This window comes from Corythoichthys intestinalis, chromosome 12 (assembly GCF_030265065.1).
Source record: "Corythoichthys intestinalis isolate RoL2023-P3 chromosome 12, ASM3026506v1, whole genome shotgun sequence".
Lineage (NCBI taxonomy): Eukaryota > Metazoa > Chordata > Actinopteri > Syngnathiformes > Syngnathidae > Corythoichthys > Corythoichthys intestinalis.
In genome coordinates, this window is record NC_080406.1 from 32,983,875 (window position 1) to 33,055,963 (window position 72,089).

Consider the following 72,089-nt stretch of genomic DNA (forward strand, 5'->3'; position numbering starts at 1 on the left):
AATTTATCGGATTAATCGAGGCAGCCCTATTAGTCCTCATATAGTGACCTAATAACCTCTGTTTTGAAGTTGCTTCTCAACAGCAACAACAGTAACATCATTTGTTCTTGTAAAGGCTACATTGGTTTTGCTTTGATGATGAAAGCAGCAAAGTAGCCAACTCATGTAGTTATTATGATTATCATCATCATTATAATGATTTGCTGTTCCCGCTCTAATTTTTCAGCTCTCTCCACAATTTGGAGCTTGAAACGGCTACAAAAAAAAAAAAAAAAAAAAAAAAAACACTTAATCCAATAATATTAGCAATTACACGCTGGACCACACAGTCTGTGAGTACACGGATGGATTTTAATGGAGACATGCAGACACACATGCACAGTCGCTATGGTTTAAAAAAAAAAAAATAAATATATATATATATATAAAATGGAGGAAATTTAGTTTTTTCTCGAAATAGTGGTCGCATCCATCTTCAAACATATTTGCACTTCTGATGCTGTTGTGTTGAAAGGTAGCTGCCATTGATAGCACAATAGATGTCCAATGCATTTGAACTGGTATTGTCAAATCATTTAGACAGTGATGATGTAAATGTTGTCAAAAATTGTGTTTCTGAGCATCTTAATCGTAAACATTCTCTTATTTTTGGTATTTAAAAAAAATAAGACTAGTGTTCTTATACATTTTACATATATTAAATCGAATTATTTTAAAAAATATATATTTTTATATGTGTTTTATTTATCTTGCCTGGTTAAGAAAGGAAACATTCTCTGATTTTAAAAAATACATTTTCAATCAAAAAATGAGAGGAAAAATACGTATATAACATTTCAAAAATGAAAAAACATTTTCCTGCAAAATTTTGAACTAAAATAAGGAAATACAGTAAATATTTTGATTTTTGAAGTCTTAGATGAAAGACTGTCCTTGTAATTAATCAAAATGATATATTTGCAAATATCTGCTTTTGCTTTGTACAACTATACAGTTACGTACTTGGAGAATATTCATTTTCTGAACATAGTTTTTGGTTTCAAAGCACATTTCCAGTCTTAAGCCTGGAGTAATATAACAGTAAACAATGTCTTTTTGATATCAGCTAATTAGTCAACATAATCTGTAATTAATTGACTATCGAAATAATCATTTGTGGCTTACAGCAACACGAGGTAACCTTTCAGTTTTGGTCGATTTTAGCGACGCAGGTGGACAAAAGCGTTACTGGGCTTTAAAGAGCATACGACAGGAGGAAAAAAAAAAAGTCTTAAATAGCATTATTATGTGAATTTGAATCATATTTTGAGACGATTCGACTATATACAACAATTTAGCAAAGCGCAGATGACGAGAAATTAGTCTTTTAATCTGCCGGTTAGCCACGCCTACCATTATAGGCAGGGGTGCACATAATTTTTTTGCCCAGGTTCTCAGAGGAGGACCTGGAGATGTGACTTGGTCCTCATTGAGCTTGAGAGCCGACCCGCCTGATGCGATAAAATTATGACAAGCTTTACTTAGAGCCAATTACCTTCAATTAATTATATAAACAATTAACGCTTGATTAACATCAACTGGCACAACAAAATTGCCATTACTTTGAGGGGAAATGTAAAGAAATAAACATATAAGCACCAATTCAAAATAAAGGGCATTCATATGCGGCTCTCACATTAACTCCAAGCCTTTGTAAAAATGGGATGTCCTCCTCATACGAGCTCATTGAACGTGCATGTTTAGCTTTGTGAAATGCGAGCAAAAACACGTTTGTCAGCGCATGGAGCTGTTCTACAATAACTTTATTCCGCCACTTGTCCATAGGGCGAGTGGGGTCCTATCTGACATCGATAGTTTGCTTAATTGCCACATGCTCTGTTTTTTTCGTGCTTTTCAAAGTTTGGATGGCTAAAATTCTTTGACCCTACATAAAATGCGCTGCTCTTATTAGCGACATTGGGATTTTCACGACAAATGTTGCACCACATTTCCGTGCGAGCATCATTTGCTTCTAGCCATGGTACATCCTGCAGCCACTTTTCAGCAAAAGTCCTTTTTTTCGGTAGCTCCGTTGATGTCTCTGTCGTCTGTCTGTCTTTTGACGGGGGTGGGGGATCACGGAAATAATTACTCAGTGGGGCCGAGAGAAAGTGATTTTCTCGTGTCCGCCGCAAATACAGTTATCAGCCATTGGTACGCAAAAGCGTATTGAAGCCGTTGAGGGCCAGCGCGTTTGTCTATGTCCGGTACGCATGCGCGCATGCGGACCACTTATGTGCACCCCTGATTATAGGGCTCAAGCGTCCCCAACAGGTGGATGACGTCAGCGGGAGACTGGGCTCATCGGTTTTACTATACAGCCCATTGAGGGGGAATTATTCAGAACGAGGAAAACGCGACGAAGAGAGCGGCAAAATGTCATTGTTTCTGTCTCTTTACTTCAATATTTTTACAGGATATTCTTTTTATCCAAGTATTTCCCCAACTGCTAAATAAATGGCATGGTCATGACAAATAACAGTCTAGTGCTAAATGGAATATGAAATAATAAAAATGCACTTATTCAGGACGACATGGCAAAATTACTCCATAATGGTCAAAACTGTCGACTTCCCCTTTACTGTTGCACCTCCCAAACGATATTTTATGACACCTAAATCAGACATGTCATTTCACTTCCCCGGCTTCGGAGAATGTAAACAAACCAAGAGGCGTGACAGCTAGCCGACATGCTAACCCGGACAGAGTGATGTTTCAAAGTCTTCGAAGCGGAAAATCCCACATAACTAGCCCGGATTATTTGACATGACTGGGTTGTCGATTGTCTTCGCGGCTCGGCAAACCGCCCGGCGGAGAGCAATTTACAGCTCGTTCCCCGAAGGAGGGCATCTGCAGTTGTTGTGCAGCTAACATGCAGCTAATGTGCATGGGGGGAGCTTTTTACATGCCTATCAATGATCAAACGTAAGTAGTCCTTTATTTAAAGAAAGTTTGTAGTGTTTATTTTGTAATCGCTGCATTCGTATTTGACATAATACAAAACAAGATGTTTACTCACTTCCTCGTAAGTCCAGTGGTCCCACAGTAGTAGGGCTTGTTTGGGCCAATATCCACGGTGAATGGGAACCTTTTGAAACTCCAAAAAGGCGCACACGCCTCTCCCTCATACAGCAAGATTTTTTTGCAGCCGTTTGGCTGGCGTGATGCGAAAAATAAACGTATTAATCCGAAAAATCAGCTGAATCCTTAGTCCTCATACACAACAGTAGGCTGTATAGTGAAGAGGAGTCATTCTCCCGTACACGTCACAGCGCCCTCCTCCTCAATGCAAGACCGAAGCCGGAAGTCACTCATTTTCATGGCGCGGGATTAAAAAAACTAAATAAATATAGCGATCGCTTCCACACACATCCAAGCGGTCCATATCATTCAGGAGCATAAAATACCGCGTGTATTATGAAAGAAACATGCTTTTTCGTGTCACATGCACTTTAAGGAAGACCGCGTTTCCCATGAGAACCAGCACGCAGTGTCGTAAAATCCTGATCTACAGGTCACCTGCAGATGGATCGAACGACATTTCCGTTTCCAGCGGCAGTGTGAAGGGTGAACAGTCATGAGGTAATTAATCCTGCTGTGGCTAAAAAAATATGATAATGTTGAAAATCAAAAACGTTTGATTTTGTACAGTATTCCCCCACCCGAACGAGGGGTGGGGGGGTCATGCCAGCGAGGTAAAGCCGGGCCAATGTTTATTCTTGAGTGTCCATATATCTTGGTAGCTTCCCTTTATCAGTCTCCTCAATCAAACCTTTTTGTCTCTTGTTGCTCTGGCATATTTGTAGAATTCGCGCGAAAGTGTTCACATTGACTTCCGTCTTTATGGGGAATAGGGAAAGGCAGAAGCAGGGGTTAATTTGCCGGCTCCTGTCAGAACAGGATCCCGCACCTCTTTATTTTGGCCTCCCTGTGTTCCGGGACTTATCTGGGCAGATCTGGCACCTCTCGTGTGACATAAAGAAATAAAATTTAAAAAAAAAAAAAAAAAAACTTGGGAAATTTGCAGCATCTGGGGAGCGAGCAGCCAGGATGAAATGGTATTTCAACATGCCAGACAGACAGTTGCATTTACTGCCTTTTTTTTCCAAAAAGACAGAAGATGGTTCAAAACGAGTCAGAGAAGCAACAACCGGCGATAAAGGCAGCTGCAGCGATCATGCTAACCGGCCAGACCGGGTGCAGCAGGAGGCTAGCGCTGCAGCAGCTAGCCAGGTTCACGGCCAGCCAAGCCGGGGCAGGAGGCTGCTACCGTGGCAGCAGCTGGTCAGGTACAGTGAAGTAAGTTCCACAACATGGGAAGTGGGCATTTGCGTGTTGTTTTCAGCACCATTTTCTGCGTATGTTCCGGGAACTGTGCCCATCTCGTCATCCCTACGCGGTCTTATGTACTTTGCGTTCCAGCACCGTATGATTTAACAATTTAAGCACTGGGGGGAAGTGACGTATGCCGTAAATCAGTCAGCACGTTTGTAGTGTTTTTGTGTAGCAGGGTTCCTGCCACCCTCCTCAAAGTTATTTAGTGTCAGTGAAAGCGATACAGACCCTCTCAAGATATAAAAGAGGTGTGATTTAGTTTTCAGTCAACATATCACAAATGTTATGAAAATATTTTATAAAGGTTAAAAGGTTACCTAGTGTTGCTTTAAAACATATATAGTAGGTTTAGGAAGTAAAAAGACAAAAAAAATCTAAAGGAATAGCTTATTGAAGTTCAGCTTGCTCATTCTTGAAAATTTATCACAAGATCATTTCACACCTAAATCCGAAAGGTTGTGATGAGTACTTCTTGACATATTGGCATTGAGTCCATTGCAGAAGGTGTGGACATAATTGCCACTTGGATGATGTCAACAAAATGAATTGAAGAGACTGATTCATGCCACGATCTAAATGAATTTGGTAATTCAACCCTCCAATTTTCTGTCATCTCTTCCTTTGTCTTTGAAATCACTGCTTTTCTCTCCATTTTCAATGTCTGAAGTGTCTCGAAACTCCCAAATTGCCTCGTCTCCTTATTGTGTTGTGTAATAAATGAATAAAGGCACGTAAACCCTTCGAAAAACTCCCAGATGAACACCCCTCATGTTTCTGTCTTTATTTTTCTCATCTTTGAGGAGTAAAGAAGCAGAAATATCTTACAGAGCGTCACTTGGCTTATTTACAATATTTCATCACGTCGCTTGGGTCAAGCAAACAAAAAGACCAACGGAGGGGCAGGGCTTTTGGGAGGGAGGGAAGGGTCACATTCTTTGTGGCATGATGGTGGCATAACGTTAGGGGCGGGGCCACTCATTTAAAATGGCTTCATTTTTATTCTTGGTACAGTATTGTATTATATACTTAGCCCCTTATATTACAGTATTGAACCACGAGCATCAAATATATCAAGAATCGCAACTTTTTTTCCCTTTCTCATCTTGATTTACTATATTATAATAATAGTAATATATATGATGTTATTGCTTCAAACGTCGCAATATCCATATGATATTGCTATTTGCCAAATATTTTGAAAAAGTGTCGCGGTACCATCATTAAAGAACAAATACTGCACTAATGTATTGCGCTAATACAGTAAAAATTATAATTTGGTATCCTTACTTTGGCTTGTATCCTGACACTTATCAAATATCATAATAGCTGTCAAATATTACCATTTTTTATCACTATACAATAGCTATCTTGATGGTGCTAACACTTTTTTCCAAATATCGTGATACAGTATATTGATTCTATCAGAGTTAGATCTTGCAATAATGTGATACTATCGCCAGCAAATTTTGCAAAAGTACTACAATACATGTAAATATTGTCCACGTCATCTGATGACATGATCACTAGCCATATATTGTATCTTGATATTGTAACTTGGTCAAAAACGATATTGTAATATGGTCCTTATTGCTGTAAAAATCAAAGATCGTAGGTAAAACCTAGTGATAATCGCATCATTTCGTGATCAAATATTGTAAAATATAATCATTTTGGCTGAATATTGTGACTGTACTGTAAAGTTATTAGAAGAATATTCACCAATATAGATCACCAGCAAATATTGACATGTGATAGATATGATCAAACATTACAATGCGATATTTAACACCATCTCGACCAATTGTAGAAACTGTATTGTATCACAATACAATCTTTATGTTGGCCAAATATCGTCACCGTATCATTACTACTGTTTAAATCCCAAGATACTTATAGCTAAGTAAAATGTTACAATTATGTATCATTTACTACTTTTGACCAAATATGGCAATATCCTATTGTGATATTGTCATGTGTTTTTATAGTTGTCTGAATGTGGCTATGTCGCCACCATGAATACAAATAAATAAAACAAGGAAGCACAATTCCAGTGTCGGCTTGTAACGTACGAAAAAGTAACAGAAGACAAATGGAAGCTGCCGCGCGACATCTTTGCCTCCCGCGTAATAACGCCTTTGAATCAAAAGGACATTTTTAATTTGAACTCCCACGAGGTGATTTAGCGTTGTGACGACGACTCCACATTTAGACTCGCTCGCTCGCCCTGGGGGAAACTGCTGCTGCTGCTCCTGCTGCTTCTTCACCAATAATAAAAAAAAAAGTTCCATTACAGCAGAGCTGAATAATTCACCGGGATGAGATCAGTGTTGATAGCGGCCAACACACGACAGGAAATGGGGAAGGAAAAAGCGACAAATGGGACCGTCTTGCTAAATCGGGAATAACTTGTAGTGCTGTTTGAATGATGGGGTCATGCTGCGTCAATGTCATATTATCGCATCGCTATATTAGCGTTTAGTATCAATATTGAAACGGACCATTATTTAGTGCAAATACAAATATTGATTTTACACTGTTTCACTACACAGGCATCAACAACTGATTTTGCATCGTAGGACTTCCATTAAAAATAGGAATAGTATCGCCATTTTTGAGGTATATCATGTTCATGTTGTTGTCACACACAAACCAATACTGTCGCTATACTGGTAGAAGACATGGTCTTTATCTCAAATCACAACTCCCGTCCAAGTTTGTCATGATACTGCCTGCCACTGTTGGCCAAACATTGACATTGCATCGTGACGGTGTGACCAAATGAAAAATTATTTCTGAAATATCGATAATAGCTGCTAATGTTGGCCAACTATTGACATTCTATTACTGTTGCCACTGGAGACCAAATATTGTAATTTCTGTAAGGTGACACTGTTGTCGTTAATTGCTAACTTTCAACAAGTATCATGATGCTACCTGCTAACTTTGGGTGAATACCATGATGTGATACAGTATATCACGATACTGTCACTATCACTGGCCAAATGTTCAGATGACTTATCGTGATAGTGTTTTAGCCAATCACTACATCACTAAATTTTTCCGAATATCGCAACGCTGACAATCAAATTTGCCTAAATATCTTGATGCTAACTGATACCGTCGGTACTGTTACCCTAAAGCTGTTTTATGAAACTTAATTATGGTGGGCAAACATTGAGATGTCGTGTTGTGATACTGCTGTCCTCAGTCGCAACTCTCGTCAGAATTACATGATATCAACTGCAATGGTTGGCCAAATATTTACATACCATATTCCGAGTCTCATCATCAATTGAAAAAAAAAAATTAGGGATAGCACAAATAGCTGCCAATGTTGGCCAAACAGTGACATTCTATTGTGTCACTTTCTCCAGTGTTAGCCAAATATCGAAATCTCGTATAGAGATGCTGTTGTTGTAAATGTTATGATGCTAAGGCCGGGCAAATACTATATCATCATATATTTCCGCCATCAATGACCGAATATTGAGAGATCATATCATGAGTTTTTTCGCCAGTCGCCATGACATTAAAGATGAAATATTAGAATGCTAAATGCCAACGTAGGCTAAATAAAGTTATGTGATATATAGTGATACTAGCATCATTTTTAACCTGACATGGTGGAATCGTATTAAGACCTTGGTGTTAGTAATACCACTGCAATAGGAAATTTGGCAAACATTTTCCAAATGTAATTCCACATATCATGTCGTACTTCATTTCCTTTACCAAATATTGTCTTTGATTTACCCCAAAAACGATACGGCCCGTGGGAAGCGCCACGTTGCAAAATGGCCGCCAGGTAATGGAAACTATAGACTGTGGGGGTTTGGGGTGCGGAAGAAGGGCAATCTCCCGCCCGCAAATCACCAGCACTGTGTTGTTTATCACCATTTTATCCGGGAGGAAATTGAGTCGCTTAGCAAGGCGTTATCGCTCAGCCACATTTGCTGGCTGGTGTCGCCATATGGGCCGCGGTGTTTGCTTTATGAGCATCATTTGCTGCTGGAGTTTGTTCCAAAAAATGGCTTCCGTCAAAATTCATCATCATTGGAAATAGCAAAAATAAGCAGACAGTGAAGAGTAAGCATTTTGTGTTTGAAATGACTTAGGAGTGCCTGTAGTGAGGAGTGTGTAAATGCATACTATTCATGTGTAAGCAGTGTGTACTTGTGCGCATTAAGTGTGTGTGAAGACAGCAAGCTGACACGACAGCTCAAAGAAAAGAAGGGGGGGGGGGCAGCCAAGGTGAATTATCGCCACCATCAGGCCACAAAGGGGAAAAAAATGAGGCGGGCTACTTTTGGGAGTGGGGTGTCCAGACGAGGTTAAACAGGAAGTGCTTGAAGTGAGGAAGATGAGGAAGTGATCAGATAGGAAGTTGGAAGGTGATGTCCACTTGCGCCTCCTTTGCCAATGAGACGATTTCTGAAAGTCTCACCACCTGCAAACACGCGCAAATACAAAATACGGTGTTTAATCTGACTTAATAGAGCATAGTTTAGTTTTTAAATTTATGTAGGTGTCCTGAGTGTGTACCATTTTGGCTGCTTCGTCCAGGTCATCGCAGGCCAAGATTTTTAGCGGGCTAGCAGCGATCAGAGCTTTGGCATCATCCACGCGTGTACCTAAAGAAGTCAACGTTGACAGGAAGAGTTAACTGCAAGGACCCGTTACCACTATATACTAAAAATGAAGGAAAATCTATATAAAAATACTCATTAATTTATAATTTCAAGTAAAGAAAAGTTTACACAACTGTAATTCATTGGCAGCCATTGACAGTGATGGACAAACCAGAGTTGTTTTAAAAATACAGTTTTTACATTGACTGTACAGTAACTTTGGTAATAAGGGTGGGCGATATGGCCTCAGAATTATCTCAACATATTTCAAGGAAATAAGCGCTGACGATACGGAAATAAAAATCTGGAAAGATATGTACAGTATTTACACTGCTGGCCAAATGTATTGCCACCCCTGCAATTCTGTCAGATAATCCACAATTTCTCCCAGCAAATGATTGCAATTAAAAAAATGTGACAGTAATATCTTAATTGATTTTGCTTGCAATGAAAAAACACAAAAGAGGAAGGAAAAAAATAAATCATTATCATTTTACACAAAACTCAAAAACAAAAGGACAAAAGTATTGGCACCCTTTGAAAAATCATGTGATGCTTCTCTAATTTGTGTAATTAACAGCACCAGTTGCTTACCTGTGACACGTAACAGGTGGTGACGATAACAATCACAGTTCCAGCCAGTCAAAATGGATTAAAGTTGACTCAACTTTGTCCTGTGTCCTTGTGTGTACCACATTGCGCATGGAAAAAAGACAGAAGCCCAAAGAACTGTCTAAGGACTTGAGAAGCAAAATTGTGAGGAAGCATGGGCAGTCTCAAGGCTTCAATTCCATCGCCAAAGAACTGAATGTTCCTGTGTCTACCGTGCGCAGTGTCATCAATAAGTGTAAATCCCATGCCACTGTGGAAAACCTCCCTAGATGTGCACGAAAAAGAAAAATTGATGAGAGACTTCAACGAAAGATTGTGCGGATGGTGGATAAAGAACCTCGACTAACATCCAAACAAGTTCAAGCTGTCCTGCAGTCCGAGGGTACAACAGTGTCAACCCGTACCATCCGTCGACGTCTGAATAAAAAGGGACTCTCGGGTAGGATACCCAGGAAGACCCCACTTCTGACCCAGAGACATAAAAAAGCCAGGCAGGAGTTTGCCAGAACTTACTTGAAAAGCCAAAAAACGTTTTGGAGGAATGTTCTCTGGTCACATGAGACAACAGTAGAGCTTTTTGGGAGAAGGTATCAACATGGAGTTTACAGGAAAAAAACAAGGCCTTCAAAGAAAAGAAGAAACATGGCAGAGGTTCCCTGATGTTTTGGGGTTGCTTTGCTTCCTCGGTCACTGGACTGCTTGACCGTGTGCATAGCATTATGAAGTCTGAAGACTACCAACACATTTTTCAGCATAATGTAGGGCCCAGTGTGAGAAAGCTGGGTCTCTCTCAGAGTTAATGGGATCAGGACAACGACCAAAAACACACTTCAAACAGCACTAGAAAATGGTTTGAGAGAAAGCACTGCAGACTTCTAAAGTGGCCAGCAATGAGTCCAGACCTGAATCCCATAGAACACCTGAACATCTGAAATGGCAGTTTGGAGAAGGCACCCTTCAAATTGCAGAGACCTGGAGCAGTTGGCCAAAGAAGAATGCTCTGCTGGAATTTTAGACCATTGTAAGAAACTCATTGATGGATACCGGAACCGGTTGTTCGCAGTTATTTTGTCAAAAGGTTGTGCTACCAAGTATTAGGCTGAGGGTGCTAATACTTTTGTCCGGCCCATTTTTGGAGTTTTGTGTAAAATGATAATGATTTAGTTGTTTTTTTTCATTCTCTTCTGTGTTTTTTTCAATTGCAAGCAAAATAAATGAAGATATTACTATCAAAGCATTTGTAATTGCCATCATTTTCTAGGAGAAAATGAGCATTATCTGACAGAATTGCAGGGGTTCCAATACTTTTGGCCAGCAGTGTTGATGGCATTGTCACTTCAGGTGACCTACAGTCATAAAGTAAGAACGAGAAGCTGCAGGCTTATTGACAAACAGCTTGCGGAAGGTAGCATACTTATTTAAATTGCCCATTGATTTTAAGCAATAGAACGTTACACCTTCCGAGCAAAGCGCATGCTACTCTCGCTCTTCCAAATTGTTGTGTGTACATCAGCGGTTAAGGTGAAGTTATGCAGTTATGGTGGTGTTTTCCCAAAAATCGTCTGACATTACAATATCACTACAGCATAAATATCGCAATATTATAAAATTCATATCACCCAAAAAATACACCGGGAGTATCTGGAACACTATAATATGGTATAGCCTTATTTGGCATATTACCACTTATGACACTGAACCTAAGAAAACAGTTTTGCTACAGTTCTAACAGCTATGATGCCATTTCATGAATTAAATTGCTTGCCAGTGACAGCAATAGCAGCAACATCACCCATTGATGGCAGAGGAATTCTGATAAAAAAACGGTTAACGCCCAGTTAGGGTCAATGGCAGTGAACGAGTCAACATGATACAGTTTTCTGATTTAATTTTAAGATTTCTTTGAATAATACAAGTACATCAGATATTATTTTATTGTCTCAACTTGAAATACTGAGTGACATTGTTGAACAAGCAACAACTTTTTATTCACCTTGCAGTCGCACGACAATGGGGATTTTGAGGTCAAGGTCTCGGACAGCCATGATGATGCCTTGGGCAATGACATCACACCTCATAATGCCGCCGAAGATGTTTACCAGGATGGCTTGAACCTGCGGGAACGTTAGCACATCAGCGTTAGCGTGTTAGCTATCGGCGGATGAGTCTTTGCTGTACTCGCCTTCCTGTCGGACGTGATGAGCTTGAAGGCCTCGGTGACCTGGTGGGCAGTGGCACCGCCGCCCACGTCCAGGAAATTGGCAGGCGTCCCACCGTGCAGTTTGATGATGTCCATGGTGGCCATCGCTAGGCCCGCTCCATTCACTGTATTACAAACACAAAGGCTAACCTGTGTGCTTTTGGACCAACCACACAAGTCCATTCCAAACAATTTATTGTCCTATTAGACGTACCGAGGCAGCCAATAGTTCCGTCCAAGCCAATGTAGTTGAGATCGGCCTTTGCTGCCTGCCGGTCTCGGGGGTCCTCCTGCGTCCAGTCCTGAAGGTCAAAAACAGCCTTCTGCCTGTAAGCAGCGTTGGAGTCAAAGTTGATCTTGGCGTCCATGCACATCACTGCGGACAAAAAAAAAAAACATGCCTTGACTTAGTGTTGATGATAAAAAAATTGCCAAAATGAGACTACATGATGTATCGTTATGAAAACCTTTTATCATCACTATGGGCAATTTTAACGATATATAAAAATACACTATACACTAAGATTTACTCCTGTTTAAAAGACTCGAAAATAAATTTGTGTATGAAACAGGCAGGGCCCCGAGAGGGGAAGAGAGTTCATAGCTCCTTGTCTTTCAGTTGTCCAGCAGTAGGTTCAAGTCATGTTAACTGGGAAAAAGTCCCTAGTGTTTGCAAAGTCCAGTGTCCGTCTATCAGATGTGAGTACACGAACCCTCTTGTACTGTTTAGCTTTTATTGTTGTTGTGGTTTGTGGGGGGCCGGGGGGGGGGGGGGCAGTACCCCCTGAATTATGAAAAAAAAAGGACCTATACATATGAAACAAAAAAAGGCATATAAAATATATGATATGATGACTCCTGTAGGTCAGCAGTGCCAAGCAACTCCCTAAAAATCAACGTACAACAAATTACCTGTATACATATAAACATTTGAACTTTTGGTTCCAGTAAGAGGAGTTGCCACATACAGTCACAGACTCATATGTCACTCATGAAGTAAAACCTATATGTATATATTTTTAATGTAGTCTGTGTATGTGTGAAAATAATTTCATAAATGGAATTATAATAATGTGGTAGGTTGTGCAATGTTATTTTTTCTGATAATGACATATGCGTATGTCGCCGGTGTTGCATGGATCCGGGCCGCGCGACGCAATCTGTACCCAGAACAGAACTCGAACCCACTCACACGACGTGTCCAGCACGGTAGGCGGATGCTCTGACCACAAAGCCAGAAGCCCGGGCTACCCACTTTGCCTGCCAGCCAACCCACATGAGGAAAAGGAAGTTTCGACAAAAGGGACTTGCGTGAACACGTTACACGTAATCAGAGAGAACAGTAAACATGTTCCTGTAACATGAAAAAGGTTACTGATGATGCCTGTGCAATTTGGACATTGATGTAGCTTAAAGATGGTGGAGATTTTCATTGTTTTATTATTATTATTTTTCCTCCACAGAGAGAAAGTCCTCTTTCTTGCTGGCTTCATCCTAGTATCAACTACTGTACCCTTCTTTCAACTCACTTAAACTTTTCACTTTCAAAACCACCTCCAAATTATCCAAACTCTCACCTGATCACAACTCTCCTGCTAACACCCACATTTTGAATGCAGGCAGAGGTGTTGATAGACGGAAGCGAGCTGTCAAACCGCGCAGAAAATCTAAAGCACTCCATGAAGCGATCACGTGGTACAGCTTGGCAGCGAGGCTTCGGACGTCATCATTTTTGGAACCTCCACTAAATGAAGCGAGCCTTGGTACGCGCTTCGCAGAAAAGTCCCTTCATTCCTCGACACACACTTCGAAGACTCGCCGCACCTCGTGACATCACTACTCAAATCCAAATAACAATAGTTCCTATTGTTACATTCTAGTCAACAGCGATGCGCTCTTCTGATTTCCGACCTAAATCACCACTTTTATTTTACCGTATCAATCCATGGAAGAAACATTTATTCATCATGATGAAACGAGCAAGTTATACGGCAGCCTTTAAAAGAAAAGTCACATCTGTTTTGTTTTCTCCTGGATTCTGGTAAGTTGAAGAAGTTGTCAGATCATATTATTACCGTACATATTGTTAGTTTACAGTAATGTTTTAAACTACCAATGTGCTATGCTTGTGCTGTGTTTCACCAGTCAGTAAAATGACATTTCTCTATCTATACATGAGCTCTGTTTTCTTGTATTCTTCTATTTATTATTGGTGCTAAAATTAGAGTGCGCGTTATACACGGGTACAATAATTTTCCCTAGATTTTACGAGGAAATTTGGGGTGCGCATTATACACGGGTGCTCCTTATATTCGGGAAATTACGGTAATTCGTTGTCGAATACAAGGACGAGGGAGTGAAAACAGTGAACAGGAATTGTACTGTCTGCGAACGTTTTTGAAACATGTCTCCCATATGTTAATGCAAACAGGGGCAACATGAACAAGCATCTCAAGCGTCATCACTCGGATATATTACTTTCTGAACCGAGAAAAGCCGAGCAACTCAAAGTAACACCACTGAAAAAACAACTGTATCGAGAATTTTTTTGAAACACCTGAAATGCCACTTCAAGTAGACACAATAATATAACCAGTGCTGTAGAGCTTTCGTTGCTAAAGATTTACTGCCCTTTTCAGTTGTCACAGATGTGGAGTTTAGTCAGCTATTGAAAATGTTCGAACCGCGTTGTTTTATGCCCTTCCGCACACATTTCAGCACTGTTGCAATTATAAAAAATATTTTAAAAAATAGGCAAAGCACTAACTCACATTTTCTAAAATTTGTTCCCCCCCAGATTTTATATGGCAGTTATTTGTCAAGGATACTTTACCTGTTTTTATTTTACTGTAAAATGTATACTCAAGGGTTTGATGCTCTTCAAAATTTCAAAGTTTTTTTGTTTACAATTTTTTTTTATTGTTTTAATTTGTTGTTTTAAAATGCTATTTTTGCTGACAAGCAAAATAAAGAGAATTCTGGGGAAAAAAACTTCTTCTTACGCACAAATTAGGCACCAAAACCAAATTGAAACCGTGGCCCAAAAACCGAGGTACGGACCGTACCGTGGGCTACCTGTACCGTTGCACCCTTACTATACACAACTCTACAGTTGATACGGATATGGCCACCAGATGTTTCTATACCAAAAAATTAGGGATGTGATAAACCACCCAACAACTAACGGTGCGAAACCAATCTCTACCTTGACTTGAGAGTTTTTATAAGTTAGAAACTGTCGCTTGGTTAGTTTTCTCTCCTGTGTGCGTACCAATGCCTGATGAGTCCTCCACCATGGGGTTGATCTCCAACATGGAAGCGTCGTATTTGATGAAGACGTTGTAGAGCTTGATCATGTTCTCGGCCGCCTCCTTCTGGAGCGCCTGTGGGAAGCCCATCTTCCGTGCCACCTGAAACACAAACGCACCAAATTCAATTGACACTTGATGACAAATCCACTAGATTTACTAATGACTTAGTTGTAAGTCAAAGCAGCACCACCCACCCAGGCACGACTTACAGGGAATTCTCATTGGGAAAAAAAATACTATTATAGTAAAATTCCTTCAAACAATTGGGCAAATGTTTATAAAGCTCTTTTTGCACTTAAAACATTTGGCATTTGGTCTTATATTCCACTTTTACGTGACAATCATTTGATGCAAGATTGTATGATACGGTTGTGACAAAATATCGAAATGGTGATACAGTAGGGAGAACAAGTATTTGATATACTGCCAATGGGAATTGGCAGTGTATCAAATACTTGTTCTCCCCACTGTATATCGTGATACTTTGTATCCCAAAAAAGGTTATCGATATGCACCTGCCAAGAATCGAGATATCGTTTTAAAAAGGTGTCAAGGTTAAAAAAAAAAAAAAGGAACCAACAAGTTGCTATCAAGATCTTCAACTATAATAATGTCTCAACTAGTTAACTCTATGGCTGCCACTGATGGCGCTCGACGCCCAATCTATTTAGACTGGGAGGGTCGAACGAACGTTCATTCATTCATTCGAAAACCAGAGAATGCACAGTCACTCGTTCTGATCTCCAGGTCATTTACAAGTCAATTTCTGTTCATTTTAATGCATTTACAGGTAGCTTCCAGTTGAGTTTGAGTTGCTGCCTATTCATTTGGGAGATTCCTGTGTCATTTCCTGTTCCGTACCACAAAATCAACAGGAAGTGACTCAAAATCAATAAAGTAATGATCTGAAATGCCCCAAAATTACCTCGTTGCCTAGGATTGGCTGCCACCAATGGCTATAGAGGTGGGAGGGATGGCAGCGAATGAACATTCCACCCTCCCAGTTCAAATGGATTGCATGTCTACTTGTGGTAAACTCATTCCAATACACAACAGAAGTTTGTTTTTCTGTTTATTAGTCGTTTTGTAGAATTTCTCAGGTTGATTTCCTGACCAATGTATCGATAATCGTCGTATTGCTATATCGTGAGATCGTTATCGTAAGCTTTGTATCGGAAATCGTATCGTATCGTGAGGTACCAAGAGGTTCCCACTCCTATTGTATGATATATTGAAAATTTTGCTTTTTTGTGATGTGATGTGTTATTTCACCTTAGATAAATGACCGACTAAAGCAGTGGTCTCCAAACTATTCCACATAGGGCCGCAATGGGTGCAGGATTTCACTCCAACAAAACAAGACCACACCATTTCACCAATATGGTGTTTTATAAGTGAAATCAGTTGATTGCAGTCAGGTGCTGCTTTTTTTAGTAGAAACCACATTGGTTAAAAGGTCTGTGATTGATCGGTATGCACAAAAACCAGGACCCACGGTGGCCCTCGAGGACCGGTTTGGAGACCCCTGGACTAAAGTAGTAAAAAGTAGAAAATGAATCCCCGCACTTGTTCTTCAGAAAAGTTGAATTGTGTTTAAAAGAGGCAACATGAAGCAGCTTAGCGTGGAGTCATTTTAGATTTCGGCACAGTGGAGGAGACACACAATTCCTCTTTTGCTCTGCCTTTTCTCTGACTTGAGCACCGGTGACATTGGATTTTTTTTTTTTTTTGTAATTGATTAGAAACCTTAAGCGCCTGTTCCATCTTGATGCCCTCCACAATGTCGATGGGCTCTTTGACAATGGCGTCTGGATTTTCCGCCGCCACATCTTCGATGTTGACGCCCCCCTGCGAGCTGCCGATCAACACGGGGCCCTGCGGCATCCACATACACACAAAAAAAAAACACATGCTTTAGGAAAATGTCCACTGCAGCATGACGGCCACAAAGTTTGTCCTTTACAAATATGTGAGTAAAATATAAATTGTTACACTAGTCTGAATCTTCACAAATAGCTAAAGTTTGTATGGTTCAGTAATTAAAAAAAAAAAAAAAAAAAAAAAAAAGACTTTGTATGATGCTGCCATCTAGTGTTGTCCGTGAAAGCAGCCACCTTACAACTGAAACCATCATTTTTATAATTGATTTAAAATAATCAAAAAGGGAAATAAAATTTTAAAAATTATGTGATTCATTTTCTTGCAAAAAAATGACTTCTGATTTTTTTCTTAAGAAAAAAAAGTGAACTCTGTATGTTGCTGCCATCTAGTGGTATCCGTGAGTGCAGACACCTCACAGCTAAAGCCATCATTTTCATAATTTATTTCAAATACTCAAAAAGGGAAATACAAATTTTTAAATTATGTGATTTTTCTTGGGAAAAAAAAAAAGAAAAAAAAAAAGAGACCGAGGAGTTTTTTCTTGAAACAAACAAACAAAAAAAAAAACGTTTGTAATGTCACTTTCTTCAATACAAAAATCAACCAAAAATATACAAATACGAATAAAAAACAAACAAAACAAAAAAACACTGAACCCCAAACTTTTATTTTGTTAAAAATTCTTGCAGTATTAGGACTTTTTTCAGATTGAGTTACAGTACCGGTAATTTTCATCAATTTTCGACTGGTAGTAGATTCATTCTTTCTTGAAATAATCTTTGTTATTTTTTTTTTTTAATTTAAAACTTAATCTGGCTGATTCTCGATTCTCATATTAAGATTTTTTTCATATGAAATGTTTTTCTCCTTATTAATCTGACTTTATACAAAGTGCTGCAATCCCCCCGCCCCCAAAGCATTTAGCCTTGTACAATAAATTTTGTGCACACACCTGGAAGGATCTCTCCATGGTGATGGCAAAGTAATACTCCCTGCGTGGGTAGCGCCGCTCGCAGATGAAAACCTGGTTACAGATGCGACCCGCCTCGCCAGTCTGCTTCGTGTACAGCTTGCGACCGATCATCTGTGATGAAATGTCCCGCGCCTCCTCGGGCCTGCGACACGCGAAATTGATCACAAAATTAACAAATGACAAATTTTCAACTGACATTCAGTTAAGTTGTTCTATGAATTTTTGGGGCTTTGCATTTACATGCCAAAATTTAGGTTACAAGTGAACATCACCAAATATGTCACTTATCCATATCTGAATCTGGCTTGAAGCTCAAATTTTGATGTGTAAAAAAGTACAACACTGTCATATCATTTAATATTTTTAGGGTTTTATTTTAAATACGACTGAATCACCAGTACCGTGATTGAGGCGGAAAGCGCTTACGAGTATACAATTCTTACGCCGCCCTTCAGTCCTCCCTCGAAGGTTCCCTTGCCTCGGCCCCCCGCCAGCACCTGAGCTTTCACCACAAGGTCCTTGGAACCTGACACACATGCACAAAAACAAGTATTGTTATTGCTTTGTAGATGGACTTTAGGCTGTTGATGTCTTATACTAAATGGCATTATCATTATACGATGACTATTTTTTCCAATCCAACAGGTTATTTTTGTGGTAATGTTAAAACATTTTTTCCGCTCCTTCCAATCAAAATGACTTTGGTTTTTTTTCCTGAGGAAAAAATCTAATCTTATTTACTCGGAGGAAAAAAAGAATCATTTTATTTTAATACAGCTAGTTTCCTTTATGGAGGATCAGCTTTTATCCCACACACACAAAAAAACTTACCGTTACTTTTTTTCCTCGCTCAAAAATACTTCTACTAAAAGAAAAAAATTACAGTACTCGATTAGTAATTTTTCCCCCTTAACTTTGTGTTCTTTTATTAAATTCAGTCTCATATTTGTGTTATATGTTAATTCATTCCAAAAATGCAAATACTCTAAGGCTTTTTTTTTCAACCCCAAAATTATTTCGAGGGAAATAATTTGATTTTATACTAATTTTAAAAATGGAAAAACATGACTGCAATATCATGTTATTTATAATAAATTTATTTACATGTATTAACACTCTCAAAAATAAAAATTCCATGAATGTATTTTCCCCACCTCTCCATACAAAAATGTGTTTTTTTTCACTCCCACAAAATTCTGGGATAAATTATGATATCTCTATTATTTAAATAAATTAAAGTTATGAACGCATAACCATATTTTTAAATCAATTTGTTATATTTATAAACACAGACCCACAATAAATTTATGTGACTACCACCTGCCCCCCCCCCCCCCCCCCCCAAAAATGTGTCTTTAAAAAGAAAAACAAAACAAAACACGACAGCACAGCTGTTGTCATTTGACACCACTCAAGTTTGGATACCAAGTTTGGCAGAGCTAGTGACTATTTAAAACATGCGCCCACACAAAAGCCTAGAAGAGGTTCAGCATGCTAAGTTGGGATGCACTACTAGTAAACGTTTGGGCTTTCAAGTTTGTGCGAGTGTGTGTGTTTGTGTGTAAGCTTACTGTCTGTTCTTACTGGCTTTGACTTTCATTAATCATTACACTTTATACAGTGCTGGCCAAAAGTATTGGCACCCCTGCAATTCTGTCAGATAATGCTCAATTTAATAATTCATTCATTCATAATATTTACAAATGCTTTGGTAGTAATTAAAGTTGCACCGATACCGATACCAGTATCGGCAGGGGGCGCCGATCCGGCCCGAATTGGTGGTACCGGTATCGACGAGTACCAACATCTAGGGCGCCGATACCATCTACTGGCATCACTTGAACGCAAATGTACTGTCCTCCCCACGTGAGCTAACTTCCCAAATCCCGATGCATGACATCTGTATGTCTTTGATTCGAAATTACCAAACGCAAGTAAATCCTTTGTCTTCAATTTTAAGGATGTAATGTACAATGCATATCCGCGATGTTACGCTGTTCATCTAACATGGCTTTCACAAATGACTAGCATGCGTAAGCTAATGCCTGCTAATATAGAGCCGATGGGATCAGAAAGGTTAAACCCGTGGGAGACTAAGCAAACTCATGGTTTCATGATGAACAATGAGCGGCAAATTAAGAGCGCTGTACTTCAAACTCGTCCTGTTTATGAAAGTCGATTGTCATATGTGTTGTGCAGTAATGAGCAGAAGTGACTTCTGTGGCCAGAAAACAAGCGGCGCAGCGCGTACACTAGATATCATCAAATAGCAACCTAGATGTCCTATGTTAGATCCCATGCCAACTCTCGCGCACACACACTAGATATCATCAAATAGCAACCTAGATGTGATACATTAGATCCCATGCCATTCGCTGCGTGAGCCCAGAGGGACACGTAGTCCATATACTACATTGATGAATTAGAAACCGCCATGACTGAATGGAAGTTAAGCAGGCCAAATCAATCCATACCAGTGACTATAGATAATGCTGCAAATACTGTTAATTCAGTACATGTTACAGATGGACTCGGACCGCAAATAGGATGTTTTGCTTATATGGTAAATATAGCTGCTAAAAGAGCTGCAGCAATCAACAGTGTGCCCTGCCTCACTTTACAAACTGTAAAGATTGTTCTCAGCACTTATATACAAAATTTCTTCAGATTAGTAAGAAGTAAGCACATAAATATTATGCACTAAAATGCTTGTTTATATGAAGTTATTTTTGCTTGTTAGCAAATAAAAATAATAATAATAATAACAGTTGTATTTTCTGTTTCAGAGCATTAAATGTATTGAAATTAGAGCTGAAACGAATACTCGAGCAACTCGAGTTTAAAAACTGATCCGAGTAATTTTATTCACCTCGAGTATTCGTTTATTTTGACAGCTCTAAGCATCACGTTTTGCTCGGACTACTTTTAATGCGGGACAACGCGCTGATGTCACGTGCGTAGAGGAAGAAGCAAAAAAAAAAAAACTTACTGCAGCAGACAGCCGCTACAAACGACTCCAACGTTGCAAAATACTAGCCTGCACATGCTACGTTAGTTGCAGTTAGCTCTGATGAGTCTCATAGAGATCACATGTATGTTGAACTAGATGCACAATGACGGACTAGGCCGCGTCTGGGCAGCGTTAGCAAACAACCGCCATCTTAAAGCAGTAGAGCGCTAAGCGCTAACAAAGAGCGCTAAGCGCTAATATATAAGATTAACTTTACTGTCACTACTAGCTCACGTAACGTTAGCCCTGCGGAGGGCTAGGTTTCTATTAATTAAGACCACTTTCGATGCGTGGCTAACGTGTCTTACATACAGGCTTTAACATAACATAGCGTTGTGGAGTGATGAGGGTGTCAAATAAAACCTCACTAATGCTAACTATCAATTTTAGCTCAGTAGTCATTGCTGGATAAAACACCAAGTAGCACTAGTCCCTAATGTGCTCCAATACAGCCTGTATCATACATTTATTTTGAACACTGCAAAAATTCAAAATCCTATCAGGACTTACAGTTTAGACTAACTTAAAACTTTACTAGAACTTAAAAATGGCTTGACACAAATAAAAATTCAATTGAAAAACGTGGGAAAAAATCGTAACTTTTAAGCGATGTGTGTTATCAAGCGTAAAGGCATTTTTAGGTGTGTGTGTGTGTATATATATATATATATATATATATATATATATATATATATAGTGTATTAGTCTTTTTTTTATTCTAGTTACATCTGAGATGCAATTGTTGGCTGTTTTCAACAATACACATTAAAAATAAAGACATTGATTGACTGAAAATGATAAAATGTCTTGTATATCTATAATTGCTCTTCACCTAAAAATATATTTGTTTTATCCGATTACTCGATTAATCGATAGAATTTTCAGTCGATTACTCGATTACTAAAATATTCGATAGCTGCAGCCCTAATTGAAATGTATCGAAAATCGTACCGAACCATGACTTAACTGTATCGTTGCATCCCTTATACGTACATATACACACACACACATATATTATATATATATATATATATTAGGGCTGTCAAACGATTACAATTTTTAATCGAGTTAATTACAGCTTAAAAATGAATTAATCGTAATTAATCGCAATTAATCGCAATTCAAAACCATCTATAAAATATGCCATATTTTTCTGTAAATTATATATATATTCTGTAAAATAAATTGTTGGAATGGAAAGATAAGACACAAGATGGATATATACATTCAACATACGGTACATAAGGACTGAAGTGGGCATTTCACTCTACTGTCATTTAAATCTGTCTATGCTGTCCTCACTCCGAAGCGTCTACTTTTTCCAAAGCTAGACAGCTAGTGAACGACGCCTTAATAATCAGACTTCTTCCTTTTTCATCTGATTTATTAATAAAATGGCCTCAAACCATTGTCCTCTTTAGACCGTCTTAAAACTACAAAAAAAAAGTACACAAGTATTGCATTAGCAACAACGTTAGCTTAGCACGCTATACAGGTTCACTAAACATAAACAAAAAGCGTCTCATGCAAAAAATATAACATTTCGCTTACTAACATAATATGTACATTCTTTACAACAACCATACTTACGGACAAATCTTGTCCAAGGATCATATAAGCACAACATTACAACGTAGGCGTCAGCCCGAGACGTCGTGCAGCCATATTGAACTGGCAAGAAAACAATAAACCATGTCGCAAAGCGTCCACAAGAGTTCGCTGTTAGACAGCACAAAAAGCCTTGCTGTAAAACTTACCAAAAGGCAGAATACTGTCTGAGCGGGACATGTGCGTTAATTGCGTCAAATATTTTAACGTGATTAATTTAAAAAATTAATTACCGAGCGTTAACGTGATAATTTTGACAGCCCTAATATATATTTATATATAATATATATATATATAAGTATTTGATACACTGCCAATGGGAAAACCCATTGGCAGTGTATCAAATACTTGTTCTCCCCACTATATATATATATATATATATATATATATATATATAATGTGGTTTTTTTTTTTTTTTTGCTAACGGAGTGGTATCTGAATGGTATAGGTATCGGCCGATACTGCACAGCCAGGTATCTGTATCGGTATCGGGCCCAATCTACAACGTGCAACACTAGTAGTAATATTTATATATATTTTGCTTGCAATAAAAAACAAAAGAGAATGAAAAAAATTAAATCATTATCAATTTTACACAAAACTCCAAAAATGGGCTTGATAAAAGTATTGGCACCCTCAGCCTAATACTTGGTAGCACAACCTTTAGACGAAATAACTGCGAACAACCGCTTCCGGTATCCATCAATGAGATTCTTACAATGTTCTGCTGGAATTTTAGACCATTCTTCTTTGGCCAACTGCTCCATGTCTCTGAGATTTGAAGGGTGCCTTCTCCAAACTGCCATTTTCAGATGTCTCCACGTGTTCTATGAGATTCAGGTCTGGACTCATTGCTGGCACTTTAGAAGTCGCCAGTGCTTTCTCTCAAATCATTTTCTAGTGCTTTTTGAAGTGTGTTATGGGTCATAGTCCTGCTAGAAGACCCATGGCCACTGAGGGAGACTAAGCTTTCTCACACTTGGCCCTACATTATGTTGCAAAATTTGTTAGTAGTCTTTAGACTTCACAATGCCATGCACATGGTCAAGCAGTCCAGTGCCAGAGAAAGTGAAGCAACCCCAAAACATCAGGGAACATCCGCCATGTTTGACTGTGGGGACCGTGTTCTTTTCTTTGATGGCCTCGTTTTTTTTCCTGTAAACTACAGGACTGTCTCAGATAATTAGAATATTGTGATAAAGTTCTTTACTTTCTGTAATGCAATTAAAAAAACAAAAATGTCATACATTCTGGATTCATTACACATCAACTGAACTATTTCAAGCCCTTTATTATTTTAATATTGCTGAATTTGGCTTACAGCTTACGAAAACTCAAAAATCCTATCTCAAAATATTAGAATATCATGAAAAAGTATACAAGTAGGCTATTCAACTAATCACCTGAATCATCTAATTAACTCGAAACACCTGCGAGGGTTTCCTGAGCCTTAAAAACACTCAGCTTGGTTCAGTAAACTAAATCACAAGTATGGGGAAGACTGCTGATCTGACTGCTGTCCAGAGGACCATCATTGATACCCTCCATCAGGAGGGTAAGACACAAAAAGAAATTTCTCAAAGAGCAGGCTGTTCACAGAGTGCAGTTTCAAAGCATATCCACAAAAAGTCTGTTGGAAGGGAAAAATGTGGCCGGAAACGCTGCACAACCAAGAGAGATGACCGCAGCCTTAACAAAATTGTGAAAAAGAGCCGCTTCCAGAATTTGGGGGAGCTTCAAAGACAGTGGGCTGAAGCTGGAGTCCAGGTATCAAAAGCCACAGTTCACAGACGTGTCCGGGAAATGGGCTACAATAGCCGTATTCCCATGGTCAAGCCACTTCTGAACTCAAGACAACGGAAGAAGCGTCTGACTTGGGCTATGGAGAAGAAGCACTGGACAGTTGCAGAGTGGTCCAAAGTCCTCTTTTCAGACGAAAGCAAGTTTTGCATTTCATTTGGAAGTCAAGGCGCCAGAGTCTGGAGAAAGGCTGGAGAGGAGCAAAATCCAAGTTGCTTGAAATCCAGTGTGAAGTTCCCACAGTCAGCAATGGTTTGGGGAGCCATGTCAGCTGCTGGTGTTGGTCCACTGTGTTTCATCAAGTCCAGAGTAAATGCAACTGTGTACCAAGAGATTTTAGAGCACTACATGCTTCCATCTGCTGAAAAGCTCTATGGAGATGAGGATTTCATTTTCCAGCATGATCTGGCACCTGCCCACAGTGCCAAAACCACCAGTAACTGGTGCACTGACCATGGCATCACTGTCCTTGATTGGCCTGCTAATTCCCCTGACCTGAACCCCATCGAGAATTTGTGGGGTATAGTTAAGAAGAAGATGAAAGACACCAGACCTACAAATGCAAATGAGCTGAAGGCCGCTATCGAAGCATCCTGGGCATCAATAACACCTCAGCAATGCCACAGGCTGATTGCCTCCATGCCACGCCGGATTGATGCAGTAATCCGTGCAAAAGGATTCCCAACCAAGTACTGAGTGCATCAATGGACATTTTCAAATGTTTGATTTAGTTTTGCTGTTATAAAATTATTTTTTTTACTTGGTCTGAGGAAGTATTCTAATTTTTTGATATAGGATTTTTGAGGTTTCTTAAGCTGTAAGCCAAAATCAGCAATATTCAAATAATAAAAGGCTTGAAATAGTTCAGTTGATGTGTAATGAATCCAGAATGTATGACATTTTTGTTTTTTTAATTGCATTACAGAGAGTAAAGAACTTTATCACAATATTCTAATTTCCTGAGACAGTCCTGTATGTTGATGCCTTTTCCCAAAAAGCTCTACTTTTGTCTCGTTTGACCAGAGATCATTCTTTACAAAATGTTTTTGGCTTCCTCAGGTAAGGTTTGGCAAACTCCATGTTTCTGGGTCAGAAATGGGGTTTTCCTGGGTATGCTACCATAGAGTCCATTTTCATTCAGACGCTGACGGATATTACGGGTTGACACTGTTGTACCCTTGGACTGCAGGACAGCTTGAACTTGTCTGGATGTTAGTCTAGGTTCTTTATCCACCATCCGCACAATCTTTCGTTGAAATCTCTTGTCAACTTTCTTTTCCGTCCGCATCTTGGGAGGTTAGCCACAATGCCATGGGCTTTACACTTATTGATGACACTACGCACCCAGACCCAGGAACATTCAGGTCCAGGGAGATGGACTTGTAGCCTTGAGATTGCCCATGCTTCCTCACAATTTTGCTTCTCAAGTCCTCAGATAGTTCTTTGGTCTTCTTTCTTTTCCCCTTGCTCAATGTGGTACACACAAGGACACAGGAAATAGGTTGAGTCAACTTTAATCCATTTTAACTGGCTGCAAGTGTGATTTAGTCATTGCCACCACCTGTTATGTGCCACAGGTAAGTAACAGGTGCTGTTAATTACACTAATTAGAGAAGCATCAGATGATTTTTCAAAGGGTGCCAATACTTTTGTCTGGCCGATTTTTGGAGTTTTGTGTAAAATGATAATGATTTTTTTTTTTCTTCCATTGTCTTTTGTGTTTTTTAATTGCAAGCAAAATAAATGAAGATATTACAACCAAAGCATTTGTAATTGCAATCATTTTCTGGGAGAAATGGAGCATTATCTGACAGAATTGCAGGGGAGCCAATACTTTTGGCCAGCACTGTATTTTTTGGATTTACAAATTGTAATGGCTATTGACCTATTTTCTTGGCGATGGCGTAGGCCTCGTCTGAGGAGCTGGCCACCATGCCAGCGGGCACGGAAATACCGGCATCTTTCAGCAGGCCGATGCTCATGTACTCGTGCAGAGAGAGGCTCCTTCGTTGCTGCTGTTGCAGCGGCAGTGGTGGCGGTGCATTGCCTCCAAATAGGCCCGAAGAACCTCCTAGAACCTGGACAGAAGGAAAGAGGATCGCTTGAAATGAGTAGGGCAGGCAAATCAATGACAGAAAAAAAAAATTCAAAATTGTTAAGAACTTCAGACAAAAATGTTTTGTTTTGCAAAACCAGATCTTGTTGCTTTTGTTTTCTGTTACCTGTTCATCTTCCAGAAAACATTACTGGAGTTAAAATTAAATGCTGTAAATAGTATTTAATCAAAATAACAATCTTATTTACATCAAGTGCAATCACAAAACGCTGTAATTTTTTTTATATCAAACAAGTAACCTTTTTATTTTAAGTCAAGAAACACTATCTTTTTTATATTGGGGAAAAAATAGTTGCCATTTCAATACAGTTTGTTAGCTGCTGCTGTACTGAATGGAACTAATAAAATATTTTGTCAGCTAACCACCTACTATGTATTTTTTTTCTTTCCGCCGATATATACCATAAAAATAGTATTTTTAAAGATTCATAAAAGGTCTGACAGTACACATATTCAACAGAAAAGATCACACCTGACTAGGGCAGCAACTAACCATTATTTGCATGATCCATTAAACGCTTAACTAATTGTCCGATTAATCTGATAAATGTCACTCCTTTCAATTACCATCCCAATTTACTTTGAAGCTGTTTTTTTCTGCATGTAGTAAGTAATAATGAAGACAAAATGAATGACTGTTTTCTTCAAAAATAATATTTTATTAGCTCCCTGACTTAATTGTAGTCTACAACTGTATCGATTATCAAATTCGTTGGCAACTACTTTATTATTCGGTTAGATTTTATTGAGTAGTTGTTGCAGCCTTTTTGAGACGCTAGTTTACACAGTAACATGTCAGAAAATTGGCAAAATGTGAACTGCTGTTTTCCAAATTAAAGCAGATTTTTGTTCTTGTTGTACTTTCCGACTTAAAAAAAATATAATGAAGAAATCTGATAATATTTACAACTGAGAAGTTCTATACACTCACCGGCCACTTTAATAGGTACACGTGTCCAACTGCTCGTTAACACTTACTTTCTAATCAGCCAATCACATGGCGGCAACGCAGTGCATTTAGGCATGTAGACATGGTTTAAGACAATCTCCTGCAGTTCAAACCGAGCATCAGTATGGAGAAGAAAGGTGATTTGAGTGACTTTGAACGTGGCATGGTTGTTGGTGCCAGAAGGGCTGGTCTGAGTATTTCAGAAACTGCTGATCTACTGGGATTTTCACGCACAACCATCTCTAGAGTTTACAGAGAATGGTCCGAAAAAGAATTCAGTGAGCGGCAGTTCTGTGGGCGGAAATGCCTTGTTGATGCCAGAGGTCAGAGGAGAATGGCCAGACTGGTTCGAGCTGATAGAAAGGCAACAGTGACTCAAATAACCACCTGTTACAACCAAGGTAGGCTGAAGAGCATCTCTGAACACACAGTACATCGAACTTTGAGGCAGATGGGCTACAGCAGCAGAAGACCACACTGGGTGTCACTCCTTTCAGCTAAGAACAGGAAACTGAGGCTACAATTTGCACAAGCTCATCGAAATTGGACAATAGAGGATTGGAAAAACGTTGTCTGGTCTGATGAGTCTCGATTTCTGCTGCGACACTCAGATGGTAGGGTCGGAATTTGGCATCAACAACATGAAAGCATGGATCCATCCTGCCTTGTATCAACGGTTCAGGCTGGTGGTGGTGGTGTAATTGTGTGGGGAATATTTTCTTGGCACTCTTTGGGCCCCTTGGTACCAATTGAGCATCGTTGGAACGTCACAGCCTACCTGAGTATTGTTGCTGACCATGTCCATCCCTTTATAACCACAATGTATCCACCTTCTGATGGCTACTTTCAGCAGGATAATGCACCATGTCATAAAGCTGGAATCATCTCAGACTAGTTTCTTGAACATGACAATGAGTTCACTGTACTCAAATGGCCTCCACAGTCACCAGATCTCAATCCAATAGAGCATCTTTGGGATGTGGTGGAACGGGAGATTCGCATCATGGATGTGCAGCCGACAAATCTGCACCAAATGTGTGATGCCATCATGTCAATATGGACCAAACTCTCTGAGGAATGCTTCCAACATCTTGTTGAATCTATGCCACGAAGAATTGAGGCAGTTCTGAAGGCAAAAAGGGGTCCAACCCGTTACTAGCATGGTTTACCTAATAAAGTGGCCGGTGAGTTTATAAATGTTATAATTTCCAGAATTTAGACAACTTTAAGGTGAAAGAGGTCCTAAACGAGTAATCGGTTATCAAAATAGTTGCCATTTAATTTGCTAATTGATTAGTTGTTGATTAATCGATAAAATGTTATACTTCTACATCTGACATAATCTCAAAAATTGGTGTTATTCTCAGATTTGAAAGCGTGCAAGTAACAAAATTGGTATTTGTCACTTCTATCACTGGAGTCGTCTAAAGAAACACTGCCCGATAAAGCTGTAAGTAAATCAAATAATTAAAATTTCTTTTTTTACACACATTCCTAAAAATATGGAAGAACTACAGGTTCAATAGCAGAGTCCTAATGAGGAAAGCAGTCCAGAAAGTTAATAATGTGATCAATTACGACAGTAGTGACGTGTTTATGACAATGAATGACGACAATCGTTGGCTTGTTTACTACATTGATGTCCTGTGTTGGGCGATACATTTAGCTCATCAAGCTAAATACACCTGTCCAGTTGGAGGTCACTATTCATCAATTTGTCAACCCACTTCGCACTTTTAAACAACAAAAACCAAAATTAAAATGATTCACGCGCGGCTTTGGAGAGTGATTGAGACGTAGCATTAAAGATAACACGGCCCTGGCTCGCTTATAATTGCAAAGAGCAATGAGGCTAATGTCAGTTTGACCCTGTCACTTAATGGCAGCCGTGGCGGTCGAAAGAGGCCGAAGCGAGTGTCACTTCTTGCGGCCGCAGTACGGCTGAAGCCTTCGCTTTCAGGTTGACGAGCACTCACCTTAGAAGCGGAGCTAATGGCGCCTTTGGGCCCCGAATTCCTCAGGCTAGCTGTCAAACGGCTGCAGATCAGGGACGTCGCCATGTCTGCTTTACTGGGGAGGAGTGGTGCGCATGCGCGGGACTAGAGAAATCACAAATTCAGTCGCATTGATAAATATGGGATTTTACAGAATTCCATACCTGTCAACCCGAGGCCGTTGGCAATTTTACAAATAGTGACGTATGCCCATACAAATTGGTGACTAATCTTACAACGTTGTATATAGGGTGCAATAAATATGAATTTATTGGTAATGTTGTAACATATAACCTGGTGCAATCAAAGAACAATCAAAATCTTCAGCTACATTATGATTACTAAAATTTAACAGTGACTTTTGTTATAATTGTATGTAGCACTTTTGGCAATTTCTATCAATATCGATATCAATCTAGCAATTCATTTTGACTTGAAGGTAGTTCGTTAGTGTGTCCAATTATAAATTAAAAAGGTCAACTGAGTAAATTAACTTGTTGATGCAATTTTTGAGTCAAGGAACATTTCTTTAGCTAATTCTGATAAGTGATCAGCAATAGTTACAGGCAAATTGTGTTCGGCAACAAATTGGCAGAATAAAATCCCCACTTTCGTCACTTTTCATACTGCAGACTTCATCTTTATGACCAGTGTTGTAAATCTTACTTTAAAAACAGTAATTAATTACAGTTGCAAATTACTTTTCCCAAAAAGTAATTGAGTTAGTTACTCAGTTACCTACATGTAAGAGTAATTAGTTATTTGGCAAAGTAACTGGTGTTACCTTTCATGTTAACATACAAACAAAAAAACTGTAACCTTTGCTATGTTTGGAAGTCATTTAATATTGTGAATCAACTGTAAAAATGGTTAAAATTGCTCCGTTTTTGCATTAGTTCCCTTCTGTCTACTTTCGACATGTGAAAGTTTTAAAACTGTTTCATCACTTAAAGACAGATCCAGTCAAGATTTTGCCAATTTAGGAGTATTTTAGATAAAAATTTACTTAGATTCGCTAGGAAGGTTCACTACAACAGAGCCTTTCTGAGAAGTCTACTGCTTTAAAATGGCGGCTGTTTACTAACGCTGCCGTTAGGAAATATTGGCGCCACCTAGCCTAGCATCGCATTTGCCACAGCGTCACAACAAACACTCTTCTCTCTCCGTTTCTCTGACTTTTCTCGCGTCATTCAACCAACGTAGTAAAGCATAGTAACGCGCATTGTCTCGTTGCTGAAACAGTGACAAAATCCGGAGAAAAAAAAAAAACGTAATGCACGAAAAACGTACAGATTTTGAACGTACGGCGTTCACATTTAAAAATCGGTGTTCATTTGTACAAATTACGCCGAAACCGTACAACTTGACAAGTATGGAATTCTTTAGTCTGTCAACAAGATTACTCCAGTTGTAACTGAATAGGCGATTAACAATTTTCAAATAAATGTGAGTAAACAAAGTATTTGTAGCACTTTGATGCGGCTCCTCGTTTGATTTGACAGGAAATATGTGCTTCTAATGCTTTTTAACCCTTTTGAGTAATTTCATTAACGTAAACTAACACTACACACTATAGAAGCAGTTAAATGTTTAATACTCTAAACATCTGTATTTCAACCAATGTACATTTTTACATGAATTAACGTCAATGGCTCTTGATTTGCTCATTGACTGCCTGCTCAGGTATGAGTATTTACAGAGTATGTGTTGTTGTAGTTACTAAAAGGAGAAAATTCATAGGCTACTAAAAAACAAACAGCAACAATAGACATCACAATAAGCCCTCAGAGTCAAAATAGACTGGACGACTATCGCTGTCAATGCAAACCAAGAGTTAAGTATAGAAAAACCTGAGACAAAATGCATCTCTCTACTCAAAACGATTTATTTACAAGCACGTTATAAACATGACACATGCACGCAGGCTTCAGTCCGAGTCGCTACTGCTGCTGGAAGAGTCAGTAGACATGGCCTCAACGTCGTCCTCGTTCTCCTTGTTGTGTCCGGGGGGCTCCAAGCCAAAGTCGTTGGAGTGGTGCGGGGGCAGCATGCCGACAGACAGCTCTGACGACTGCCAGGGGTAATGTGGCGTCAACACATCTACGGGAGTCGCACACAGGAGGTTACAACAATTTATAGTTAACAGGCTAAATGGGGGGTCCCAGTACCTGGCAACCTCCCGGCGGCGAGGGCATCACCAGGCAGGTGCCCGTTGACGCCATTGGTTGGCAGGTTGGCCATGTGACCCAGCACGCCGCTACGCATCTCGAGGTCGGTCGGGTACGGCCGTCGTGGGTCACCTGAGTGATATGATTGGATAGTAAGCGTGAACAAAACAATAGACGAGTTGTCAGTGTGTTAAATAGACAAACCTGGGACCCAGTTGAGCGGTGCACATACGGCGTTACTGGCGCTGATCCTGTGTGCGTACTTGATGAGCTCCTCGGACGATATACATCCTGTGGCGAGGACAAGCGGTCACACAAGTAAGCAATCAACCAACCAATCACGTAATATTTCTGGTCTACCTTTCCTGGCTCGTTCAATGGACTTGAGTTTCTCCTTGGCCTGATAAACTGCTGTCGCCTGTTATTCAGAAAAGAGGGAAAGCTGTCACATCGATGCATGAAAAAACTACTTCACTGACCAGAGGTTGCGCTAGACATTTTCGTTGTCTGTCATTTTGACTGACAGGGTGATAAAAATCCGGTCATAATCTATTTTTACCCGTCACTTAAATTTTTAAAATGATAATGATGACATATTCAATAGTATTTAGTTTTCATTCATTTTTAATTAATATTGTAACGCTTGCTTGGCGGCGAAACATTAGACACAGAAGTCGTGGTATTTTTCTCCTTCTTTTTACTCTGCTTACCGCCAACAACACCAACAAAACAACAACTCCGCCCCCAAAGAAAAAGAGGCAACTATATAGACCCCAATCACCAACGTCACACAATGATCTTAGTTGTGGTTGTCAGCCCAAAATCTTCTAAATATATATTAAATGCATCTTACCAGATATAAAATGACTACTACATAGTCTGTGGTGATCGTTTGGTGCCCAGATTTCTTGTCGAATTACAGCAGTCCATCTCGCTCTCCTCTTCGGGTCTCTCAGAATACGGTAGAACTTCCAGTCTCTCCGTCTATCTTCTCTGTTATTGCAACCAACCGCCACACACGCCTTCACCATTTTGATTATTAATGTTAACGAGCAGAAAAACACGCCGTAATAGAAGGCATGTACGTAGCGGTAATGTGTAAACACGACAAGCTGACACACAATATGGCGGCTCCAGTCAGGGGGGCGGAGTTGTGACGTCATGTGATTGGGGTCTATACACAGGCGGCAATCTAGTCCACCAATTGGATGACGCGCTGGCACACCGGGTGCACCAATAAGAACCTCGCGTTGATGTGTCAATCACGGTGCCGCCGCCAGACCCGGGTGACGCTACAATATTCTTACAGAATAGCCAACGACGTCATGCATTAAGAGAGACAATAGCTAATTAATATGCTCACTCGCCACCCTGTGGTCTGGGGTGTGAATTGTAACCTGTCAAAATGACGGACGGACTTCAGTTTTTTCCGTCACCGTTTTAAAAAACCGGTCAACGACGGAAAATATTCAGTTAACGCGACCCCTGTCACTGACATAACTAACTGTAGAGGTGGGAATCTTGGGGCACCTAACGATTCGATTACGATTACAATTCAGAGGCTACGATTCGATTATTGATGAACCCCCCCGCCCCCAATCCTTTCAGGCTAAACCAACCTACTATTTCAGTATCAAGTTAACAGTTCAAAACAGTAAATAAAATACTCAAGTTTAGAGCTGTCCCGACTAGTCGACATAGTCGACGTCATCGATGACGTAAATCCGTCGACGAGCACAACATCCCGTCGACGGTTAATGAAGGGTTAAAAAAAATATATGCGCGGAAAGTTCAGAATGTCGGATGCTCTGTATGCAATCAGGGAAAGCGGCACAAAGCCAAAAAAGCGCACCAGAGTGTCCAAAAACATTGACTTTTTTCAAAGAAACAAAGGAGTGTACACTCTTCTGTCCTGTCTCTTCAATGCCAAGGTTGGCTGCACGTCGGCCGTGAATAAACACCTCAAGCGCCGTCACCGTTTGTAAATTTTTTTTTTTCATTTTTTGTACACCAGAGGGTGCTGTCGCCTTACTAAATAATAATGTTTCATTGACATTGGGCCTATAAGTGCTATTAGTATTGTTCTTAATGCTAACTGAAAGGTTTATTTCATGTTATGGTATAGAAAATTATATAAGGTTAAAAGGTCATAAATATATACAGTATATACAGTGATTGCACTCAAGGGAGAGATTGTCAATGATAAGGTAATAAATTAAGGTAAAGGCAATTCATATAGGCAATTCATTGATATACAAATAAGGTTTAAAAGGAAAAAGGTGAAAAGTTTTCGTTAATTTCTAATTGTGTTGTTTTATTTGTGTGCACCGTAGCTCTTACAGTGTGATTACATCAAGGATGGAATAAAAGTTGTAAACCATCAGTTTAAGAGACCATCTTTTCAATCGGGATGCTACACTAGTTAATTCTATCAGCATTTGAACTCATTGTTTATTTGTGATTTATTATTGTTATTTACGTGTTTACTTGTACTTTAATAAATAATTTAAGTGTTCCAGTATGTTTTTTTGTGAATTGATAAGCGCCAACAAAAATTTCATTGCTAAATTAGTAAACAAACAAAAACAAAAAAATATATACATATATATATATATATATTTTTTAATTATTAGATTAGTCGACTAATCGTAAAAATAGTCGGCTGACTAATCGGGAGAAAATTAGTCGTTTGGGACAGCCCTACTCAAGTTCTCTATCAGTTAAACTACACTCAATTAACTTAATGTTGTGAATCAACAGTTAAGTTGTTAAAATTGCTCCCGTTATTCCATGATTTCCTTTCTGTCTACTTTCGACATGTGAAAGTTTTAAAACAGTTTCATCACAGCCTTCCAGAGAAGTCTGTTGCTTTAAGATGGTGGCTGTTTACCAACGCCGGCAAGTCTGTCATTTCGCATCTAGTTCTATATATATGTGACATCTACAGTAGCATTATGTGGCCATATGTTTGTAGCAACTAGCAACTCGGCGTTGTTCGTAGCGGCTGTCGGCCGCAGTCAGGTATTATTGTTTTTTTATCTAGCGGTATGAGTTGAACATGATATTTACTCTCTGTCTGTTCCTCATTGTGTCCCAAAGACCGCGCTGACTGCGTTTTATTTCCGCTTTACCTGGTATAAATAAATAATAGGAATTTGGATGTTTGTGAATCGTTCTCGTATCTTCCACGGCCGAATCGCAAATAATCCAGTTTTAGTTTTAAAAAGCAATAAATAAATAAATAAATAACCTGATGTGTAAATATAATAATTGTTTAAAACTAAACAACAGTAACAATATTCCAAGATGGAGACCCACGACTGCAGTTAGATAGAGGCCTGCTGGCAGGGCCGGCCCAGCCTATACGTAGACTATGCAGCTGCTTAGGGCCCCTGACCACTAGGGGGCCCCCAATCTGGCAATTGTTTTATTTTTATTCTATTTTGTTTACTACAGTTTGCTTTATTTGACTTTTGTGAGTTTTGAAACTTGATTAGCTTAAAAAAATAAAAATTCTTAACTTCTTTCTTTCTGCTTTTAGAAAAAGGTTTTGCGCTATCTACTGTAACTACCGACAATCATTTGGGGTTAGAAGTTTGAAGTATGCAGTGCAACAAAATCTGATTAACATACAAAATATGGATGTATGGGTTGGATTGCACGTATGGGTTTCACAGTACACTGTGATGAAATGGTGGGCCAAAAATATGTGCCCCTTTGCATTATTTTGCTTAGGGCCCCCAAATGGCCTGGGCCGGCCCTGCATGCTGGTTCCCAAATTGCAGTCAGTTTTCTTCGAGTACGTCAAGTTTTTTTTTCTACACAGCTGACCCATTCGCTATGTTGTTACTACATGCAGACAACACAACAGGGCTGAGTAAATATTGCAGCCATGCCTGTTTCTTTTATATTTCATTGTATGTCAATCCCAGATTTTTTTTTTTTTTTTTAAATAAAAAAAGACCATATGTTAAGTATAACTATTACTATCATTATTAGTATTTTTCATATTTTTTTAAAAAAGAAAAAAGTGATCCTATAGTTGACAAAATTGACAAGATTGAGGAAAAACAGATCAGTTTTAGGTTCTGCACGCAAAAATGAGTTAAAACCAGCTTTAATAACGAACGCAACAAAAATTGTTTATTATTAATACTGTCTGTCTTACTAAACTATTCTATGCATTGGCTGCCATTGACCGTGATAGACAACCAATCCATGAAAAATGATCTTTCACTGCCCTTCCAGACAGATCTTTGGCGCCATCTTGTGGAGTTGAAAAAATAGAACGCCACCACAGCTCATTGTCAACAAACTTGTGATTCACCAGTAAAAACCATAACCGGGTGAATAGTGAACTGTTCGTGTCAAGGCCTTACCAGTATGTGCTCAGCCTCCTTCAACTGCTTCTGTAGCTGCTGTATGTCGCTGTCTCGTTTCTCCACCTCCTTCTCCAGTTGCTGCATCTCCTGGTGCACCTTGCCCTGCTGCTGGGCGACTTCCATCAGGTCCTGGAACTCACGGTCGCGCTGCACCAGCAGCTCCAGGATCTTAAGATGAATAGCAAACACAACCACATGTGTTACTCAAACATGATTAGAGATCTGACTAGATTAGCTTCATTTCAGTCTTATTTATTGCAAAAGATGTATTTCAACATCTTTTTAAATCAGTTTAAAAGTTTCTGTGCCAAAGATAGTTTTAATGTAGATCTGAAGAAGCTGTACTGCGAATTCAAAGCTTGTAGATAAGATTATTGAGACAAAGCACCATTCATTTTAACATGTCAATTTAAGCCAGAATGGCAATGCCCCAAAGCCTTGACGTTGTAGAAGTTGAGTCGTTGCTGGATATGTGTTTTTGGAGTTAGCTGACTATGTTTTGTTTTACAATAAAAAATAAACACTCTTCAGATGTTAGAGGCGTCACCCAAGCAAACAATCATTAGATAAGTCCTTATTCTGCTTGATATTATCTTACAAAAAGCACATTTTTAGAATTGTTTTTTCCCCCTTCTTTTTGGTCTTGTGACCGGAAAAAAAAAAAAAAAAAAAGTTGAATTCTGCTTCTGACTCTACCAGTTTGGACTATTTTACTTCAACCTTATACTTCATCACGAAAATGGTACTTTGGTGGTGTACTGCAACCCTATTCGACCGAGCTTGTTGCTTTAGAATGAGCACAAACCCGCAAAACATTTTGATAGGTCTAAGGTCGCACATAACGGACTTTGTGAAAATGTTTGCAATTACCTGGGTGTCTTCACCGGCCTGTGGGAGCTTCTGACTCCTAGACAGAGCCAACATCTCTATCAGCTCCCTGAAAAGCAAAACACCAGCCTCACAGTTAGAAACGGCAACAGTCGAGCACAATGAATGATGACATCGACAAAAGCAGGAAACGGATAATTCATTAACATGAATAAATAAAAAAATAAAATAAAAAATCACTATACCGTGATAAAACCTCCAAGTCGTCCAAAACACTCAATAACCGCTCTTTTGTTGACTTAACTGTCACGGTGGCCGCCATGTTTGCGCCAAACACTTCCGTATCTGACAGAATCGGAAATGACGATTCAGTAATGCGAAAAGACTATATTGCGTTTTCATTTTATAGTTTTATGGTTTACGTGTAATTAAATTGTATTAGTTTTTACACACGTAGCATTCATTTTAATTTAAAAATGAGCAAAAGCAAAAATAAACGAACTTCACATTTTGCTGAAGAAAAAGAAAAACACAATGTAAGCCAATCAAGTTTCGAGTTAATATGACGTCATATGTTGCGTTGCTACTCAGACCGGCGCAGCTAGCGGATTGCTGCGAAACCCAAACAACGTGGCATGATTTGGAGTCATATTACGATAAACACACTGTATTCGGATTTCTAAAGTACATTTAAGATGTTTCGGAAAATAATGTGACGCATTCAAGTCGCGGCGGTCTGCGAAAGATTCTGGAGCTGTCAAGATGGCGGACCTCCATCATCATCATCACAATTTCTCTCTTTGCTTCTGCGATTTCATGAGGTAAAATGTCTCCTTTTTTTTTTTTTTACCAACCGTTACTCAGAAATCACTTAGGCAAGTCCTGATAAAAATGATGCTAAGTGGATAGCTTGCTTCGTTTGTTTTTAACCAAAATACTGCTTATTAACTTACCATAATATGATATATATAATATACCTGTTGTTAAGATGTCACGTGACATACTGGTGCGTGAATGCTGCTTTACATCTATCGTTATTTTCTGTATAATAAGAAAAATGGGTGTTTACGGTGTGTGTTTAGTACACAAGAGCCTACTTTACACAAGCAATAGTGGTAAAATAGTCTTGTGGTTAACCTTCACTGTGGCAGTAGCCGCCTGTCATTGTCTCACAGCCCTGTTGTGTCTGCACCCCTAGGCTGATGTGGTCCCTGGTGGTGCCTTGCCTGTTTATGAGCATGCTGCTGACCCTGCTCCTTTTCCTGCTTCTGTTGGGGCTCCGTGCGTGGCTGCAGGGCCGCCGGAGAGCGCAAGCGGGCAAAGGCCCGGTGGTAGCTTTCTTCCACCCATACTGCAACGCCGGTGGTGGTGGGGAACGCGTCCTCTGGTGCGCTATCAGGGCCCTCATGCATAGGTATGAATGTTATATTTCCCATTTTTGCAGGGTTCTCAAACAAAGCATTTCCTCATCCTTGTCATCTTGTTATCTCAGGTACCCTCATGTCTCTTTGGTGGTCTACACAGGCGACCAAGGAGTGACGGGCGCTCAGATTCTGGAGAAAGCCCAGCAGCGCTTTGACATCCAGCTGCCTCGACTCGTCACCTTCATCTTCTTGCACCGTAGAGCTTTGGTGGAGAGCTCGTCCTACCCTAACTTCACCCTGCTTGGACAGAGTGCTGGATCAATGCTCCTTGGTAAGGCATGCAGTATATGTGTAAATGTCGATGACTTTTAAATGTTGAAGGTGGAATTGTACATCAATGTCGGTGAAGACCAAAAGTGAATGTTGTTCATGCAACTTGGCACCATTTTGAAATGGACCTTTGAGATGAAGTAGTTGTAAGGTTTTAGAAAAACGGACTCAAATTGCATAATTCTGACAGCATAATGTTATTTTTGAATGATAACTCATTAGAATTGCTCAGAGAACAATCACAATATTTAGTTGTGACAAATTAGATTTTTAAAAATGAAAAGTGATTTATTCTTGTACTATAAGATGTTTTTTCAGAATGATACTTTTATGAGGAAAAATAAAAACTCATTATTACAAGAATAAATTGATATTGGTTGCAATGAAAAACAAGTAGTTTGAATTTAAACTTACTGCACATTTTAGATAATTATTTCCTTAAAAACTGCAAACTAAACTTAAAAAATGAACTGTTTTTAATATTAAGAAAATCAGTTTACATTTTTTAAAATTTCAATTATTTTTTTTCTTGAAACAATGTCAATATATTTTTTTAATTTTTACTTGTCTTAAAATAAATTTTATTTTAATGATACAATTTTTCAATCAAAATAACTTTGATTTTTTTGACATTACATTATTTGGAGAATAATTAATTTTGATAGTAGTAGTTAAATTAACATAAAATTATGGAATGTAAAATTGTAAAATTGATCAATCAAAATGCAGTTAACTAAATGACTACCACGGACGATGATAAACATCCAAACTATTTAACTGAAAGGGGTGACGCTTGCCAGTCTCTCACAGTTCGAATGGATTAGATGTCCATCGCTGTCAATGGCAGCCAATCAGTTAAAAGTTAAAATTTGGTCCTTTCAACCTGAATTTTTAGAGAGTGTTTGTCACCTTTTAGCCTGGGAGGCGTTAATGGCGTATGTCCCTGATGTATACATCGATTCAATGGGCTACGCCTTCACGCTGCCCATCTTTCGCTATCTGGGCGGCTGCCAGGTGGCCAGCTATGTCCACTACCCAACCATCAGCACCGACATGTTGACCGTCATCCAAGACAGAAAACCCAGGTAGCACGTGATATGCGTTTCAATTGTTTTAACATTCACAGTTTGTCCATTCACTCATTGTGTGTTGCCAGGTTCAACAACTCAGCGTGGATCAGCGACAGCATCGTGCTGAGCACGTTGAAGGTTTTTTACTACCGCGTGTTTGCTGTCCTCTATGGGCTGGTGGGTTCGTGTAATCACGTGATCATGGTCAACTCTACCTGGACACTGCACCACATACTAGAGCTGTGGCGCTGCCCTGCTCGCACTGCTGTTGTCTACCCACCCTGTGGTGTCCAAGCATTCATGGACAATGACAAAGAACCCCGAGAGGAGAAGTGGCGCACCATTGTGTCAGTGGCACAGTTCCGTCCGGAGAAAAAACAACCATTGCTGATCCGAGCGTTTAGCAAGCTGCTGGCCCGCAGGCCTGAGGACTCTGCTCTACAGTTGGTTTTGATCGGCAGCTGCAGGGATGCCCAGGATGAGGAGAGAGTGGCTGCCCTGCGTCAGCTCTGCAGGGATTTGGGAGTGGAGGAACACGTGCAATTCAAACTCAACCTACCCTTTCGAGACCTGAAGAAGCAGCTGGCGAGCGCTACCGTCGGACTGCATGCCATGACCAACGAACACTTTGGCATCGGTAAAGAACCCAGAACATCCTTAGAATAAAATATGGGTTAGGTTATATAGACTACACTTATCCAAAATATTAAGCTGTTTTTCTTTTTTACACAGGTGTGGTAGAGTGCATGGCAGCTGGCGCAGTGGTGCTGGCACACAACTCGGGCGGTCCCAAGCTGGACATCGTTGTCCCATACGATGGCGAGCGTACGGGCTTCCTGGCGGACAGCGAGGATGACTACGCCGCCGGTATGGACTCTATTTTGACATTGACACCGGAGCGCCTTGATTGTATCCGCCGCAACGCCCGTCATGCTGTTCGGCGCTTCTCCGACAGGGACTTCCATGCTTCCTTCTTGGCCGCGTGCGAGCCAATTATGAGCCGCCTTGAGGAAAAGCGGACTGTTGCTGAAAGATTTCAGACATTTGAATGAAAAGCCATTTTAACAAAATGGCGTATCGTAAGACTTTTCGATCGATTTGATTGGGTCGTTGTACCATAAGATTGCAATACAAAATATTGCGACATCGTTTCTGGACGATACTGAACCTTGACAAATATTGATACAAAAAGTCACAGTTGTCAAACTCAAGGACCAAGGGTCAGATTCAGCCCACCACATCATTTTGTGTGGCCCATGAGAGTAAATCACGTGCATTGACTTAGTTTCTTGTTAAAATATATTGAAACAAAATTAAGAGTGTCAGAATTTTTTTTTTAATTCATTCTGTAGCCTTAATAAGGCAATCGTTTAACTCATTGACTGCCAGTGATGGTGTTAGATGACGTCTATTTTGACTAGGAGAGGCAGGCAATGCTCCCAGCCCTCCCAGTCAAAATGTCTGGTGCCGTAAATGGCACTGAATGGTGATCCTTCACAGCCATTCCGCCCAGGTTAAGTGAACTGGACATCTACTAGTCCTTCTAAAAAAATTAGCATATTGTGATTAAGTTCATTATTTTTCGTAATGTACTGATAAACGTTAGACTTTCATGTATTTTAGATTCATTACGCACAACTGAAGTAGTTGAAGCCTTTTATTGTTTTAATATTGATGATTTTGGCAAAAAAGTCAAGAAAAAACAAAAATCCCTATCTCAAAAAATTTGCATATTTCATCCGACCAATACAAAAAAGTTTTTTTTAATACAAAAAAGTCAACTTTCAATTAATTATATCAGCTATGCACTCAATACTTTGTCGGGAATCCATTTGCAGAAATCACTGCTTCAATGCGGCGTGGCATGGAGGTAATCAGCCTGTGGCACTGCTGAGGTGTTATGGAGGCCCAGGATGCTTCGAAGCTTATCCACAGTGTTGGGTCTGGTGTCTCTCAACTTCTTCTTCACAATATCCCACAGATTCTCTATTGGGTTCAGGTCAGGAGAGTTGGCAGGCCAATTGAGCACAGTAATGCCATGGTCAGTACACCATTTGCCAATGTTTGCCCATGATTGCGGTTTTGAGTAATGAACCAGGCTCGGAGTTTTTAAAAGCCTCAGGAAGTTTTGAGTTAATTCGTTGATTCAGATAATTAGGTTAGTAGCTTCTTTAGAGTACCTTTTCCCTATATGCTAATTTTTTGAGATAGGGATTTTTGTTTTTTCTTGACTTTTTTGCCAAAATCATCAATATTCAAACAATAAAAGGCTTGAACTACTTCAATTGTGTGTAACGAATCTAAAATATATGAAATTCTAATGTTTATCAGTACATTACGGAAAATAATGAACTTGTAGGACACAAATAGTGGAATTCCTGAATCATTGACATGACTGACTGGGATGCCGAAAGAGTTGGTCTGGCAACAAGCGACAACGACGAGCAGGCTTAACAGGGCGGCTGATTGTGATGGTGAGAAGCTGTCGTCGTTCCCCTGTCTGGCCTCCAGCCTGCAATCAGGTAGACCTAACAACGAGAGTGTACGAGCAATGTTAGTAGTATGTAGTAGAGAACCCAGTATGAGGACGAATCACCTGTGAGTATAAGTCGATATTACTTTTACCTATGTGATAGCTAATCCTGGCACCAACAGTTTTATATACCGCTATGTGTCTAGTGGCACCTAGTCATGCCTGCACCCACTATGCATGTGCCGGTATGATATTCTGATGGAATGATAACCTTAAACCAAAATATCACGGTTTCACAGTATCACGGTATTGCAATTACACCTCTGAAATGTGTTACTTTGAGATACAGTATCTGGGTTTAAAACATAAATAAAACTTATTTTCATTGAACAGGATTTTTATTTTTCAAAACAAATTAACAAATTGTAACATAATTATAATGTTAGAATAAATTTAAAAAAAAAAAAATATATATATATTCTAAATTAAAATAAATGCATTCCTTTAGGTGAGCTTAAACCTACAGCCACAGCTTGACATTATTACCATCAGAACAAAAATAATTGAATTATTTTCCAAAAAAAAGCATGTGTGTATGACTCGTATCATGTTTCCATTATACACACACTTTTTCTTAACACAGACTGTTGCCAGAGAAAAAAAAAAACATTTTACCACCCCTAGACACACTAAACAGGCTGGAGTTAACTCTCCTAGCTGGTGGGAAACGCTCATGACAGTGTTTACTAACCTTTAATTTTGTATAAATGCGAAATCATATTGGAGGTATCGCCTCTTCTTTTTACACTTTTTACATGTCGGTTGGCCCTCCTCCTCTAAGCCGCAGCCGTCTGTAACTTTTCTGTAGCTGAAGTATTCCCATAGCAGAGATTTTGTTTTCTTCGATGGGGGGGATTAGTTCCTAAGTTTCACCTCCTCCAGTTATCGTGTAGCACAGCTGACTCACTGACACTGAGCAAAAACTGGTAGGGGAGGGTTGAGCCTTACAGCTGCAAGGGACAGATTTCCTTATACATTTTTGGGACATAAAAAAAAGGTAATACTTTAGGGACGCTATGACGTAAAAAAATTGCGGTTTTGAAACCTTGACGTTTTCATACCATTGTTTACCTTGAAGCTGTTAATTGACACTTGTCTAGTACCCACACAGGTCTGGCACCACCACTGCCAGGGGAGCAGACATGGTGTGCCCTACAGCCTGCGGCTTTTGGCTATTAAAATTATCCGCGCCCCAGGGCCACGGCGGTTCCCAGCCCATTCGAATCTGCTCCAACCAGCCTTCAGGAATAGGACAAGGGAGTGCACAAGCAACCCCTTTTAGACTCATAAAAGAGTTGTACATCAGTAACGCTATAAACACTTAATCAACAATCAGAATAGTTTAGTTGAATCGATTAGTTGTTGATTAGCCGAATTATCGTGGCAGCTCAAATGACTTTCCAGCAGAAACCCTGACAACAGCGTTGCCCCCGATGTTGTTTTGGCTTTTAGTTTGTCCCATAAGGATTCAAAATTGACAATCATATATCACCATCTCATAGTGATACGACGAAAAAAAAGAAAAAAGATTGACAACATTTTCATTAGGTGATCCTAAAGGTAGTGGGGGAGGGGATCTCTTACATTGAAAGTACGCCGGAAGTAACGCGCCACATTTCCGCCGCCTTTATTTTTTTCTTGCATAACAACAAACAGCTCAGAGCTAAAGTGCGTCGACATCAAAACCTACAAGACTTTCCTAACTTATCTACGTTATTTTTTTCCTTTGTGACTTGGAGTTTGAAGCGATTCCACGATGGTCAAGGTGTCTTTCAACTCTGCATTCTCGCAGAAAGATGTGAAGAAGGACACGGAAACACTCATTCCCGACCAGTACAAAGTGAGTGAGACGAAGAGAAAAAAAAAATGGCCAAACTCGAGTGAAAATGTCGTTATGTTTTAAACGTGAGCACGCGTCGCTTTTTAACTTTCAGCTGATTAAATTTAAATTTAGACAACACAAAGCATTTAAGGTATTGGAAAAGCAAATTATTAAGTTTTAAATGAAATTGAAAATGTGTCGCACTTTGTTCGCTTGGACAATGGCCAAGTGTTGTTTGGACTTGCTTATTTGGCTTTTTTTTTTTGTCTTTAATTCTGGTCACTTATTATTATTATTTTTTTTTTAAACTCTTTAATGATAACAATTACTGTTAATTCGAAGACAGCAATTTTTGTTTTTGCAGCCTATTGTTTCAACGTCTTGACATGCAGCCATTGACGGCGACAGACATCCAATTCATTTTGACTATAAAGTCTTATCACCGTCAATTACATTGAAACAGTTATTCACTGCCATCCTCCCTGGTTTAAATGGATTGGACATCCATAGCCGTCAATCGCTTGAGTATGTGATTTCTGTCATTAGGTGTGTACCAGTGTTCAGGGGCTAATAACAATTCCATATTTCCCTTTTTTGCTGTAAATTAGGGCTGCAGCTATCGATTATTTTAGTAGTCGATTAATCGATGAACTAGTTAATTTGAATGATCGAGTAATTGGAAAAGAAACATGAAAAATTAAAATACCTGAGCTGAGCCTCAAACGGTATTAAAAATAAATAAATGAGGATCTATGCACAACAAAAGACAATTGGCTAACTTACATGGCAAAAGTCCGCTTGCCTAAATTCTATAAAATGCTAATTTTTTTCCCCTAATGCTCTTAAAAAATGGTTCGGACTCCTATTACCACAACAAACAGCTAAATATACATACAAACTAAATTAAGAATGCATTAAAAAACATTAGCCCAAAAAAAAAAAACTTAGCTTATGTTGGTCTTACCAGGGAGCAGTGGTATTCAGCCATGTGAAATGAGGCAGACCAGAGGGCACTGTATCCACACTAATCAATGAACTAAAGGTAAACACTTTCAAAATAAAATATTACAACGCCACTTTAATTAAACGAATACTCGACGCAACAAAATTTATTTCGAATATTTTTTTCTAATCGAATACTCGAGTTCGTTGCAGCACTACTGCAAAAATTACAAACCAGATTTGGATATATTCACATTTGTTGCAAATTATTTTTCAAATCATGTGAACAATCTGAAATCTCAACAAAATGGTGTTATTATCAGGTGTCAAATACTGTACTAGGTGGAAGCCAATTTATTACAGATGATAATAAATTCATAATAGGAGAAAGAACAGGGTCAAAAATTGCAAAGAAAAACAATTTCTCCAAACAATAAGGAGAAACCTCAGGATTATTATGATTACATTATTTTTGGGGAAAAGAAAGATAATTTTAGAAGTAGTCAAAATATGAAAGAAAACAAATACATATGAATAAAGTTGTAATATTTTGGAATAAACTAACAGAATTCATGCAAGTTAAATTTTTGATCTACGTCTGTCTATAGGAAAAGAAAAAAAGTTTCTATTAAAAGTTATTTCACATTACAGCTTTAAAGTTGTACCAAAAGGAAGCTGAAAAGCAAACATTTCTTAAGTGTGAATCCAGAAATGCTAAAAAATATAGAGTTCAATACAACTGAAGTATATTATTGTTTCACTACAGTATTAGTTTCAGTATCACACTTGGTTTGGGTTTTCTCCGTTTACGTTGAAAACCCCAGTAAGCCTTTTGCACGGAAATGAGCTCCCAACCTCAGAATTGTTAAGCGACATGTTGTGACAGTTTGTCAACATGGCCACTTCCTCCTGCTATCTGATGTTGTCACAAATGTCGCACGTCCTGTCCGATTTTTCCTGCTGGCACTTTTCCCCCTCCTTACTGAGAAACCACTCCAAGGTCAACAGGTGCGACCATTCCAATGTTTCAGATTGTGGGAGAATTATTGTTTATCTCCGAATAAGGACGAAACTAGAGCAGTAAAGATGTCAGCAGTTCAGCGTGAGACTAAACTGCTGAATTTGAATTCTTTTGAAGTATTCGCAGATTTTTTTGTTTTTCCCCACACTTTGTTGTGTAATGCGAAACCGGAAGTTAAGTCATATCTGTTGTCATTTTTGGATTTTGGTGCAGTTCTTCTTTTCACACAGTTATCTGCTCCTAGATTAATCTTTCTAAGCCATTTTTAATAAACTTCAAATGATCAAAATCCTTTTTCTTCCTAAGAATGGATCGTGTCTGCCATTGTTCTGGAAGAAGCAAATTGCACCAAATTCAGGGATTCCATTGTGTTGATGTTAGTGGCAAGTTATATGATGTCCTCCCAATCCATGTCAATGATTGTTCCAGGTTCCAACTATTACTGCACATTACGGGGACACACCGGAAACAATGCAGGCCCCTTCAAAATAACAGCCTACCAAATAATACATGGACAAGCTTTTAAAACGCTTTTAATGTCTCAACTAAATCAAGTAGAGTAAATCGGGTCGAGCCTCTAAGAGATATTTGCAAAAGTAGGTACTGTTGTCACGATACAAAGATTTTCTACTTGATATTGCTACTCAAATAATTCATTGTTACGTAATGCCACAGAAATTAAGTTTAGTGTAATTTTTTTTTTTTATCCTTGGAATGCACCAAAATTAACAGTGTGTGACCCAAACTTCAGGAAGCGACCCGGAAATGGCCAAAATCACCTGAAAGTGACGTGTAAGTTTCCCCAAATCCAACAGAAAGTGACTTAAAATCAGCAGGTCGTGACCAGGAAATTCCCCAAAATCAACATGAAGTGAACAATAAACAGGATGTGATCAGTACTCAACAGGAAATGATCACAAATGTAGAGGAAATGACTTCATAATCCCCTAAAATGTAGTGGATGTGACCTGTAAGTTTCCTAAAATTAACAAGAAAGGGATCCAAAATTAACTCTATAACTGCCATTGACAACCATCGATGTCCAATTCATTAAAACATAAAAAATAATTTTCAATACTTTTAACAATCCTTAATGCAGTATTATTTTGAAGTTGTATTATAGCATGTTTCTGGCTTGTCCCCATACTGCATAGTAGAGGACGTTGTTCTTATTCCATGAATGCATTGTTGGCTGACCTTCATCTTGCAAACATGGTTGATTAGAATACGCACTGGAGGCTACATTTGCAATGCAAATATCGCCAATGATCAGTTTGATTGAATCCTGGCAGCCAATCTTGTGATGAAAATCGACATTCCATTCATTGTATAGCCACTGGTTAACATTCCACATACCCCTCCCACCCTTAGCCCGCCAGTGTCAGGATGTGCGTCCCTTCCTCTTCTCTACTACAGCCACTTCTGTTTTAACAAACCGCATGACCATCTGCTTTGTTGTGACTTGCTTTCCTTTAAAGTGGCTTAGCCAGCTTTAAGACTTTAACCACGGCAGTGCAGACACTGCAGTGCTGCGTGTTATCCTTCTACCAGGTCACATTATCACAAGCACCACACCCTGAGAAGTGTAAGGGTATATTTTGTAAGGGTGGTAACCTCTTGGTATCTCACGATACAATTTGCAATAAAGGCTCATAGTAACGTAACGCGGAAAATACACTCAAGGCTTAAAAAGCAGTTTCTGTTTGTGCAATAGACTTTTAAATAAACTACTGTATTTTAAGACAAAATACAGTTGTACCTCGACATACGATCGCTTCGACACACGATCTTTTCGACATCCGACGTAAAATTTGACTCGCCATTTGTTTCTACATCCGACGACGACGAAATACAACGACATGACAGCAATGCACGAACGCGCGGTGGATTTTCTTGTGTGAGAAATCAACACAGGTTTCAAAAAGGTTGGTGGAGGTGGTGAAACAAGGGAAAAAGTGACACTTACCTTCTAAATGAAGATGCAAATTATAGAAAAATATAAGCGTGGGGTGCGCATCCGTGAACTGGCTCAACAATACATCTCCACCGTCCTCCTCCGACCACCGTTCGCAGTCTTTATAAGTTAAGTTGACTATTATTATTGTGGTAACATCGCCAAAGAAATCGCCAGCTTCATCACGTTTTTATCAATTATTTCACAACTTATTCAACACAAAACGCCCCCTGATTGCCAAAGTTGACGGTGCTCTGAAGAAAAGATTGATAGTGAAAGTGAAACTCTCATGCTCACTGTTCTCGGGTGTGGTGCGTTCAGGTACAGCAAAAAACGTCCGCCACAAATGTATTTGTTTTACTACGTTTAATTGCCATTTGTAATAGAACCAACAGTAATTATTAAGGATTTAGTGTAGGTTTTTGGGCTGTGGAACAAATTAATGGAATTATCATTAGGGTTGGGAATCTCTGGCATGAAACCGATTCGATATGTATCTAGATACACAAGTTACGATTCGATTAAAAACCGATAAATTTTTATGGCCGAGCGATATGATACGGTTCGATACAGAGTGAAAACGATACAATAGTAAACATTTGTTTTGTGTGTTCGTACAGTATTTTAAACATATAAAAAAGACCACATTTCTAATAGCAAAATTAAACAACAAAATTTCATACCAATGTTTTATTTTTTTATGAAAAAAAAAATTAAGGCTTACTATATGACCGTCATTTTGTTGGATGGGATTGCTAATAAAACTCCAGTGACAGACAACAATAAAGTGCAGTAATTCAATTACTGTATTTCCTGGTGTTTTGAACACAAGAGGTAAGTAATTTAAGTGCAAACTTTCAACGTAAACATCTTACAAACAAAAAATATTAATTATATGCAGCAGCTCTAGGGAAAAAAAAGAATTAAACCTGCTAATGTTATCATAAATAATAAATTATGCTTTACGACTGGTATAATTGGGGGAATAAAAACAAGGCATTTTAGACAGGTCAATAATCATTACTTTAACCTAATACACAGCAAGGTCATTCAATTATGCCTGTGCTTCCTCATTTTTTATTCCTCATCACTGTCCATATCATTTTTGAAGGGCAGATTTTTCTTGAGGAAGATAACTAATCCACATGTTCATGTTTAAGTAGACTGCGTTTCGTGGAGACAATATGCCACCCTTTCCACCACTGTAGTGGGTTATTTTTCAGGATTAAAAATTCACGATCTCTGTACCGCTCCACACTTCACACAAGCTCAGTCCCATGCGAACATATCTGGCTGCCTTCATCACTTCAAAGTCAGACTTTCGTTTTCCTGGGTGCGTTGAAAATCAATCGCTGCACGTCGCTGTCCATTGTTTTAGCATGTTGCTTCGTTGCCTCTACTAGTTTCGTTTTGGGCTGTGAAGAAAATGCTACGGAGCGTGCATTACAGTGGTTTCGTTAGCTCTCGCGTTGTTATGACACGCCCGTGACGATCGGGTAATGACGACGAGTAGTAGCGGTTCTGCCGAAATGCATGGGAAGTTGAGGCAACCACGACTGTGAGTAGTGCTTGTCCATATTATATCATGCGTGTGGTCTCGATCCAAGTGCGCTGTGTGGTGAATGACACAAGCGCAGCATGTGAAGTAAAATATTAAGCAATGCATTGAGCTAGGCATTAGAAGCCGACTCTTGTGCTCGCGATAGACTTTTATTTCTACTATCGGTTCATTGAATATTTAATGGCTAATTACTGTCAAATGGTAACTTTACTATTGATACATCTGTATCTCTCACCTGTGAAATCGGATATCCGGTCGTATCGGTTTATCGTTCTCAAGCTTAATTATAATGTATTCCTGTGGGAAAATCCTGCTCGACATACGACCATTTCGACTTACAAACAAGGTCCTGGAACGAAATAACTTTGTATGTAGAGGTACCACTGTAATTGATATTGTTTTATCATATTAGAATCTATGTCTAGATGTAGTCAAAGCAGTTTCATCACACAATATGCCCCTGGACTATTTTTAATTTGTCCGGACACGTCACAACTGATTTTGTTTAAACCCAGCCCAAAAAACAAGGCAAATAATGACATTTCTTTCAGCAAATCACGTCACATTGAAAAAAATTCTGTCTGTAAATAGGTCACGCAAATCTACCTCATAACTATCACTTTATTGGATTTTTTTTTTTTTTTTTTTTTTGTGTTACTGTTGCATTTCCCGACATTTTGGATGATTATTAAAAATTTTGAATTTAAATTTTTTTAAAAGACTATATTTGAAAAAGAATATTTTGACCACTCGCTTTGTTCGCGATTTTCATCTCGCCCTACATGCCAAATAAGTTTTTAAGATAAAGCCCGGTTGAGCTATGTGTTGCGATACATGCTACACAGAGTTTTTGGATTGAAACAATATAAGTACGCAATAATATCTAGTTAGAATCAAGGTGTCTTTAATTCTTCTCGCGCAACAAGTTACGGGAATTGTAGTGCGAGCCGAGCAAGAAAAAAGACATACGTTGTAGTCAAGCACAAGAAGTACGGACTTAGCAGGCTAACTGACTAGTGTCCTATCCATTATCTTTTCGACCTGTGTTGCCATTGATACTGCTTATTATGGGATGATATCGATACATCGGATACTTAAATTAGAAAGCCTTCGAGGCTAAACACAATAAATAAATAGATAGATGGATAGATAGGACAATCTTTTTATTGGGAATTCTCTATTCACATTTACATTATTGCCTGCATTACTTTTCAGAAGTTATCATGACACAAAGATCTACACAGTGGAGCAGAGAAATGAGGCAGAATCACCCGGATAAATATGAGATGCTGAGGGACGCCATTATAGATGTGGGTAGGACAGTGTGGTCAGGGAGGCCCACATCTTTATGACAGATGACATAAAACATGACCTCAAGGCGGTCAATGAGTTTAAAACAGCAGGCCTGTGAAGGATGAGCACAAAAATGACAGTGAAAAGCCTGACCATGTGGAGTGATGCTTCTGCGAGTCAGTACAAGGTAGATTTTGTTTGTTTTGTTTGTTAGGTAGTAGTAGGTCTTGACATTGCTGCCCCGCAAGTCTCAGTGTTGCTTCTATGGCTCTCAGCATGTCAAAGGGGAGAGTAATGGAGAGATTGGCCTCCTCTACCATGCCCTTAGAAGAGCCGTGCACTCTGGGAGGAAAAAAAACCTCCACAATGGACATGGTTAAGTGTCTGAGAAGTACATCTCTTTTTTTAATACAAGTTAGTAATTTTTTATACAAGTTAATGTGTCCTATCACTCGATGACTATGAAATGACAAGGAGTGGGGAAATCTTTTTTAAGAAAGATCAAATAAAAATTCTGTTACAAAATATTACTTGAAGTGTTTATTTTTTATGTACCATAATGGGTTTCCAGAACCTTTTTTTAAATAACACTTTTTTTTCCCTCGAAGGTCTAAAAAAATTTAACTCTCCTCTTTTGACCTACTTTTCAGGTCTCAAAAAATGCCCTCCGTTTCAAAATGTTTCTTCCCTCAGAAAATAGAGATTTTAAGCTTTCCAATGATGTATCACACATGCATATAGGACAATTTTGAAATTTGGCCAAATTGGAGGTCTCAGAGTGGTACTTCAAGCCACCTAAGTGTTTTCCACCATATTATCTCATGATTGCTGTTTACACAATATTAAAATTCCAACTCATTATCAATACTCAAAAAATACTTAATACTATCTTCACATACATAAATTAAATGTTTTTTTTCAATGAGCTCTTTCAGTGTCATTGACGATGATAGACGTCCAATCATATGGCATTCAACCATTCATTTGCTGTGAATTGAATTGAGTTTGAGACTAGTAGACCAATCCAATTGAAGTGCAGGTCTGGCAGCAAATGAACGAATGTACCTGACCCAAAATGTATAGGAAATGAAATGGAAATGCCCCAAAATCTTTAGAAAGTCACCCGACAGCAACAATAAGTCACCTGTAAGTGCCCCAAAATCAATGGGAAGTGATCTGAAAAATTCCCCAAAATCAGCAGGCAGTGACCAATGAACGGGAAATGATCCAGAAATGCCCCAAATTGAATCAGAATGACCCAAAATCAACACTGATATGTAAGCGCCCTAAAATTATGAAAGAAGTGACTGAAAATTAACTAAATGACAACAGAAATTAATCATTTAAACTGGGAGGAATGGCTGTGAATGCTCATCTTTCAGTGCGCTGGATGGCGCTGGACATACAATTCATTTTGACCTGAAGGACAGAATGAACGGATGTTCATTTGCTCCTCCCAAACAAAACGAATTGGACGTCTATCACCTGCAGTGGCAGCCAAGGAAAGAAAAAGTATCATTTACTAACAAGAGTAGTGCAAAATCCAAATTACCTCATGACAACACATCTCTGGTGAACTGTGGTAGTGAGTGAGAAATGGGTAGTCACGAAGTCTAAAGATGCTATTAGGAACGTGGACGCCTCTAAAGAGATTAGCTGCTAATTACTAAAGCGTCTCAAGGCTGGGGAATTTAAAAGCTGCCTTCAAATCTGCGCCTGTCAACTGAGCAGACTGGAACGAAAATACTATATATAAAGGGTTTGGACAAAATAATGGAAACACCTTAAAAAAATCATCAAAAACAGATTTAATGTATCGTAGGTCTGCCTTTTGCAGCAATTATGTACAGCCTCAATTCTCCGAGGTACTGATTCCTACAACTCTGAATTGTTTCCAAAGGCCAGTTAGAATACCCTTTAACTATTTCAGAGATGATAACGGATGAAATCGACGTTTTCATTGAATCTCTACAACTGACCATAAATGCTCAATAATATAGAGGTCTGGGGATTGTGCCGCTGGAAGACCCATGACCAATGAGTGAGACCAAGCCTTCTCACACTGGGCCCTACATTATGCTGCAAAATTTGTTGGTAGACTTCATAATGCCATGCACACGGTCAAGCAGTCCAGTGCCAGAGGGAGCAAAGCAACCCCAAAACATCAGGGAACCTCTGCCATGTTTGACTGTGGGGACAGTGTTCTTTTCTTTGAAGGCCTCGTTTTTTTTTTTCCTGTCAAATCTATGTTGATACTGTACTTTTCCCAAAAAGCTATACTTTTCTTCCAAAACGTTTTTTGCTTTCTTAGGTTAGTTTTGGCAAACTCCAGCCTGGCTTTTTTATGGCTATAAGTCAGAAGTGGGATTTTCCTGGGTATACTACCATAGAGTCCCTTTTCATTCAGACGCCGACGAATAGTACATGTTGACACTGTTGTACCCTCGGACTGCAGATCAGCTTAAACTTGTTTGGATGTTAGTCGAGGTTCTTTATCCACCATCCGCACAATGTTTCATTGAAATCTCTCGTCAATTTTTTTTCCCCGTCCACATCTAGGGAGGTTAGCCACAGTGCCATGGGCTTTACAGTTATTCATGACACTGCGCACAGTAGACACAGGAACATTCAGGTCTTTGGAGATGGACTTGTATCCTTGAGATTGCCCATGCTACCTCACAGTTTTGCTTTTCAAGTCCTCAGACAGTTCTTTGGTCTTCCTTCTTTTCTGCATGCTTAATGTGGTACACACAAGGACACAGGACATAGGTTGAGTCAACTTTAATTCATTTTAACTCGCTGCAAGTGTGATTTAGTTATTGCCACCACCTGTTATGTGCCACAGGTAAGTAACAGGTGCTGTTAATTACACAAATTAGAGAAGCATTACATGATTTTTCCACGGGTGCCAATTCTTTTGTCCGGCACATTTTTGGAGTTTTGTGTAAAATGATAATGATTTAATTTTTTTTTCATTCTGTGCCCATTCTAAATAAAAGCCTATTCTCTTACAGCCAAAGCCAATTCTCTTATAGCACAAGCTCATTCTCTCATAGCCCCAGCCCATTACTTGCTTGCCCCGGTAGGTAGACTGGCCTTCCCAAGCCTATTCTCTTATAGCCACAGCCCATGACTTGCTTACCCCTGGTAGGTAGACTGGCCTTCCCAAGCCAATTCTCTTACAGCCCAAGCCAATTCTCTAATAGCCCAAGCCTTTTTCATTGCAAGCAAAATAAATGACGATATTACTACCAAAGCATTTATAATTGCAGTCATTTTCTGGGAGAAACTGAGCATTATCTGACAGAATTGCAGGGGTGCCAATATTTTTGCAGCAGTGTATATATAATTTTTTTTTAATTATAGGAAGTGAAAAGTTGACATGTTTCAACTTGTGACTGTGCTGCACCTTGTTTGCCGGTAACCCACAATCCTCTAGTGTTCGTGAGACAGTACGACCCCTCGGGGATCAATAAAATTGCCGCTTTTTACAAAATAGCTTCGCTGTGAGTCACCAGCATTTGCGTGGCACTGCTAACAATGGCTGACGAGCATCTGGCGGGTGTGGCAGCCCGCTCCAAACGAGACATGCCTGCGATACAAAACATGTACTGGGAATTTTGTTCAGCTTTCAGTTACATTGGAAAAATATTAAGCCTCAGTCTTGGGAACGAAACTGTGAAGTACTGTAATCACACTACTCTGTCCAACAGATGCACTGACACTATTAATATAATTATTTTAAAGTAAGAAGTGGAAATTGTGTCCTGGGTTTTCACCAGAAAAGTTGTAGCAAAGCCATGTTTTTGGAGGAATAATAAATAAATAAAAAATACATAAAAACTCTTGAGGTTATCACTAGTAGACTAGCGAATGAACGTTTGTTCATTCACTTGCAACCCTCCCAGTTCAAATTGATTGGACGTCTGTTGCTGTCAATGGTAGCCAATGAATTAAGTTGACAGGAATTTTGAAATTATGGCTATGGTTAATAAATAGATTATAAAAACACACAATACTTAAATGTAGGCACAGTCTTGTGATACAGTTCATCAAAAATACAATTCAATTCAGTGCAATGGCAGAGAAATGGTTTGTTCACATATCGACCATAAGATATAGCCCTTGCACTTTGACGTCACCAGACGTGTTAAAAATCTGTGTAAACTATGTAGAATTTTATTTTATATTCAGTTTGAGCCTGGCATTGGGCAAGAGAAGTCTGGCGATCCGCCAGGCTTATAAAGCACTGGGGGAAATCCTGATGTCCAGTTTAATGATTCCTGGAAATAAAAGTTTTAGGCTCATTTTGGCAATTTCCAAGAGTGTCCACCATCTTTGCCAGTTTTATATAGCAACTTCAAGTTTGGTAAAACCATCTTTCAGTCAGCTCATAAAAAAGTCTCTGGTTGATCTGGAACCTTCTAAGTGTTTGAGAATATTTTCTTTTTAAGACTAACCACTGAAGACAGTTTTACAGACAAATATTCTCGAAAAAACATGTCTAAAAAACAGGGTAAGTTTGATATATTGCTTTAAAGCTGTCATTTTCGGGCCATGCTTACTATTTCTAGACATCCTTCAATTTTGGGGAAATTTCAGGAAAATTAGTTCTTACTTTCAGGAACATGTGTATCTTGAGCAGACCCACAAAAGGAAGTATACTAATATATTTTTGTTACATCCTTTTTTTCCATTTACAGTCTTGATATTTTTGTTACATCCATTTTTTCATTTCCAGTCTTTCAGAGACAAACTTTTTTTCCGATGACTCCCAAATGTTGTTTTTTTATTCTCTTCACAGGATGCCGAAGCAGCGGCGGGTCCAGTTAGTCATCACTCCCGACCATGGCGTTGGTGCATGTGTCTGGGTCTGGCCCTTGTGCTGTCAGCAATGGTTGTCGGCGGAGCCTACCTGTACCGCTACTACGTCTTGGAGGTGGGTAGTAACGTGAGCCGACCTTTAATCAGTAAGGTTCTGGTTTGTTTCCATTGCCAACACTCACCACTTATTGTTTTTTTTCCCCACTTTCAGGAGGGAGAAGTGTTTGTGTGTGGCGTCAATTACCGCGAGGAAGACCTCAGCTTGGAGGAATTGGAGCAGGTTGACTAAAATAGTCTAAAATAAATATTTGTGGCTAATAGTCTTAGTTTTGAGTTGGAAGGCTGGGGGCTGTCACCCAGAGATGGCAGTGTCACTTCACAGGGCCTAGTTAACCAATTGAGTAAAAATTGGATCTTAACTCATTTGCTGCCATTGTCAGGCCATCCTGTTTAAATGAATTTGACGTGTATCGTTGTCAACAGCAGTCGTTGCGTAATTGACAAAAAGGTAGCAGTAGGTAGCGTGTTGGACATAACGTACTAGTTCAGATATTTTTAGAGACTTGACGTACAGTGGTATGAAAAAGTATCTGAACCTTTTGGAATTTCTCACATTTCTGCATCAAATCATCACCAAATGCGATCTGATCTTTGTCAAAATCACACAGATGTAAAAACAGTGCTTTATTTAAAACCACCAGAACATTTATAGGTTTTCTTATTTTAATAAGAATAGCGTGCAAACAATGGCAGAAGGGGGAAAAATAAGTGAACCTTCTGCCTATGGAGACTTAAAGAGCAATTGAAACCAATTTTTACAAAACAATTTAAAGTCAGGTGTGTGCCCAATCATTGATAAGTGGTTTAAAGCTGCCCTGCCCACTGTAACACACACACACCTGGTAAGAATTGTCTTGATGAGAAGCGTTGTCTGATGTGCATCATGGCTCGGTCAAAATAGTTGAGTAAAGACCTGCGATTAAGGATTGTTGATTTATATAAATCTTGGAAACGATACAAAAGCATCTCTAAAAGTCTAGATGTTTATCAATCGGCAGTCAGAGAAGTTATCTACAAATGGAGAGAGTTTTGCACTGTTGCTTCTCTCCTAAGGAGTGGCCGTCCACCAATGATGACGCCAAGAGTTCAGCGCAGAATACTCAAAGAGGTAAAAAAGAACCCTAGAGTGACTTACAGACTTACAGAAATAGCTGGCACTGTCGAATATCTCTGTGAACACATAAACTATATGTAAAACTATGGCCAAGACTGGTGTTCATGGGAGGACTCCACAGGCTCCACCACTGCTGTCTAAAAAAAATGTTTTTGCTCGTTTAATGTTCGCAAAAATGCACTTGGACACACCGCAGAAGTTTTGGTAAAATATTTTGTGGACTGATGAAACCAAAGTTGAATTGTTTGGTAGTAACACACAACGTCATGTGTGGAGGAAAAATGGAACAGCTCACCAACATCAACACCTCATCCCCACCGTGAATTATCGTAGTGGGAGCATCATGATTTGGGGTTGTTTAACTGCCTCAGGGCCTGGACAGCTTGCAATTATTAATGGAAGAATGAATTCAAAAGTTTATCAGGATGTTTTGGAGGAAAACCTGAGGCCGTCTGTTGACGCTAAAAAGAAGATGGGTGCTGCAACAAGACAATTATCTAAAACACAGAAGTAAATCAACTTCAAAATGGTTTCAAAAGAACAAAATGCACGTTCTGGAGTGGCCAAGTCAAAGTCCAGACTCCAACCCCATTGAGATGCTGTGGTATGACCTAAAGACAGCGATTCCTGCCAGACATCCCAGGACTCTGACTGAACTACAGCAGTTTTGTAGAGAAGAATGGGCTAAGATTAGTCCTGATCAATGTGCCAGACTGATCTGCAGCTACAGGACGCGTCTGGTTGAAGTTATTGCTGCCAAAGGGGGGGGGGGTCAGAAAATGTTAAATGCTATGGTTCACTTCCTTATTTTTCCTCCTTCTGTCATTGTTTGTATACTATCCTCATTAAAATATGAAAACCTATAAATGTTTGGGTGGTTGATGGTGATTTTATGCAGAAATGTGAGAAATTCCGAGAGGTTCAGATACTTTTTCATCCCACTATAGAATGAGTAGAGATGGGCCCGTGGCTTTTATTGACAGTAGGTTATGGTTTTTCGAACTCTTTTTGTATTCTATAAATTGTTAGCAGGTGGAGGCAGAGCTGGCAAGTCCTCTACGACAGATGGAGGAGAGAATCAGAGTGCTTGAGCGAGAGCAGGTGGCGCTCATCAACGTGCCCGTGCCCGAATTCGAAGACAGCGACCCGGCCGACATTGTGCACGACTTTTACAGGGTAAGCTAGCTGAGTGGCCCTCGTCCGGTCGCCGCTCTTGACATCCCCATTTGTTTGTTCAGGGACTGACGGCCTACCTGGACCTGAGCCTTAACAAGTGCTACGTCATTACGCTCAACACGTCTATTGTCATGCCTCCTCGGGACTTCCTGGAGCTGCTGGTCAACGTCGAGGTACGTACGTCTATTACTCCAGCGCTTCGGTCCCGGCCGTCTAGCTTATTTTGGCTGCTTCTCCTCAGGCCGGCACATACCTACCACAGTCGTACCTTGTGCATGAGGAAATGATGGTGACCGAGCGCTTGGAGCACGTGGACCAACTGGGATACTTTATCCACAAGTTGTGCCGTGGCAAGGATACCTTCAAGCTGCAGAGACGTGACAGGATCCTCGGTAAGAAAAATCCAGGAAATCAAATTGTCAGAGTTCTTAAGAATTCGTTAGTTCGTTATGATGGAAAATATGTATCTGGTCCCTTACAAACAAAAGGATATCTAGCTCTCACAGATCTGTAACTTCTGCTACCATTGACATCGCTAGGTGTCCAATCCATTGTGACAGGGAGAGGCTGTCAGCAAAAGATCGCAGTTAATCCTTCCAGTTTAAATGAATTGTCATTGTCCATGGCGGGCAATGAATGACATGTAAATATTCTTTTTTTAAAATACTTTTTTTTAAATTTATTTTAAAATACATATTTTTTAATAAAAAAAAAAAAAAAAGGTGGGAACAGTAAATACAGTTAGTCCCCAGGTTACGAACAAGTTCCGTTCCTACGTTGGCAACGTAACCCGAATTTCCATGTAAATCGGAATTAACCCTTTAAGTACCCCTAAAGACCCTTTAAATCTCAAAATAACTATCCAAAAACATGTATCACACGTCATATTAAAAAAATAAAGTAAAAAATAAGAGATAGATAGATAGATAGATGGATATTACTTCCCTCCGGTAACATCGATCACACCATAGTTCTTCTTACAACTGATGTTTGTCACCGTCAAACTATGAACACACAATAAAAAAAAAATGCAGTAATGGCAAAGAGCATACAATAATGCTATCAAGCAAATCAATAGAGACATATTGCTTATAAAAAGATACCTTAACAGCTCCACAATAATTCTGAGGGAAATAAGGTCCTAATCTTGGGCAATTCAATTTGGGGGGAGGGGGGGGCATCGCCGAGCCCGCGCTGTTGTTTCTCTGCCTTCTTGAAATGTTAACTGGTGTTCACCCCCGCTTCCTAACATGAAAGCAACACTCGAAACTAACAAAGTGGTGCTAGCATGACGACAAACAAGTCCGAGTGCAACAGAGGAAAGCGGACCGCACAAGTAATGAAATACCAGGTATGCATAGCAAATAGATTAACCATTTAGATTAATTAGGCCTAATAAATAACAAATTAAAAGACAAAGTATATACTGTACTTACCCATCAATGCTAAGAGGTAGCGGACGAGACACTGTTATGCGACTTAGAAAAGACTTGAGACAAAACGGCGGATGAGACTCCGGCGTCGTAAAGCCAAAATAACGTAAGTCGGGTACGTCGTATCCCGGGTACTTTATTCATTTTAATTAATTTTATTAAAAGAAAAACAGCTTGAAAATGTCAGGACTACTTTTATTGTCTTGTTTCAAATAAGTATGACTTTAAAAGGTATTCAAAACAAAAAAGGTCATTTATAGGGATGTCCATATCCAGTCACGTGATCGGAAATCGGGCTGATGGTGCCATTTTCCAGAGGATCGGAATCGGGTGAAAAGGATCGTGTTTTTAAGTTTAAAAAAAAAAAAAAAAAAACTTTTTCTGCTTAATGCTTAATGCCTCTCACCCTTCCTCCTGCTGCTTTTATTGGGTCACCAGTGCAGCTGGCGTTTGGTACTTAAACCTAACGATGATTGACAGGTTCGTTGCTTTGATCTAGCAAGCGAAGGCTCGGTAGCTCTACAATCAGAGGCACAAATGTCTTAATGATCATTTAGTCAATCTTCATTGTTTATAGGCTGTTCTCAACAGCGTGAGCGAATTTGAGTGAACTCACTCATTGAAGCATTTGATTAAGACAAGTCATTTTTCTTCAAGCATTGAGGCTGCTTAGATCTGGAATGTGACTAATTTGCGACAGTAAGCATCAAGGGTTAATTAATAAAGGAACAAAAACACCTTTTATCATGCGCATCCATGCGGAAAGAATAGTGTTTCATAAGTTGAAAAAATAGTTAATTTTTCTGATGTGTTTGAGAACAATGTAAGTAATAGCCAGTTGGATTTATCAGTGCCGCTACTATTTTAGCCAATCAAATGCAATTTTCTCAAATTGCCCGCCCTCCCTTATTAATTCATTGATATCCATTATCACATGCAGGTTTGTCGTTTATCATGCAGTACTACTTTTAACTTGGACTCACCAAGTATTTAAAGGTGCACAATGTAAGATTTGTACTTCAATTATTCATGAAATAGCCGTAATATTTCAATAGCATTTTTTAAAATACTTTAAAAACGGATCTAAATGGTTAAGCAGAGATTTTCCCATTTTAAAAGACAATTTACATGTCGCAAATTTGTTCCTGTTTTGCTTCCGTGTTCATCTTCAACCAATCCCGATACCAGTTTCTAGTCTTCGTCCGGGTTGCCACAGCTCTGTATGCTATGGACTATGGACTCCCAAAAGGGTAAAAAACAAATCAATAAAAACATTTTGAAATGAATACCATTTGATAAAGACAAATTGTGAAATATGGCCCTTAAATTGTAAAATAAGGTAATATTAGAAAAAAAGATTTTACATGATAAAAGGTGTTTTTCACAGTGTTTTTTTCCATACCTTTTTCCACAATTGCCTTTATTATTTTATATCGATTTTCAGCACAATGAGATTGTACAAGATAAAAAGCGTTTTTCAGTCTTTTTTCATAATGTCTTTTTCCACACCACAATGGCGTTTTTATTTCATAATGTCGTTGTCCAGCATAATGAAGCGTTGTTGACGCTTATGAGTCTGGTATGGGATTTCAAAAGATCTCAAAAGAATATAAAATCAGCCATTCCACTCTCTGGAAAATGGTCTACGAGTGTAGGACATTCAAAACAACTGCTAACATGCCCAGGTCTGGCCGTCCAAGCAAGTTCACCCTGAGAGCAGACCGCAAGATGCTGAAAGAAAGTCTCCAAAAACCCTAAAATGTCATCACAGGACCTTGCTACTGTTGATGTGACAGTGCATGCCTCTACAATCAGAAAGAGTTCACAAGTTTAACCGTCCTTGGAGGTGTGCAAGGAGGAAACCTTTGCTCTCCAAGAAGAACATGAAGGCTAGACTGAAGTTTACCAAAACATGAAAGCCGGACTGAAATTTGCCAGAGTGAATGTAGACAAAGACCAGGACTCCTGGAATAATGTTCTTATGACAGACGAATCTAAAATTGAATTATTTGACACCAGAACAGAGACTGGCGTAAACTCAAAATAGCATTCCAGGAAAAGAACCTCATACCAACTATGAAGCATGAAAGTGGAAGTGTCATGGTTTGGGGATGCTTTGCTACAGCAGGACCTAGCCATCTCACCATCATAGAATCCACCATGAATTCTATCGTATATCAGAGGGTGCTTGAATAACATGTGAGATCATTTGTGAAAAAGATTGAAGCTGAAGAGAAACTGCACCCTGCAACATGACAATGACCCAAAACATACCAGTAAATCCACCAAGGACGGTCTGAAAAGGAAGAAATGGAGAGTCCTGGAATGGCCATGTCAAAGCCCAGATCTTAATCCTATTGAGAGGTCAATGTGGGGTGACTTGAAACTGGCTATACATGCAAGAAACCCCTCAAACATCTCACAGCTGAGAGTATTCTGCATTGAGGAGTGGGCCAAAATTGTCCTCAGACCGATGTCAAAGACTGGTAGATGACTTGGACAAAAAAGCGTCTCACTGAAGTTACTTCAGCCAAAGGGGGTTCCACTAGCTATTTGGTGGTAGGGTGTCCTAACTTTTTCCTCAGTTAGAATATGCATTTTTGTTGATATATTTGGTTTAATGAGTAAAACAATGTTAATTTTTGACATTGATATGTGAACATTTTTTAATAAAGAACTAAATATTTAATTGGGGGTCCTAATTTTTTCACATGAATGTACATTTGGAACATTAGATCTTATCCGATTGGAAGGAATCTCTTTTAAGTGGTAAAAACGTGCCTGTTTTTGTTTTTTTTAGGCATGCAGAAGCGCGAAGTCCTGGACTGCCGCAAGATTCGCCACTTTGAGAGCAAGGTTGTGGTGGAGACCACCATCTGCCAGCTTTAAGTCGGCGGTAGATGTGCACCTTTGCTGGTTTTTGGTGTTTGTACTTCATCTTAAGCTGTTGTTTGTCAAGTGGCCAGCAAAAGTGAAATGTGATGTGCGGACACCACTTGCCGCGCGCTTTTTCGTTTTTATTTTTTGGGGAAAATATGCACATAAAGGGATCAAATCTGCTGAATTGTAATTTCAGTGATTGTCGTATTGTTGATTGGTTGACATTTATGAGCACAAGAGGAATGCAGGGTGAACTTGTTTTTATTTTTTTAATCTTCTTGTGCTGTAGCGTTAACATTTCCTTAATCATGAACTGGACACATTTCTTATTCTTTTTCCTTCAAACCATCAATTTGGGCGGTCAGAAAGGAAAAAGCAGAATTGTATTTTTTTTCTGTATTTCTTTTGTGTGTGTGAATAACTCTTTTACTAAAATGTATTGTGTGTGTATGTGTTTGTTTATATAATCTTTTGATTGGTCCAACACATAAAATACCACAAATTTTTTTTTCTCGTCTTTTTCCACCTCATTAACGACTCCAGCCTAGGTCGGGGAAAAAAACATGCAAGTGATGTGTGTGTAGAATATAGCCTATATTTTTACTGAATTAATAGTAATTGTTAAAAGCAATGATGATTGACCAATTACATAAAAATAAACATTTGAAATCCTCAAAATTTTGTTTTTCACTCCTCTGCATAAATACTTGGAAAATATGTCAAAGGGAATTTGATTTTGTAGATTTCAGGTTAATTAGAAAGAATCCTGTTCATTTTAACCATTTGTAAGGCAAGTGGTGATTAAAAAAACTGGTGTCTATTTCACAATGCACATTTTATGAAAAGTCAGTCCATTAACTGCATGTAAGGAAATTGAGGGTTTCCGGTTACACAAAGGAAGGTAATCGAAGCTTGAAAAGGGGAAATTCAAGCATGTCGCACAAAGAGGTATAACTAAAACTTTGTGCCAGTTACTCTGGCTCTAACCTGGTCAGGAGCAGGTTTTACATTATCAGTTAACGATAAGGAAACATTGAAGAGATTTTTTTGAAGTATGGAGTTGGTTAGTTCATGGTTGTGAGTGCTCATTGCCAAGTCCTAGTATTTCAAATGTAGTGGACTTCTATTACCGTCAATGAGTTACTGACAAACAGCTAGCAGGAACTAGACTGACTTCAACCTTGTTTCAGCTCCGTTGATAGCAATAGATGTCAAAGCATGCATTATGAATTGATTCTAAGGACCCCATCACACAACCTCAAAAAATAAAAAATAAAATTGTTCCATCGGTCTTTGGTGTAAACAACAAGACAGCTGTTTGTTTTTCCTGTCTACCGGGAAAACAAGCAGTGTGATGATGTGTTTTCTTCACACCTCTGATTGCATGCTGTTGTTATCATCACATGCTAATGGGCCAAGGTGTCAAAAACATGGCTGACGAAAAGCCCCAAGGACCTGCTCCAAGGATACGCCTGGCACACTTGAAAATACATCTGTCAGAAACTCAAGGATCAATAACAGCTGACACATTTGAATGAATTATAAAATATATGACATCAAGTTTCCAACTAAGAAAACATTATTGACATGAAGTCTCTTGGGAGTGATGAACATGACAAGCAATCCCCTGGACCGCTTGGGAAGCCGAGAGAGAGGTAGCAAAACTTTTTGGACAGTAAAAAAAAGCAGCTAAAAACTAGCAAACCCAATTGTCAAAATTAGCATCTGATCAGAATGCTTTCTTGATGCCTAACTCAATTATGAAACCCGTAACCTTAGTTACTTCATGTGTATGTCAATGGGCGCCGTCAAGTAGCAGGATCCTAAAACCCTTCACTGTATTTGTTAAAATCACTAAAATACTGGTAGCTGTGGTAGCCAGAAGTTTACTGCTAAAGCTTTCATTCTTGAATTATGATAAAAAAAAAAAAAAAAAAAATTCTAGCTCAATCATTTAACTCATTGGGCTGCCATTGATGGTGCTAGACGTCCAATCCATGTTGCCTGGGTCAGGTCCAGTCAAAATGAATTGGACATCTAGCACAGTCATTGGCACTGAAACATGAACATTCACAGCCAGTTTTCCCGGTTTAAATCAACTGGAAGTCTTATCACCATCAATGGCAGGCAAATAATAGAGTCCTATGACAAAAAAAAAAAAAAAAAAAAAAACCAACCTCAGGGCTTTACTTGGGGCTGTAACAAGTGCTTATTTCTGTATTAATCATTTTAATTGTTCATTCATTCATTCATTTTCCATGCCGCTTTTCCTCACGAGGGTCGCGGAGGTGCGGGAGCCTATCCCAGCAAACTACGGGCAGTAGGCAGGGGACACCCTGAACTGGTTGCCAGCCAATTGCAGGGCACAAGGAGACATACAACCATTCACGCACACACTCATACCTACGGACAATTTAGAGTGTTGAATCAGCCTACCATGCATGTTTTTGGGATGTGGGAGGAAACCGGAGTTCCCGGAGGAAACCCACGCAGGCACGGGGAGAACATGCAAACTCCACACAGGATGGCCGAACCCCGGGATTGAACCCTTGACCTTAGAACTGTGAGGCGGACGTGCTGACCACTCAGCCACCGTGCCGCCCGTTTTAATTGTATTTAGTTTTTATGCACATTGTTTTATTGTATGAATTTATCCACGATAAAAAAATGTATATTTATATGAAAAATTAAAAAATGATAATTAAAAATAAAATTAATTTCTAATAATTGGTTTCTAGGTTTTTTTTCTTGCCCTGCAAGAAAAATTAAGTGTCAACTTTTGATAACTCGAAACCTACAGGCACAATAAGTCTGCAATTAATCTACCAATCCTGATACATTCTTTCATCTTTAATGGCGCTTATCCTCATGAGGGTCACGGGTCTATCGCAGCTAACTACACTACGGTTCAAAAGTTTGGGGTTGCTTAGACCCTAAATTAGACCCCAAACTTTTGAACCGTAGTGTATCATATGGGATTTTTCATTATTTACACTACGTTTCAAATGTTTGGGGTGGCTTAGACCCCAAACATTTGAACGGTAGTGTATGAGCAATAGGCGGGGCACACCCTGAATTGGTTGCCAGCCTTTCACAGAGCACAATGAGACAAACAACCGTTCACGCACACAATCATACCTACAGACAATTTGTCAAGCATCCTAGCATGCATGTTTTTAGTATTCGAGAGGAAAGCGAAGTAACAGGAGAACCCATGCAGGCACAAGGAAAACATGCAAACTCCACACAAGAAAGCCAAAGCCCGGTATTGAAACTTTGTGTTGGAGCGCTTCCTGTTTGTAAATTATTTTGTCACTACTTGTGCGGTACACATCCACTCCATTAATTCCTCCTGCACAAGTACTGCAGACCACCGGACCTTTGCAGAGACTCCCCGGAGATTAGCCGGCTTTTCTTTCGCTATATTGCCCCAAACTGGCTCAGCAACAGCGTATTCCGAGTCAACTGTTTTTTATTTGGTAGTTTTGTGTATCCATATGTCCTTAAATTAAACGAGCATGAGTCATGAACAATAATTGTGTCTCACTCTGCCCGTTAATTACATGAGCATTAGACGCAAGCAATAAGTCTGCCCTCTTCTGGAAAATTCCTAACCCTCAGCAGATAGCCTTCTACTGTTTTATAATTTAGCAACGGAATAATAACCACTGATACAAAAAAAAAAAAAAAAATTGGTCTCCTAGGAACAGCAGATACTGGCCCATTCTATGTGGCCACCAAGTTTCCAGATAATCGGGTCAGGAATTACAGAAAAGTAGGACTTCATAGTAGTGTCCACAAGACCTACAATAACCTAGTCGGGTGACTTGACAGGCCTTCAGCCTGTTAAAAAAAAAAAAAAAAAAAAAAAAAAGGGATCGCTGTCAAATATACTAGTCCTTCTCAAAAAATTAGTATATTGTGATCAAGTTCATTATTTTCTGTAATGTACTGACAAACATTAGACTTTCATATATTTTAGATTCACTCTAGTTTGGACCAAACAAATAAATCCGCTCAAAAATTGTGGGTCTCGGGCCACTTTAAGCGCAAGTGGAGCAGGGTGTGCTTATGCTACATTATGTGCAGCTGCTGTGATGCTCCATGCTCCCTCCCTTCCAGGAGGGAGGTATTTGCTTTTCTAAATTTGTCCAATCAATGAGTGCGCCTTTCGTCCACAAGATACTACTCTGAAAGTTCGGTTGGTGCAGTGTGAATACTGAAAGTTTTCAAGTAATTTCCACGTGTTGTTGCAATGTAGCTCTCAAAGAGGACCCTGGTCCTCTTGCTCTAATGTGAAAGTGCGCTAAATTAGATTAGATTTTAAAAAAAATCTTACTGTAAGTAAAAATTAGTATTACACCAAGACCATTTTTTGGCTCCCGATACCAATTCAGACACTCGGCTGTACCAATACCACGTTTTGAAAAAAAAAAAAAGATGAAGAATCCCTTTAATTCTAAATTACTGCTTACTCACTTTTCTGTAAAGTAATTGTTATCATGACTCGTTCAGATACTACAAAACTATTGTATACCATTGACGGTTTTGGGGCTAGATGCCCAGTCTATTAGAAATGGAAGGGCTTGCAGCAAATGAACAGAGGTTCTTTCACTGCCACCCTCATGCTTCAAATGGATTGGACATCTACTAATTGGTGGAAGGGTGCATCTTGGCCAGAGGGAGTACAAATTTACCTAATTGTCTGCCATTGACAGCAGTAGACGTCCAATCCATTTGATGTGGAATGGTTGGCAGCGAATAAAAGAATGTTCATCACTGCCAGTAATATACCGTAATATACAGTAATATAAATCTGAGTTGAAGGCAGCCAGGACTCTCGGGGTTCAGGTCCTCGTCTTCCTCGTGTGTTTCTGTCCGTATTATAGTATCTCTCTCCTAAGGGACAACAGATTCTTCTCTAAATTCAAAAGCTATTTTGCTTATATGTATTTGTTTATCTCGTCTATGAACCCCTTAATATATGTCTTGTTTTACCCGTGGTTTAGAAGAGCTGTTCGACTCATTGTTACCCTGCACATATTGTGTCCCGGTTCCCGTGACACTAAAGTGATGTAGACTCGCACAATTAGAGATGGCTCCAGCACATGACCTTCGCTTGTCATTGAGTAGTCCAACTCTGTGTATATGAGCTTTAAACATGAAATGTTTAAACAATGATCACACATGAATTTTGTCATGTTACTAATTAAAACATTAAAACTTCAGAAGAAAGTCAACACACCTTTTTACCGTTGCTGCTGGCGCCCCCCTGACTTGAATTGTTTGGTAAAAATTGGTTTCAATTGTCTCTCTAGGTCTCTTTATTTTTTTCCCCTTCTGTCATTTTTTGCATGCTATCCTCATTAAAATATGAAAACCTATAAATGTTTGGGTGGTTTTAGTTGAAACAGACACTGTTTTTACATTTGTGTGATTTTGACAAAGATCAGATCACATTTAATGGTGAATTTATGCAGAAATGTGAGAAATTCCAAAAGATTGATACTTTTTATTCCCACAGAACATGTGTTGGCCGACGTGATGACCTCCGAAGAACCCGTAACTACAATTTGGCCTGCGACAAAAATGAGTGACACGTCTGATCTGCAGAATTGTATTGTGGGAAGTACGCTTGAGTTGGATGTTGCGATTTTTCTTTCCTCACTAGTTGTCACAAAATGTTCTATTTAGGGTTGTGGATATGGCCACCTTACTAGCCACTGACACAAACATATGCACAATTGTTCAGCAAGTGTATTAGCTAAAAATCAAACTCCAAATAACAGTCTCTTCGCTGCTAACCCAGACGTGGATTGTAACATGTTCAATTTAATCGAGTAACATTTTGAGAAAAATGTAGTTTTAGCACACCATACTTTATACCTTTAAAGCAGCACTGGGTAACTTTTCAACCTTTATAAAATATTTACCCCCCCCCCCCCCCCAAAAAAAAAAAGCCCCAAAAAAGCTCAAAAAGACAGTTGAAAAGTATTTGGAAAATGGCAGTGGCATGTTCGGCTTACATGCCGTGTGAAAGAGCATCTATATAATGCGGTGTCTTTGTCTGCCAAAGCATACCGTTTCAGTGAGGTGACGTGGCTCAGTGGTAAAGTAGTCGTTCCAAAACTCAGAGGTTGCAGGTTTGATTCTCTGCCCTGATGAACTTGTCTAAGTATCCTTGAGCAAGATACTGAACCCCACGTTGCTCCTAATGCTGAGGGACAAGGTGCTTTACCAGTAGAGCTGAAATGAATACTCGAGTAACTCGAGTTTAAAAACTGATCCGAGTAATTTTATTCACCTCGAGGAATCGTTTAATTTTGCCAGCTCCTAAGCATCACGTTTTTCCCGGGCTACTTTTAATGCGGGACAATGCGCTGATGTCACGTGTGTAGAGGAAGAAGCAATAGATTAAAAAAAAAAAAAAACCTTACTGCAGCCAACAGCCGCTACAAACTACGTCGACGTTGCTAAAAACTAGCCCGCATGATGCTACTGTGGTAGCAGCAGGTAGCGTCTGATGCGTCTCGTAGATATCACATGTATGTTGAACTAGATGCGAATGAGAGTCAGGGCCGTTAATAAACAGCCGCCATCTTGAATCAGTATAATTCTCAGCGCTAATTAATAAGATTAACGTCACTGTCAGTCGCTCACGTAACGTTAGCCCTGCGGAGGGCTACGTTTCTATACATTATGACCACTGTCGATGCGTTGCTAACGTGTCTTACATACGGGCTTTATTTAATCTGTGAAAACATAGCGCTGTAGAGTGATGAGGGTGTAAAATAAAAACCTAATAATGCTAACTGTCAATTTTAGCTCAGTAGTCATTGCTGGATAAAACACCAAGTAGCACTGGTCCCTAATGTGCTCCAATACAGCAGGTATCATACTGTAACGTTGAAAAAGAGTCACCCGCTTCGTTAGGTTGGAAATATTTATTTTTTGGGAACTTGTGGAACAACCAACCCACGTCTGCTGTCTGCCAAAGCAGACACACACGCACCCGCCAGAACCACAACAACAGGAAGGCACGTCGCTCGCTCTTCCGCACCTCCCTCACCCCTGCACGTCATGCGGTTCATTCAGGAATGCATGCAAATATCCCCGCCATATTATAACTTGATATGTTACAATACATCTATTTTGAAGACTGCAAAAACTCAAAATCGTATCAGGACTTACAGTTTAGACTAACTTAAAACTTAACTAGAACTTAAAAATAGCTTGAGACAAATGGAAATTTAATTGAAACACGTAGGAAAAACACCTAACTTTTAAGTGATGTGTGTTATCTAGCGTAATGGCATTTTTAAGTAAGAATATATTTTTTATAAGATCTAAGTTTTTTGGAGTGAAAGCAGTGAATTGGTCTTTTTTTTTTCTTCTAGTCACATCTGAGATGCAATTGTTGGCTGTTTTCAACAATGTACATCGACAATAAAGACACTGATTGACTGAAAGTGGTTCAATATTAGATGAAATGTCTTGTTTTCTCATGTATATTTATAATGGCTCTTTACCTAAAAAAAATATTTGTTTTATCCGATTACTTGATTAATCGATAGAATTTTCAGTCGATTACTCGATTACTAAAATATTCGATAGCTGCAGCCCTATTTACCAGTAAAACTCCATTTACCATTTCGACAAACTTGATTTTTTCCCCCTTATTCTGTTAATGTGTTCATCATTTAGAAATCCTTGAATTTTCACATAATTAAGTCTGTCTGACTACATGTTTTAAAAAATAAACCAGACTGTCACAAGGAGATGGCATGGGCATGGAGGACGCAAATGCAGGGAAACTGGGAGGCGAGGCAAGGTGGTGATCAACTTAAAAATGTTTTAATTTTCTCAAAGTACAAACAAAAGCCCCTAAAAAGCAGGCACCTGACTGCGAGGAGCTGGCGCGGGAAGCCAAGACGACGGCATGGGAAGCCAGGATGTCGCCATGGGAGCCTCGGGCAGCCGTGAGGCCGTTACGGGCCCATGCCATTGGCGTGGACGAGCACGCTGAGGCTTATGGACGGAGGTTTTAGGCAGAACAGGAGGCACGTAACAAGGTGGAATGGGAATTCGATGGGTGCAGGCAACACGACCCTTACTTGGGGGTTCCCGGAGGCCACCACGTGGAGGTCAAGTGTAAATGGCCAACCTGGAGCCCAGGGAAGGGTCTGAGGGAAAAGGCTGGGAAAGGGAAGTTGAATAAGGGAGGCGTGACAAAAACAGAGGGTGAACAAGACGGCAAGAAATCCAAAATCATGGTTGAAGTCAGTGTCTGAATATAGGAGATCATATAAATTATGATCCTCCTCGAAGTCAGAAAACAGAGTCCAACAAAATGTGCTGTGGTCGGGCTGATGGTCGTCGGCGTGCCTGTCGAAAAACTGTTCTATCCGCTGGGTCCACGAGTGGTTGCGTCATTATTTCACGAGGAGGCGGGATGGGGATAGAGGACCCAAATGCAGGAAAATGGGGAGGCGAGGCAAGGTGGTGATCAACTCAAAAATGTTGTAATTTACTCAAAGTACAAACAAAAGCTCCCAAAAAAGAAATGTACAAAACAAATTTAAACAAAAGATGGGGTATGAAACTTACTGTGATGCAGGAAAATGGGAGCATTGACACAGACATGAGGTGACAAAAAAATGACACAACAAACAAGAACAGACAGCACATGGGGATCTTACATACAGACAAGGGGTAACGAGACAATGAGACACAGTTGGTTGATACAAGAGGGAGTGGATTGGTCAAGACACTAGGAGCAGGCCACAACAGATGAAATCAATAGGCAACCGCAACGACCACTAGAGCAAAATCTTAACAAAACTTAACCCAAGTCATGACACAGCCATTATACAACCATTATAATCACTCAGTACTTCAGTATTCTTTACACTGAATACTTGTTCACTTGTACTTGAGTACATTTTTTTGTATGCTACTAAGCTAACCATAAGCAACGCTGACCCCAAAACCTAAACCCTAATAATAACTTGTTAATGAAAACATTTCCTCTCAGTTCAAAAGGATTGGACGTCTATAGCCGTCAATGCCAGTCAATAAACTGATATTAGTGCCGTTAAAATTTATTCCTAAGATTTTCATATTTATACTTGACCTGCATGTTCTTCAATTTGCATTCATGTTTTTATTAGTGTCGCCCCGATAGATCGGTTCTGATAGAGCACTAAAATGACATCATCGGTATGATAGTAGACGTTCAATTATGTGGCGTTCAACCATCCTTCTACTGTTAATTTCCGTGGGTTTATCACGAGTGGACGTCCAATCCATTTGAAGAGGGAGGCTGACAGCTGATGGAATAGTATCTTTTTTCGTATTTACTCTTTGACCGTTTGTATTACTCTAACACACCCAATATAAAATAAATAGCATTTATATCATGGTTTAAGAAAAAACAAGCAGAATATATTTGATATTATGAACAGGTGCACTTGGAATGATTAGAACTTGCAGCGCCAAGACAAAAATAAGGACGCCGTCTGACCACGGAAGCCCAACGCGTGCTGCCATGCATCACGCGTCATGCAGCTGACTGAGCAAGATTGACGCTGACTACCAGGTTACAGGCAAGACATCTACAAGCCCATGTCTGCAACACCAAATCCCGCAATCAGCTCTTCAGGACAGTCCAGAACAAATGGCAGGATGTCCTGTACTACCACAACATCCGATAACAAAAAGATCTCCTAGTTTGATAGCTCAGCCGCTCTCAGACGGGGAGACGACCCGAACCTCCCACCTCAGTTGCCTCATTAACAGAGAGCCAGCAACAGTGACACACGAACTTGACCGCCCAAACCTGCAACAGAAGAAGACCCAAACACACCCGTCTTCCTGCC

General features: G+C 39.4%; 4 protein-coding genes across 4 annotated transcripts; 2 read left to right on the top strand and 2 right to left on the bottom strand.

Moving 5' to 3' along the window:
• Positions 1-853: 853 nt before the first annotated feature.
• On the bottom strand, positions 854-29,556 carry sucla2 (succinate-CoA ligase ADP-forming subunit beta). The gene is made up of 11 exons (XM_057851897.1): positions 29,439-29,556; positions 26,283-26,475; positions 18,406-18,505; positions 17,959-18,121; positions 16,872-17,000; positions 15,086-15,224; positions 12,029-12,190; positions 11,797-11,939; positions 11,608-11,728; positions 8,917-9,005; positions 854-8,821 (listed from the first exon to the last, which is right to left on the bottom strand). Exons 1-11 carry the CDS (start codon positions 29,520-29,522, stop codon positions 8,747-8,749), a joined length of 1,398 nt encoding a protein of 465 aa, XP_057707880.1. The 5' UTR covers positions 29,523-29,556; the 3' UTR covers positions 854-8,746.
• Positions 29,557-31,325: 1,769 nt separating this feature from the next.
• On the bottom strand, positions 31,326-37,194 carry med4 (mediator complex subunit 4). The gene is made up of 7 exons (XM_057851900.1): positions 37,080-37,194; positions 36,877-36,943; positions 36,004-36,174; positions 31,985-32,042; positions 31,829-31,915; positions 31,625-31,756; positions 31,326-31,556 (listed from the first exon to the last, which is right to left on the bottom strand). The coding sequence occupies exons 1-7, from the start codon at positions 37,154-37,156 to the stop codon at positions 31,384-31,386; spliced, it is 765 nt and encodes a 254-aa protein (XP_057707883.1). The 5' UTR covers positions 37,157-37,194; the 3' UTR covers positions 31,326-31,383.
• A 202-nt stretch (positions 37,195-37,396) lies between these two features.
• LOC130926746 (GDP-Man:Man(3)GlcNAc(2)-PP-Dol alpha-1,2-mannosyltransferase-like) lies at positions 37,397-42,461 on the top strand. Its single transcript, XM_057851896.1, has 6 exons — positions 37,397-37,655; positions 38,033-38,248; positions 38,327-38,529; positions 39,445-39,613; positions 39,685-40,235; positions 40,331-42,461. The coding sequence occupies exons 1-6, from the start codon at positions 37,597-37,599 to the stop codon at positions 40,648-40,650; spliced, it is 1,518 nt and encodes a 505-aa protein (XP_057707879.1). The 5' UTR covers positions 37,397-37,596; the 3' UTR covers positions 40,651-42,461.
• Positions 42,462-43,744: 1,283 nt separating this feature from the next.
• On the top strand, positions 43,745-62,713 carry LOC130926749 (integral membrane protein 2B). Its single transcript, XM_057851899.1, has 7 exons — positions 43,745-43,971; positions 55,529-55,663; positions 55,760-55,828; positions 57,752-57,898; positions 57,961-58,071; positions 58,140-58,290; positions 62,132-62,713. Exons 1-7 carry the CDS (start codon positions 43,888-43,890, stop codon positions 62,218-62,220), a joined length of 786 nt encoding a protein of 261 aa, XP_057707882.1. The 5' UTR covers positions 43,745-43,887; the 3' UTR covers positions 62,221-62,713.
• The last annotated feature ends 9,376 nt before the right edge of the window (positions 62,714-72,089 follow it).

Excerpts from the sequence above, each read along its gene's own strand:
- med4 (XM_057851900.1), bottom strand. The coding sequence starts at position 37,156 with ATGGCGGCCACCGTGACAGTTAAGTCAACAAAAGAGCGGTTATTGAGT. Across the intron at positions 31,916-31,984 it reads CATTGAACGAGCCAGGAAAG|GATGTATATCGTCCGAGGAG; the intron begins GTAGACCAGAAA and ends TCCTCGCCACAG. Across the intron at positions 31,557-31,624 it reads CGCCGCCGGGAGGTTGCCAG|ATGTGTTGACGCCACATTAC; the intron begins GTACTGGGACCC and ends CGACTCCCGTAG.
- sucla2 (XM_057851897.1), bottom strand. The coding sequence starts at position 29,522 with ATGGCGACGTCCCTGATCTGCAGCCGTTTGACAGCTAGCCTGAGGAAT. Across the intron at positions 26,476-29,438 it reads CCATTAGCTCCGCTTCTAAG|GTTCTAGGAGGTTCTTCGGG; the intron begins GTGAGTGCTCGT and ends CCTTCTGTCCAG. Across the intron at positions 17,001-17,958 it reads CCATGGAGAGATCCTTCCAG|GGCCCCGTGTTGATCGGCAG; the intron begins GTGTGTGCACAA and ends TGGATGCCGCAG.
- LOC130926749 (XM_057851899.1), top strand. The coding sequence starts at position 43,888 with ATGGTCAAGGTGTCTTTCAACTCTGCATTCTCGCAGAAAGATGTGAAG. Across the intron at positions 43,972-55,528 it reads TCATTCCCGACCAGTACAAA|GATGCCGAAGCAGCGGCGGG; the intron begins GTGAGTGAGACG and ends TTCTCTTCACAG. Across the intron at positions 57,899-57,960 it reads TTGTGCACGACTTTTACAGG|GGACTGACGGCCTACCTGGA; the intron begins GTAAGCTAGCTG and ends TTGTTTGTTCAG.
- LOC130926746 (XM_057851896.1), top strand. The coding sequence starts at position 37,597 with ATGGCGGACCTCCATCATCATCATCACAATTTCTCTCTTTGCTTCTGC. Across the intron at positions 38,249-38,326 it reads ATCAGGGCCCTCATGCATAG|GTACCCTCATGTCTCTTTGG; the intron begins GTATGAATGTTA and ends TTGTTATCTCAG. Across the intron at positions 38,530-39,444 it reads TGCTGGATCAATGCTCCTTG|CCTGGGAGGCGTTAATGGCG; the intron begins GTAAGGCATGCA and ends GTCACCTTTTAG.